The 72,089-nt window shown below is 38.8% G+C and overlaps 2 pseudogenes; one reads left to right on the top strand and one right to left on the bottom strand.

Moving 5' to 3' along the window:
• The first annotated feature begins 35,966 nt into the window (after positions 1–35,966).
• On the top strand, positions 35,967–39,721 carry LOC143672171 (alpha-catulin pseudogene; annotated as a pseudogene).
• A 16,535-nt stretch (positions 39,722–56,256) lies between these two features.
• On the bottom strand, positions 56,257–57,602 carry LOC143670295 (G/T mismatch-specific thymine DNA glycosylase pseudogene; annotated as a pseudogene).
• Positions 57,603–72,089: the final 14,487 nt, after the last annotated feature.

The following is a 72,089-nucleotide window of genomic DNA, read 5'->3' as shown; positions in this document are numbered from 1 at the left end:
TGGGGAGTTCAATCCATTAACATTTATTGTTATTACTGTACCAGTAATACTTTCTTCTACCACTTTGTCATTCGGATTTTATATATCATATCTAATTTTTCTTCTTTCTACACTCTTCTCCACACCTCTTTCTTTTGTGTTTTCATATCTGTCTCTAGTGCTCCCTTTAGTATTTCTTGCAGAGCTGGTCTCTTGGTCACAAATTCTCTCGGTGATTTTTTGTCTGGAAATGTTTTAATTTTTCCCTAATTTTTGAAGGACAATTTTGCTGGGTATAGAATTCTTGGTTGGCAGTTTTTCTCTTTCAGTAATTTAAATATATCATCCCACTGTCTTCTCGCCTCCATGGTTTCTGCTGAGAAATCTACACACAATCTTATTGGGTTTCCCTTGTGTGTGATGGATTGCTTTTCTCTTGCTGCTTTCAAGATCCTCTCTTTCTCTTTGACCTCTGACATTCTGATTAGTAAGTGTCTTGGAGAACGTCTCTTTGGATCTATTCTCTTTGGGGTATGCTGCACTTCTCGGATCTGTAATTTTAGGTTTTTCATAAGAGTTGGGAAATTTTCAGTGATAATTTCCTCCATTAGTTTTTCTCCTCCTTTTCCATTCTCTTCTCCTTCCGGGACACCCACAACATGTATATTTGTGCACTTCATATTATCATTCAATTCCCTGATTCCCTGTTCATATTTTTCCATTTTTTCCCCTATAGTTTCTGTTTCTTTTTGGATTTCAGATGTTCCATCCTCCAGTTCACAAATCCTATTCTCTGTCTCTCGAAATCTACCATTGTAGGTTTCCATTCTTTTTTTTCATCTCTTCTACTGTGCCTTTCATTCCCATAAGTTCTGTGATTTGTTTTTTCAGACTTTCCATTTCTTCTTTTTGTTCATTTCTTGTCTTCTTAATATCCTCCCTCAATTCATTGATTTGGTTTTTGATGAGGTTTTCCATGTCTGTTTGTATATTCTGAATTAATTTTTTCAGCTCTTGTATCTCATTTGAACTATCGGTTTGTTCCTTTGACTGAGCCATATCTTCAATTTTCCTGGTGTGATTTGTTATTTTTTTTCTGGTGTCTAGACATTTAATTACCTTAATTAGTTTATTCTGGAGATTGCTTTCACTTCTCTTACCTAGGGTTTTCTTGCTGGATGAATTTGTTGTCTATCTGTTCTTTGACATTCAGTTCAGCTTATGTCAAACAAAGCTTAAAATAAATTGCATAGATTGAAATACTAGAGGGGAATGAAAGGAAGTGGTAAGGGGCATGTCATGTATGAGTTTTTTTCTTTTTTCTTTCTTTTGTTGGAAAGATGCAAATGTTCAAAAACATGATTGTGGTGATGAATACACAACTATGTGATGATATTGTGAGCCATTGATTGTACCCATGTCAAGAATGTTTGTATGTTTGTTTGTTGTTTATAATAAAATTTTTTTTATATCTGTAGGTTTTATGTTACAGAAGTCAGCAGATCCCATTACACTGTCTATGTTTCCAAGTTATATTAGAAATGCACTAGTCAAATATAAATTTTGTACCAAATAAACATTTTTTGTTTTAGTCTCACCCATAAGTTAAAGTTTGCTTATAATAAAAATATTTTAAAGAGAGTATCTTATTAAAAAAATTGTCCACTGAGTCACATCATCAACATAGCACCCCTTGGAAAAACCTCCCCAGAGATTCAGTAAATAAAAGGACAAATTCCATTTGTTTAGAACTCTGGCGGATAGTAGAGACTGGAGAAGGACTCCACTGATGCTGAATTAAAGAAAGAGAACAATATCAGGTAGGAAACATCTGCCCCAGACAGGCCAGTCCTCTTCCTTCCCCTTTACTTGGCCCCATACAGCTTGGGAATTGCTCAGAGGGAGCAGTCTGAATCTCTCCCACCTCTCACGGGGGACACTTGCAGCAGTAAGTTAGAATCCCATACATAGCCACACACAAGGACCCAAGTCCATGGATAACCAGAATAGAAAAGAAGCTGTTGAAGATTGCTGCATGCAAAAGGCTCCCCAGGAGGAGCTTCCAAAATGAAGGAATAGGGAAGGAGCAGCAAAACGTACTTATCTCCCAGAAGCACTGAGTTACCAGGTAGAAAATGTCCATATCAACTGTTTGGGGGCTCTAGAGATCAGGGGAGTTCAGTATATTATCCAGGGAAATGAAGACAAAGAGACTGAGAGACAGTGATCAGAGACTGTGAGTAATTCTGTCCATGTTTTCTTGTGCCTATCCCCTACCCATGAAGGAAACAGCAGTGAGCAGCCAGATCATCGCCTGAGGGTGGTGACTGTGGACTGGGATGGTTGCAGGAGTCCTGTACTCCAAATACAGAAGGGGACAAAGCCCAACACTGAGCCAGATATTGACCAGCAAAATGAGAACACAGGATTCCATAGTTACAGTCTGTCATGGTGACATACCACCAGGCAGCACTGTTTAACTGTGTCAGAGGTGGAATTGGCAAAGAGCTATTAACAGCCTGCATGCTTAAGGCTGAGGAAATAGGTGGGTGAAGAGCACCATCTGCTGGGTAAGCTATAAAGTATAGCTTGCTGATGTGAAAGAAAAAAAAGACAGGGTTTGTAATCTTTCCAGATCCTCTCACAGGGCCATTTAGATCTGGTCTACACTACCTGCATAGGTACCTGGCCCTGTTTTGGCTGGGGAATACTGAAGAAGAAAGTGCCAAACAAGAGCTTTAGCATGGACCAAACCAATAGTAAAATCTTAGACAAAGAAGTGAAAAGAACTTCAGAATAATCTTGTCAAGATAATCAGATGTCCATACATCAGCAGAAATTGCAAGGCATACAAAGAAATAAGATATGGCCATGTTAGAAAAAAAGACAAATATTATCATGCCTCACTCAAAGAAACTCACTATAATATAAAAACTTGGTAAACTGTTGCCAACAGCATGGATAGCAGGTTGGGGCCTATTGTAAAGGTTTCTAGATTGTAAGCTTTTACAACAGTCACATATAATCAGGAGTTGTAACTGTTATTTCTAAATTCTCACATGCTGAGCTATTTGTGTATAATCTGTTAATTCCCTGGAACTTCAGGTATTTCTGTGACACCTGAGGCTCATAGTTAGAGCCCTGAATCTATGAAAGTCAGCATTACTCATAGAGCAACCGTTTAAAAAGTTGAAAAACTGATCAGACTACAACTACAGATATGAATGAAGCTAATATGGATAGGAATAACACAAATCAATACAGGGTAAAGATAATACGGTCTATACTTTAAAACTTCAACTTCTGTGTGAGACCAAAGGAAGAGACGTTTAGTTGGTGCAAAATTTATATTTTTGGTAGCATACTATCTAATTATTTTTTACATAGCTTGCAAACTAGAACAGCTTTTGGTACCAGATGTGGGGTGCTGCCGCTGTTTGCAAATACCAAACATGTTGGAATGGCTTTTTAAATGGGTAAGGGAAAGATCCTGGAGGAGTTGTGAGAAGCTTGATAGAGAAGACCTGGAATGTTTTGAAGAAGCTGTTGGTAGAAATGTGAACTCTGAAGTTAGCTCTGATGAGGCTTGTGCTAGTTTGCTAGCTGCTGAAATGTGATATGACAGAAATGGAACAGCTTTTTAAAAGGGGGAATCTATTAAACTGCTAATTTACAGTTCTAAGGCCATGAAAATGTCCCAATTAAAGCAAGTCTATAAAAATGTCCAAATTAAGGCAACAAAAAGAGGTTACCTTCACTCAAGAAAGGCTATGAAGTTCAGGGTTTCTCTCTCAACAGGAAAGGCCCATGGAGAACATGATGATATCACCTAGCTTTCTCTCCAGGTTTCTTCTTTCATGAAGCTCCCCCAGGGGTATTTTCCTTCTTCATCTCCAAGGGCTCTGGCTGTATGGGCCCTAGTGGTTCTCTTGCTCTCATCATTCTGAAGCTTTCTCCAAAACTCTTCCTCTTTTAAAGGATTCCAGTAAGCTAATCAAGGTCCACCTGGAATGGGTAGAGTCACATCTCCCTCTATTCCTAGGCTAATACCCACAATTCAGTGAATCACATCTCCATGGAGATAATCTATTCAAGTCTCCAACCTAAAGTACTGAATAAGGATTAAAAGAAAAGACCACTTCCAAGAGATTGGACTAGGATTAAATTTTGGCTTTTCAAGGGTACGTAAATCCTTTCAAACTGGCACAAGTCTTTATAAAGAAATGAGGCATGTGTTATTGCAAATTGGAAGGAAGGCAATCCTTGTTTTAAAATGGCAGATAATGTGACAAACTTGACTAGCGGCTTTGGCTGGAAGGCACATTTTAAAAGCCATGAATTTGGATATTTAGCAGAAGAGATTTCCAAATTAAATGTGGAAAATGCAGTTTGATTTCTCCTTGCAGTTTATAGTAAAATATGACAGGAAAGAGATGAGAAATGAACTCTTGGGTATAAAGAAACCAGAAATTGGTGATCTGAAAAACTCCAGGCTTCCAGAAAGGGAGATGTAAGAGAAAAATGTCCCACATGAGGGTTTAACCAAACATGGAGGCAGTCAGCCATTACAGAAAAAACCAGGATTGGAGGTGGAGTTATCCAGGAAGAACTTGTGGAAACTTCTTTTGTCTGATGGGCACGATCCAAGCATATTGCATAGAAAGCCCGCAAGAGTGTTGTGGGGTCTATATAAACAGAACTGCTGCAAGTCTGGATTAAAAGTCTCAGAAAAGGGACAAAGTGAAGGCAAAATGTCTTCAGAGGCAGAACCATGGAGACTAAGGTCTGAGGTCAAGAGACCTTAGGCAAGAAGAACAGACACACACAAGTACTTGGAGAGGGTGGGTTTGCCCCAAAGACAGAGGGTCGGCTTCCATCTCATTGCAGTGGAAGAGTTTGTGCCATCACAGACCTTGGAGATGGTGGAGCACATTTCTTGGGGATTGGGGACAGCCTGGATGCCACCACATGGAGGGGTTGAGCATGTGTCCTGGAGATGGCAGAAAATCCAGGCGTGGCCCCAATGCTTGGAGAGGTGGAGCCCAAAACAGGTTGTCTTTCCAATGTCCCCAAGGTTGCATTCAGAGAGAGGCGGGCCGCTGCGTAGGCCCTTGGAAAGGGTGGGTTGGCTACTTTCTAAAGCCCTGAAGATAAATGACTCTCAGACTTTGAAATCTAATGGAGTTTGCCCTGCAGGTTTTTGAAACTGCTTGGGTTCTGTGCCCCTTGATTCTTTCCAATTTCTCCCTATCAAAATAGGGGTATTTATCTTATGACTGTCCACCCTTTGTAAATTGGCAGCAAATAACTTGCTCTGATTTTTACAGGATCAGAGCCAGAGGAGAATTGTGCCTTAGGTCAGACCATGCCTGTAACTAACTTTGATGAGATTCTCTACTGTTTCTAACTTTGAATTGTATTTGTATTATTACTGAAATGGTTTAAGACTTTCTGATATTGTGATTGAATGAATATATTTTGCATTTGGAGAGAACATACCTTTCTGGGGTCCAAAGGGTGGAATGTGCCCATTTGAATCTTGTAGACCCCAGAAAAGTCAAGTTCTTTAATCATCATTCAATATTGCAGGGTGGGAGCTTTTTGATTATCCATGGAGATGTGATCCCTGCAATTGTGGGTGGTAACTTTTGATTAGGTGGTTTCCTTGGAGATGTGTCTTTACCTATTCAAGGTAGGATTGCTTGCTGGAGCCCTTTAAGAGGGAGCCATTTTAGAAAAAGTTATAGAGCCTCCAGACAGAGCCATATCATTGGATATGAAGAAGGAGAAAGAGAAAGCTAGCAGACGTTGCCATGTTCATCACATGCCTTTCCAGTTGAGAGAGAAACCTTGAATGTCATTGGCCTTCTTGAGCCAAAGTATCTTTCCCTGGATACCTTAGATTGGACATTTCTATATACTTGCTTTGATTTAGATATTTTCATGGTGTTAGAACATGTAAACTTGCAACTTAATAAATTCTCCCTTTTAAAAGCTGTTCCATTTCTGGCATATCACATTCTGGCAGCTCGCAAACTAGAACAGCCCCCTTGAAAGACTGGAGAGAAGGAGGAAATATTAACCTTCCCCACCTGGGAAATTCTTGATAGTCTCACTAGCATTGAGAACAACTGATTTAATAGACTGAGTCTCCAAACTCAGGGCTCACCCCTAGACACTTATTCCTGCAAAGGAGAAACCAAGCTTACTTATAATTATGCCTGAGTCACCCCCAGACAACACCTTTTTTTTGCTCAGATGTGGCCTTTCTTTTTAGACCAACTCGGCAGGGGAAACAACTGTCTCCCTCCTACATGGGACATGACTCCCAGGGGTGTAAATATCCATGTCAATGTGGAAAATGACTCCTGGGTATGAGCCAGGACTGAGCATCATGGGATTTGGGAAGCCATTTTGACCAAAAGGAAAAAGAGATTAATGAGACAAAATAAAATTTCAGTAGTTGAGAGATTTCAAATAGAGTCAAGATGTTATTCTGGAGGTTATTCTTATGCATTTTATAGATATCCCTTTTTACTTTAGTGTATTGGAGTGGTTAATGAAAGTACCTGAAACTGTTGAACTGTATTCTAGTACCCTTGATTCTTGAAGACAATTGTATAACTATATAGCTTTTACAATGAAACTGTGTGACTGTGAAAATCTTGTAGCTTATGCTCCCTTTATCCAGGCTATGGACAGATGAGTAAAACATATATAAGGACAAAAAATAAATACATAATGAGGGGAGGTCAAGGCATATAAAATTGGTTAGATTACCAAACTAGGGGTCAATGTGAGGGAAGGTTAAGGGGTATGTGATATATGGGTTTGTTCTTTTTATTTTTTCTTGAGTGATGCAAATGTTCTAAAAACAATCATGGTGATAAATACACAACTATGTGATGATATTGTGAGCCATTGACTGTATACTTTGGATGGATTGCATGGTGCATGAAGATACCTCAACAAAAATATTAAAATAAAGAGGTGGCTAAGACAAATGAACACATTAAAAAGTCAGAAGAGATGGGCAGGCCACGGTGGCTCAGTAGGCAAGAATGCTTGCCTGCCATGTCAGAGGACCCGGGTTTGATTCCCGGTGCCTGCCCATGTAAAAAAATCTAAAAAAAAAGTCAGAAGAGATACAGAATTTGGAACAACTAATCAAAATATTCAAAGAAATTCCCTAAATCAATGAAAGGAGATGGCTAAAGAGATAAAGGTATTAAGAAGACACTGGGTGGTCATAAAGAAGAATTTGAATGCATACAAAGAGGCATAACAGATGATATGAGAATGAAAGACACAATAGAAAAAATTAAAATACATTAGGCACACACAACAGCAGATTTGGAGGGGCAGAAGAAAGTATCAGCAAGAGAGAAGACAGCTTCTGAATTCAGATAAAAGAACGGATGAGGAAAAGAATGTAAAATTTTGAGCGGGGTCTCAGGGAAATGATTGACAACCCGAAGCACACAAACATATGCATCATAGGTGTGCCAGACAAGGAAGAGAAGGGAAAAGGGACAGAAAGAATATTTGAGGAAATAATAAGCAAAAATTTCCCAACCCTTATAAAAGACTTAAATGTGCAAATGCAAGAAACACAACATACTCCAAACAGAATAAATAAAAAGACCCACTCCAAACACATACTAATCAGACTATCAAATGCCAAAGAAATAGAATTCTTAAAGTGCCAAGAAAGAAGCAATTCACCACGTACATGGGAAACCAATAAGACTAAATGCTTATTTCTCATCAGAAACCATTGAGATGAGAAAGCAGTGGTGTGATATATTTAAGATACTGAGAGAGAAAAATTGTCAGCCTAGAATTCTTTATCCAGCAAAGTTGTCCTTCAAAAATGAGGGAGAGGGCAGGCCACAGTGGCTCACTGGCAGAGTTCTAGCCTGGCATGCCAGAGACCAAGGTTCAATTTCCAGTGCCTGCTATGTAAACAAAACAAAACAAAACAAAACAAAACAAAAGTGAGAGAAAGTTTATGATAGTTAAAGATAAACAGAAACTGAGAGAGTTGCTTAACAAGAGACCTACCTGACAAGAAGTAATTAGGAGTTCTGACAGATGAAAAGAAAAACAGAATAAAGAGGTTTGGAGGATAGTGTATAAATGAAGACTATCAGTAAGGGTAGCTAAATGGATAAAAAGAAAAATAGATATGACAACTAAAAGCCAAAAGATAAAATATTGAAGTAGGTACTATCTTTACAGTAATAACATTGACTGTTAATGGGTTAAATTCTCCTATTAAAAGACATAGATTGGAAGAATGGATAAACAAATATTATCCATCTAGATTCTGTTCACAAGGGATTCATTTTAGACCTGAAGATACCAATAGGTTGAAAGTGAATCCTGGAAAAAATATATTCCATGCAAGCAGTAACCAAGAAAAGCTGGGGTAGCAAACTAATATCAGACAAAATAGACTTTCAATGTAACAATGTTATAAGGCAAAGAAGGATAGTATATATGAATAAATTGGGGCAATTCACCAAGAAGAAATAACAGTCACAAATATCTATGCATCTAATCAAGGTGCCACAAAATTTATGAGGCAAACTGGCAAAATTGAAGGAAGTAATAGACTTCTCTACAATAATAGTTTGAGATTTCAACATGCCACTCTCTTCAATAGATAAAACATCTAAACAAAGGATCAATAAGTAGACAGAGAATGTCAATCATATGTTAAATGAACTAAGCCAAACAAGCATATATATTACATTGTACCCAAAAATAAAAGCATATGCATTCTTCTCAAGTGGTCATGGATCATTATCCCAGATAGATCACATGGGGCACAAAACAAGTCTTGATAAATTTAAAAGATTGAAATTATAGAAAGTACTTTCTCTGATCATAATGGAATGAAGCTGGAAAACAATAACAGCTGGAGAACAGGAAAATTAACAAATATATAGAGGCTAAAAAACACACTCGCAATCAGTGGGACAAAGAACATATTTCAAGAAAAATCAGTAAATATCTTGAGATGAATGAAAATGAGAACACAACATGACAAAACGTGTGGGCTGTAGCAAAGGCAGTGTTGAGAGGGAAACTTATACCTATAAATAACTATATTAAAAGGAAAGTGGTGATTCAGTGGTAGAATACTCGCCTTTCATGCAGGAGACCCAGGTTCAATTCCAGGATCATGCATTTCTTACAAAAAAAAAAAGAAAGAAAGAAACACCTAAATTCAAAGACCTATTTGCACATCTGAAGAAACTAGAGAAAGTACAGCAGACAAATTCCAAAACAAGAAGGAAAGAAATAATAAACATTAGAACAGAAATAAATGAAACTGAGTATGAATAAAAATAGACTCAATATAGCCAACAGTTGGTTCTTTGAGAAGATCAATAAAACTGACAAAATTTTAGCTAGACTCATGAATGAAAAAGAGAGAAGATGCAAATAAATGCAATCAGATATGAGAGGGAGAGAGGTGGGGCAAGATGGCAGTGTAGGGAGGTGTGGAATTTACTTAGTCATCTATAGCAGCTAGTAAGTAGCTACGAACTGTCTGGAACAACTGTTTGGGGGACATCGGTGATCAGGCACACATTGTAAACCAGTCTAGAATGGGTAGAAGGGCTCAGATCACAACACAGAACTGTAAGTAATGCCCCCCCAAATGTGGAGGCTAATGCCTCTTCCCCACTGGCATGACAGGCTCTATTGGAGACTTCTCTGGGGAAAAAAGAGGCAGTCTGTACTAGAAGCAAGGGAAAGTAGCTCAACCAAGCTCCGATCATTTTAATTAACAAATTTGGACTGCATAGTACAAGCTCTGAGCACAAATAAATCTAGAGCAAGAAATAAAGGAACTCTGAAGTTTCTCCAGGCAGAGAGAGCCAGGGCTGATGGGAACAACAACAAATGGAGTCTTTTAGAGTCAGCTAAGCTCAAAATACTGGAAAAGGGTTGTGCCCTAAGAAAAAGGGCACATAGATCCAGGTACTGTCTCCTGACTTGCTACACTTGGGACTGGGGACTAGCACTTAAAAGGATTTTTTCCTTATTTAAATTTTTAAAATAAAGTTTAAAGCTCATTAGTGAAAGCCTCCGGCATTTTCGATTGTCAGGACTGATTCAGGAAAGGGTGGAGTTAAGATAGGAATGAGAGACAAAGTAATGAGCCATGTGAAGGAGATAACTCCCTAAAAGGTGTATTTCCCCCAAGAAAACCGGAGGTGGTGCCCAGCTCAAATGGCAGACCTCATTGAGAGAATTCAGAACTCAAGGGCTGGAAACCAAACACAGCTTAAGCATGTCCTGTACCTCAGCTTCTGTCTCAAGTATGACCCTGGCAGGGACAGTGTCTGCTGAGAATTAAAGGCACCATATAACTTTATACCAGTGGGAAGCTATAGGCTAAGTGGCACCTGCTGGGAAGTTTAGGAAAAGCAGAGTATAGAGGCTTCACAAGAAAGTGTTACAAATTGCTAGGTCTCATCCTTAGGAAAACCCGAAACTAATTACACCCTCCTCCTGAGCCATTGGCCTATCTTGTCTGGAAAAATCTGATTGGGATCTATCATATCTGAGGAGACCCTACAAAAAAAGTATCCCATTTAAGAAGGGCAAAACCCAGAAAAACAAGAACTGAAAAATTCTGATCAGTTAAACAGAAGCTATGCTACAGTTCTAGAATAATTAGAATTGAACACCAAGGAACAGATTGAGAACAAAGCCAAACAATAAGAAAACTCTAGGCAAAAGAGTGGAAATGACCTACAGAATAAACTAATAAGGAAATCAGAGGCCTAGACACCAACAAAAAAATTAACAAAGATAGGGCCCAGTCAAAGGAACAAACTAACATTTCAAACAAGATACAGCAGTTGAAGCTACTAATTAAAGATGTTCAAGCAGATGTGCTTAATCAAATCAACAAGTTGAAGGAAAATATACTGTGCTGGATTGAAACTGCTATGTACCCCAGAAAAGCCATGCTTTTTTTAAAAAATATTTTTATTGTGACATCTCCACACATGTACATTCCAACTACTTTATACAATCAATGGCTCACAATATCATCACACAGTTGTGTATTCTTCACCATGATCAATTTTAGAACATTTGCATCCCTCCAGAAAAAGAAATAAAAATAAAAAAAGAACTCATATGTCTCATACCCCTTGCCACTGTCATTGACCAACAGTATAACAATCTGCCTAATGTTTATCCTTTATCTGTCCAAATTATATATTTATTTATTATCCTAATTTTTTTACTCATCTGTCCATACCGTGGATAAAAGGAGCACCAGACAGAATGTTTTTACAATCACACAGTCATATTGTAAAATGTACATAGTTATACAGTCTTCTTAAAGGATCAAGGCTCCTGGAACACAATTAGAACACTTTCAGGTGTTTCCTTCTATCCATTCCAATGCACCATAACCAAAAAGGGATATCTATTTAATATGTAAGAACAACATCCAGGATAACCTCTCAGTCACTGAAACTTTATTTTGACCCATTTCTCTCTTCCCCCTTTTGGTTAAGAAGGCTTTCTCATTCCCATGATGTTGGATCCTGGCTGGGACCTGGGAGTAAGGGCCCACATTGCCAGGGAGACTTACATCCCTAGAAGTCATGTCCCATGTAGGGGGAGGGTAGAGAGTTCACCTGCTGAATTGGCTTAGAAAGAGAAGCAACATCTGAGCAACAAATGAGGTTCTCTGTGGGTGACTCTTATGCATAATTATAAGTGGGCTTAGTTTCTCCTTTGCAGGAATAAGCTTCATAGGGGTGGGCCGAAGATTGACTGCTCAGTCTATTGAATTGGTTGTTCTCACTGCTTGCAAGAATATCAGGAATTCCTCAGATGAGGATGTGAATATTTCCTCCTTTATCCCTAGTCCTCCAAGGGGACTTTGTAAATATTTTTTTATTCTCTTCCCAAATTACTCTGGGATATATCAGGGCATCACATATGTGTACAAATCAACAAGATCTCACACCTTATTCAAGATTCCATGTAATTATGGTGTTGAAGTAAACGGACCATACAAATTAAATTAGATAATATAAAGCCATGTTCTTTTAATCCTATTTCAATCTTGTGGGGACAGACCTATTATAGGGTGGAATCTTTTGATTAAGTTGTTTCCATGGAGATGTGACCAACTCAAATATGGGTGTGACATCTTGATCAGATGGATATGTGAGCTGCCCATTCAAGGTGGGTTTTAATGTACTCATGGAGTCCTTTAAGAGGGGAAAAAAATCTCAGGAAAAAAAGTCTAGAGATGTAGAAGGAACTGAGAGAGCTGTTTGAATCCAGAAGCTGGGATAAAAGGACAAAAGACGTCTCCATGTGCCTTCCCATATGACAGAGAAACGTCAGAATCATCCTTTCTTGAGAGAAAATATCCTCTTGTTGATGTCTTCATTTGGACATTTTCATGGCCTTAAAATTGTAACTTGTAATTTAATAAGTTCCCTTTATAAAAGCCAATTCATTTCTGGCATATTGCATTCCAGCAGCTTTAGAAAACTGAGAGAGGTTTTGTTACCATTGAAGTGAGGTACTGCATTTGCAAATACCAGACATGTTGGAACAGCTTTTTACAGGGATATGGGAAAGACTCTGTAAGAGTTGTAAGGAAGTGAATAGGAAAGGGCTGGATTGCTTTGAAGAGACTGTTGGTAGAAATATGGATGCTAAAGGTGCTTCTGATGAAGCTTTATACAGAAATAATGCATATGTTACTGCAAATTGGAAGGAAGGTGGTCCTTGTTTTTATGTAGCAGAGAATTTGGCAAAATCAAGTATTGGTTTTGGATGGAAGGTACAATTTGAAGATAACAATCTAGGATACTTAGATGTCCAAACTAAATGTGGAAAATGTAACTTGGCTGCTCCTTGAAGTTTATAGTAAAGGGTCACAGGAAAGAGGTAAGCTGAGGACTGAATCCTTGGGTACAAAGGAACCAGAAACCAATAGTTTGGCAAAATGCTGAGCTTTGGAAAATGAGACCCTTGGGAATATTGCCCAATGTGAGGATTAACCAAACATGGAACCAGTCAGCCATTTCAGAGGAAGCCAGATTGGAGATGGAGTTATCTAGAAAGGATTTACAGAAAGTCTTATTTTCTAATGGGTTTGACCCCTGAAAGCTGCATACTGAGTCAACAATTTTTTTTATAAGATCAGTATGAGTGGAATTACTGCCTGTCTAGACTAAAAGAGAAAGAGAAAGGACAGATTGAAAGAAAAATTACTTCAAAGGCCGAACAATGGAAGTTAAGATCTGACACCAGGAAATATTGGGCCAGGAGAGGAGATCCATCCATGCATGTGGAGAGGGTGAGTTTGCCACGAAGGCAGAGGGTGGGCTTTCTACTTCATTGCTTGAGAAGAGTGTTGCTCCTCAGGCCTCAGAGAGGGTGGAGCACATTCCTCAGGGATTGGATAGAGCCTGCCGGCTGCCACCCCAATGTTCTGAAGAGGTTAAGCATGTGCCCCAGAGATGGCAGAGCCCAGGTGCCACCCTCACTTGAAGAGGGTTGGTCCAAGAAAAAGATAAGCTCCCCAATTCTTGAATATGTTAAAACCCTCACCCCAGTGTTTGAAGAGAGAAGGGTTGCATAATATCTTGGAAAGAGTTGGACTGCAGCTCTCTCAAGCCCTGAGGATGGAATGTCATTTGATAAATGAGTCTCAGACCTTAAAATCTAATAATATTTGCCCTGCTGGCTTTAAGAACTGTTTGGGTGCAGGTCTTTACTTTTTTTTTTTCAATTTCTTCCTATGGAAATTGGAAATATTTACCCTATTATCATCCCTCCTTTGTATATTGACACTAGACAACTTGTTCTGAGTGTCACAGGTCCACAGCTAGAGGATAATTTTGTCTTACGACAGACCATGCCTTAACTGACTTTGATGAAATTTTGTACTGTTCCTAGATTTGGTTTGTATTTGTATTATTATTGAAATTATTGTGATGGAGAGTATGTATTTTGTATATGGAAAGTATGTGACTTTTTGGGGTCCAGGGGGTAGAATGGGCTGGTTTGAAACAATTATATACTACAGGAAAGCCATGCTTTTAAATCTTAATCCAATCTTGTGGTGGCAGATCTATTGTAGGGTGGGATCTTTTGGTTAGGTTGTTTCTATGGAGATGTGACCAACCAAATTTTAGGTGTGATCTTTTGATTAGATGGATATGTGAACATGACCATTTAAACTGGGACTTAATTAGCTCATTGGAGTCCTTTAAGAAGAGAAAATTTTGGAAAATGCTCAGAAACAGATTCTGGAAATAAAGAGGGAGGTGAGAGAGCCATTTGCACCCCAAAACAGTTCTGTCTATGTGCCTCCCCAAGTGATAGAGAAACACCAGAATCAGCCTTTCATGAAAGAAGATATCCCTTTCTTGGTGCTTTAATTTGGACATTTTCACAGCCTTAGAATTGTAATTTGTAATGCAATAAATCCCCTTTATAAAAAGCCAATCCACTTCTATTATACTGCATGCTGGCAGCATTAGCAAACCTAAATATATGTCAAAAGAGATGAAGGATATAAAGAAGACACTAGGGGACCATAAAGCAGAATTAAAGGACTTGGAAAAACAAATCACAGAACTTATGGGAATGAAAGGCACAGTAGAAGAGATGAAAAAAACAATGGAAAACTACAACATTAAAATTGAAGAGGCAAGGGAAAGGATTAGTGAACTGGAGGACGGGACATCTGAAATCTGAAATGCAAAAGAAAATATAGGGAAAAGAATGGGAAAATATGAGCAAGGACTCATGGAATTGAATGACAACATGAAGTGTGCTGTGGGTGTCCCAGAAGAAAAAGAAAGAGAAAAGGGGGAGAAACACTAATGGAGGAAATTATCACTGAAAATTTCCCATCTTTTATGGAGGACATAAAATTATAGCTCCAAGAAGTGCAGCATACCCCAAACAGAATAGATCAAAACAGACATATTCCAAGACACTTACTGATCTGACTGTCAGATATCAAAGAGAAAGAGAGAATTTTGAAAGCAGCAAGAGAAAAGCAATCCATCACATACAAAGAAACCCCAATAAGACTATATGTAGATTTCTCAGCAGAAACCATGGAGGCAAGAAAGCAGTGGTATGATATATTTAAGATTCTCAAAGAGAAAAACTGACAACCAAGAATTCTACACCCAGCAAAATTGTTCTTCAAGAATGAGGGGGAAATTAAAACATTTTCAGACAAAAAATCACTGAGAGAATTTGTGAACAAGAGACCGGCTCTGCAAGAAATATTAAAGTAAGCACTAGAAGCAGATAGGAAAAGGCAGAAGAGAGAGCTCTGGAGAAGAGTATAGAAATGAAGACTGTCAGTAAAGTTAATAAGAGAAAAAAAATTAGATATGACATATAAAATTCAAAAGGCAAAATTGGAGAAGAAGGTACTGCCCTTACTGCAATAACATTAAATAATCAATGGGTTAAACTTCACAATCAAAAGACATAGACTGACAGAATGAATTAAAAAAAAAGACCCATCAATGTGCTACCTATTTTAGACTCAAGGACAAACATAGGTTGAAAGTGAAAGGTTGGGAAAAGATATTTCAGGCAAACAACAATCAGAAAAGAGCAGGAGTAGCTATACCAATATTTGACAAATTAGACTTCAAATGTAAAACAATAAAAAGACACAAACAAGGACACTATATATTAATAAAAGGAATGATTCAACAAGAAGACATAACAATCATAAATATTTATGCACTGAGCCAGAGTGCTCCAAAATACATGAGGTAAACACTGAAAACAGAAATAGACACATCTACCATAATAGCTGAAGACTTCAATTCCCCACTTTCATCAATGGATAGAACATCTGGATGAAGGATCAATAAAGAAACAGAGAATTTGAATAATACAATAAATGAACTATACTTAACAGACATTTATAGAACATTACACTCCACAACCGCAGGATACTCCTTTTTCTAATGTGCTTATGGATCATTCTCAAGGATAGACCATATGCTCTGGCACAAAGCAAGTCTCAATCAATTTAAAAAGATTGAAATCATGCAAAACATTTTCTCAGATCATAAAGGAATGAAATTGGAAATCAATAATAGGCAGAGGGCCAGAAAATTTGCAGACATATGAAGGCTAAACAACATACTCTTAAACAACAGTGGGTCAAGGAAGAAATTACAAGAGAAATCTGTAAATATCTTGAGGCTAATGAAAATGAAAACACAGCATATCAAAATTTATGTGATGCAGCAAAGACAGTGCTAAAAGGGAAATTTATTGCCTTAAATGCCTATATCAAAAAAGAAGAAAGAGCAGAAATCGAGGAATTAACTGTACACCTGGAAGAACTAGAAAAGGAACAGCAAACTAATCCCAAAGCAAGTAAAAGGAAAGAAATAAGAAAGATTAGAGCAGAAATGAGTGAAATCGAGAACATGAAGACAATCGAGAATCAACAAAACCAGAAATTGGTTCTTTGAGAAAATCAATAAAATTGATAGAGCCTTAGCAAGGTTGAAAAAAGAAAAAGAGAATGCAAATAAATAAAATCAGAAATGGAAGGAGAGACATAAGCACTGACCCCACAGAAATGAAGTAGGTAATGAGTGAATACTATGAGCAACTTTTTGCTAATAAATTAGACAATGTAAATGAAATGGATAACTTCATAGAAAGGCATGAACAACCAACATTGACTTGAGAATAAATAGACGACCTCAACAAACCAATCACAAATAAAGAAATTGAATTAGTCATTAAGAGTCTCCCCAAAAAGAAGAGTCCGGGACCAGGTGGTTTCACATGTGAATTCTACCAAACATTCAAGAAAGAATTAGTACCAATCCTGCTCAAACGCTTCAAAAAAATTGAAGAGGAGGTAAGGCTACCTAACTCATTCTATGAAGCCATCACCCTCATACCAAAGCCAGATAAAGATACTAAAAGAAAAAAAAATTACAGACCAATTTTTCTAATGAATATAGATGTAAAAATCCTCAACAAAATTCTTGTAAATAAATGGTGCTTGGAGAACTAGATATACATATGCAAAATAATGAAAGAGGATCCATATCTCACACCCTATTCAAACATTAACTCAAAATGGATCAAAGACCTAAGCATTAGATCTAAGACCATAAAACTTTTAGAAGAAAATTTAGGGAAATATCTTATAAATCTTATAATAGGCAGTGGTTTCCTAGATCTTACACCCAACACATGAGCATTGAAGAAAGAAATAGATAAATGGGAAGTCTTCAAAATTAAACACTTTTGTGCATCAAAGAACTTTGTCAAGAAAGTAAAAAGACAGCCTATGCAATGGGAGACAATATTTGGAAACAATATATCAGATAAGGTTCTAGTATCCAGAATATATAAAGAGATTGTTCAACTCAACAACAAAAAGACAGACAACTCAATTACAAAATGGGAAAAAGACATGAGCAGACACTTCTCAGAAGAGGAAGTACAAATGGCTAAAAGGCACATGAAAGGATGTTCAACTTCCCTGGCTATTAGGGAATTGCAAATCAAAATCACAATGAGATATCATCTCACACCCACCAGAATGGCCATTATCAACAAAACAGAAAATGACAAGTGCTGGAGAGGATGTGGAGAAAGAGGCACACTTATTCACTGTTGGTGGGAATGTAAAATGGTACAATCACTGTGAAAGACAGTCTGGTGATTCTTCAGGAACCTAAGTATAGAATTGCCTTATGATCTGGCAATACCATTGCTAGGTATCTATTCAGAGGACATGAGGGCAAGAACACAAATGGACATTTGCACACCAATGTTTATGGCAGCATTATTTACAATTGCCATGGGATGGAAACAGCCCAAATGTCCATCAACAGATGAGTACCTAAACAAGCTGTGGTATATACACACAATGGAATATTATGCAGCTGTAATACAGAATAAAGTTATGAAGCATGTAACATGGACCGACCTTGAGGACATTATGCTGAGTGAGATTAGCCAGAAACAAAAGGACAAATACTGTATGGTCTTACTGATATGAACTAACATTAATGAATGAACTTGGAGAATTTCAGTTAAGAACAGAGGCCATCAAGAGATAGAAATAAGGTAGATTTTGGGTACTTGGATCTGAAGGGATACAGATTGTGCAACAGGACTGATTGTAAAAATTCATAAATGGAGAGCAGAATACTACCTAATTGTAGCACAATAATGTTAGTGCACTGAATGGAGCTGAATGTGAGAATGATAGAGGGAGGAGGGCTGGGGGCACAAATGAAGCCAGAAGAAAGACAGATGATAAAAACTGAGATGGTATAATCTAGGAATACCTAGAGTGTACAATGATAGTGACTAAATGTACAAATTTAAAAATGTTTTTGCATGAGGAAGAACAAAGGAATGTCAATATCACAGGGTGTTGAAAATAGATGGTAATCCATATTTTAAAACTTTAACTTACATGTAAGACTAAAGAAAAAATGCTTCTTTGGTACAAAAAAGTCCAGTGGCATGGAAATGGAGAGAATGGGTGCAACCTGTTTGAGGGGGTTGGGCATGAAAGAAAGGAAAGAGAGAAGTATTGTTCAGAGAAAGGCCATTTTCCAGAGAGACATGTGCTTGACAGTGTGGATTAAATATAGGTAAAGATGTAGGGGAATGAATGGAAAGGAAATGAAGGAAGGAATGGGAGAGGTAAATGTGTACCACAAATAACCCTCTCCTCAGTCCATCTGAGCTTTATTTACCCTGTAAGGATGCTAACTGATGCCACATCTTTCTCTAAACCCACTGTGTCTTAAGCTTTATATACAGAGAAATATATACATATTTCTATGCATATACATATATGTGTATATACATGTATATATATGCATGTGTGTGTGTATATATGTGTGTGTGTGTGTGTGTGTGTGTGTGTGTGTAACAGCTAAAGACAAAAGATACAGGCTAATATCCACAACAGAAAAAAAAATCTATGTTGTAGATCCTGCTCCTTATTAAGATTAATGGTTTAAAGACCTTCTTCAGTTGTTATAGGTGTCTATTTTAGGGAAAATAGTACATCTAGATAATTTATTTATAGATTACTTAATTTGTCTATAACTTAGACCATAATCTTCTTTTAATTACAATGTTGATGACTATGTCTCTGATGTTGGTTATGTACATAATTTTTAAATTTAGCATTCAGTTTTTTAGGTACTATCTTCCCAATCAGACTTCCCAGTTAAACTAGTACAGTATTCTTAGTACAACACTTTATGTACAGGAACATTCAGACTACTTTGCTCAGTTCAGGTTGCATCAGTAGTACTGCTATTCAGCTTTCTTTTCCATGGTATGTTTGGAAGGAGAGAGTAGGAGGAAATAGAGATGCCAGCAGTAGCAACAGCTGGAAGGCATCTCTAATTAGATTACCTGAGGACTCAGGCTGCATTTACAACTTTCCATATGCTGGCTTATAGTTTCTTTTCAAAAGGTTCCCAAAACAGCATGCAAATTTTAAAAGATTTGCTGCACTCGTGTACATCACTCAATATAAAATCATTTTTATCGAGCACTTTAGCATGGAATGTAGGATTGTAGTCACTGAGTCTAACAGAAGGTGCTATCCAGACAGAATGTCATAGAAGGTCTGTGCGCTTGACAGTTTTGTTAATTTTCCATAAATGTTTTAATATTGCCATTACATCATGCAATTAAAGATGTATTTAAGCCTTGTAGATTAAATTCTATCTGACTTTTAAGTTGTTTTCTCATAATCAATCTGGAGACTTTTTAAAAATTAATGTTACATGTTTATAAGAAACATAATAGAAGTAAACCAATGAAATTGTTTGGGTTCAATACACAGACAAAGTTAGTGGCCTTGAACTATGAAAACACATGTTGTGCATGTGTGATTCTGATCTTTTGCTTCAACGGTAGAGAGAGGGTTTGTGGCTATATATTTTGTTTTTCAGTGGTCTGTCTTGGAAAGATTGATTCAAGATTTTCCTACTAAACAGAATGAAATACCACATTTGTTGCAGAAGATCAACTTTAAAGACCTATTGCCATTCTCAAATAAGTGGTTATTCTACCTATCTTTTCATTTTAGTTTCCAATAAAATTTATGGCTGATTAAACAAACAAACAAGGAGGACTACTACCTCACATCTTTATACAAAAATAAAGTGAAAATGGATCAAAGATGTAAACATAACAGCCAGAACTATCAAACTCCTAGAAGGAAATAAAGGGAATCAGCCTCATAACCTTGTGTTAGGCAGCAGTTTCTTAAACTTGATACCCAAAGCACAAGCCACAAAAAAAAAATTAAGCAAAAGTGACCTCATCAAAATTATAAACTTGAGTTTCTCAAAGGACTTTATCATGAAAGTAAAATGACAATGTACACAATGGGAGAATATATTTACAACCACATATCCAAACAGGGTTTAATATCCAGAATTTATAAAGAAATCCTTCAACTTTACAGCAAAAAGACAAACAAGCCAATTTAAAAATGGACAAAAGAGTTGAATATATATATATATCTCCAAAGAAGATACAAATGGCCAGAAATTATACAAAAAGATTTGCAACATCTTTACCTATCTGGTAATTGCAAATTGAAACAACAATAAGATATAATTTCACACTCATTAGAATGGCTACTATTAAAACATAGAAAATATCAAGTGCTGGATAGAATCATGGAGAAATAGGAACATTCTTTCATTGCTGGTGGCAAGGTAAGATGGTGCAGCTGCTGTGGAAGACAGTTTGGTGGTTCCTCAGAAAGCTAAATATAGAACTACCAAATGACCCAGTAATCCCACTACTATGTATATATCCCAAATAATTGTAAGTAAGGACCTGAACAGATATTTGCACCCAGTGTTCATAGCAGCATTATTTACATTCACTAAAAGATGCTTATACATCTGATGAATGTATAAGCAAAATGTCATATATACAAACAATAGAATATTATTTAACGACAAAAGGAATGAAGTCCTGACACATGTGACAACATGGATGAAGCTTAAAGCTATCATATTGAGTTACATAAGCAGACATAAAGGATCAGTACTGTATTATCTCTCTGAATTGAAATAATTAGAACAAGCAAACTCATGGGGACAGAATTTAGAATAAAGATTATCAGGGAATAGGATGGGGATAGGGAATGGGAAGTGAAGGTTTAAAATGTACAGGATTCCTATTTTGAATGATGGTGGTGATGGTAGCCCAACATTGTGAATATAATTAACAACAGTGAAATATGTGTCTGAAGGTGATTAAAAGGGGGAAAATGTTAAATATGTAAATGTTAAATTTAACATTTACATATATATGTAACATAAAAAATTTTTTAAAGTCAATGGAAGCACCCTACACAAACAGTGAATCATAAGTTTAATCATGGACTATAGTTCATAGTACAATTATAAAAACTACAAAAATAAAAATGTGCTATTATCAATTGTATCAAAGGCTCCATACCTATGTAAGATATTAATAACAGGGGCTATATATGGAAATCCTGTATTTTATAAATTATTGTCCTTTAAACCCACAACTTCTCTAATAAAGAAAAAAATAAGAAAATGTCTGGGCACTCTGTGAAGCACTGCAACATACAGAGCCACTGATGGAAAAACAAAACACATTTTTCAGAATCCCACAATCCATACTGCCCTGGGCAAAGAAACACCAAATAAGCACAAAGGAATTGTTCTGGGCAATGGTTTCTCAATTGGAAATGGCATATTTCCAAGTGGGATGTTCAGATAGGTTGTCAACCCTCTGCATTAACTAAGAAAATTTCAATATTGCCAACATCAGGCTTGCTGGAATACCTGATGGATGAGTAGATCTAAGCACAAACAGTTAGGCAGTGTGACCACCTTGGTCCAAAGTACTAAAAAATATATGGTTTACCAATGGTGGAGCCATTGTGACCTCCTCTGGAACACACTGGAAGGCTGTGACCTTGAGACCCCCAAATAAAAAAATCTTAACTAGTGAGGGGACAGAGAACTTAGCCTAATATGAAGAATTAGTAGCAATCTGGCTGGCAATTGAACAATCACTATCAGAGAAAAAGGAAAATATGCACATATTTACAGAACCATGGGCAATAATTAATGAAGCTAATAGAGCAGCAATATGGTCTGGGTCATGGAAACTGAATAATTGGCAAATCAATAACTGTGACATTTGGGGCAAAGATATATGAGATGAAATAGCTACCTCAAAAATAGGTATCATGATCATACATGCATTAGCACAACAAAAAGACAAATCTAAGATAACAAAACACAATAATGCAGTTGACAGGTTTGCTAGGACAAAAAAAGGAAAATACAGTGACTAACTATACATTATATATATATTGTATAAATATATCTATATTCTAAAACTATAATAATGAAAGAAAAGGAAGAGTGGGAAATACAGAAAGATGACATAATACCATGCAGGGAAATACATGTATGGACACATGAACAGAAAGGACATCAAAGATTACATGGTACAATTAAATGGATACAAGAGAGGAATTTGCTCACATACACATACATTGCAAGGGACATTGTTCACAAGTGTGAGATTTGTAAGCATTCAAAGGATGGAAACACGAAAACATTATATCACGCAAACAAAAACAGACACAGCATTTCAAATAATGCAAGATTACTTATGGGTTCAATGCCACTAAGAGAAAATAAAGTTTACTCATATAATATAGCATGCACATGGTCAAGAACTGCAATGCCTTTTCAATGTAAAAAGAATGATCAGAAATGAGCTATTACCTTCTTGAACCATGGATGGTGTGTTATAGAAACTTTCTTAATCATAGAATCAGATAAAAATAGTTATTTTATAGGAAAAGATCTGCAAAAATTGGCAGTGGTTTGAGGACCCACTGGACCTACTGTGAGAGGAATCTGAGCTTAAACTCTACTGATCATATGACTGCCATAACCCCTCCTCTGACTGGTGGACCACAGTGATGTTTTGGATCTACTGGGATTAATGTTAATTCAGAGCCCGTGTCTAATAATCACCAACATGTCTGATCATTTCCTTTTTCCCAATGTACAGTCACCTGGTGAAAGAACTTAGGTTATTTTGGGGAAGCCTGACAGGAAGATTAGCAGTTTAAATTTTGAGCAGTGTAGCGGAGTCCTTCCCCAAGGGGACAAGGAGGTCTAGGTCTGTAAACTTTCTCAAGTCTATGAATTGATTGAGGGGCCATGACTCTATGTTTTTTCATTTAAATTAGATTTTCATTCACTTGACATGGAATGCTCCTTAAACAGATCAATAAAAATTTAGTAGACTGCCTATTTTGCTTCCAGATACCCCATCATCAACTAGCCAATGTCATAGGTCTTTGTGATTCAGACTATTTTTATAACTGCCTTGATTCTGTTATTCATTATGGTAGTCACACCCACCTAGTCTTTGGCAATTAAGTGCTTCCACTTGGCTCTTGCCCACCCAGGATCTAATCCTTTCCATTGTGTTAATGGAAATTGGATCAGTAGCATCAGTTCCCACAGTAATATCTGACCTACATAGAACAGCAACGGTAGAGCTCTTCAGAGATTATGGAGCTGCTCTTGCAGATTTATTTCTCACAGTCCTGGTAAAAGATGTCATCTGGACATTCCTGGGGTAGGTAAACAGGTCTTAAGTATAAATCTACTCAAATATTCCAATCTCTCTAAGCCTTTAGATCCCCTCATTTACATTATACCATGTCAGTTTGGGATTTTCAACTTCAGGTAATGTAGGCCAACTTCGACCCATGTTTCTCCAATCACCCAAACTTTTAGGGCCTTTTCTAGCCCCTTAAGCTACAACATTGAATCCAGATTATCTGCTTAGTGGGCCCATATCAATAAATTCAGCTTGATCCAACTTTACATCCCTTCCACCATTATCCCACTAATTTAATCCCATTTACCCACATATTCCCCTGATTTCTGTCTATATAATTTTGAAAAATTATGCAATTCTTTTGAAGCATAACACATATCTTCATCAGTCTTACTTTATTCCTTACATTTTTGGATTTTTTTGGACTTCAGTATATTTATAAGTCTGAAAGAAAAGAGAGGTGTTGGGGTTGGGTCATGAGAAGAATTAGCACTGTCATACAAGCCTCAAGGCATTCCATTGTAGATTCATCAGGTTAAATAGGGTTAATCTATTCAAATGCAGGTGTGAGGCCTATTTCCTCAGGGGAAGAATTTACAGATTTATTGATCACAGCAGGGTTAAACCCTTTAGGTGGAGGCAGGATGGGTGATTACTCAAGGCAGACTGGAAATCAGTTAGCTGATTCCTCAGGGAAGTCTGGAGGGCCAGGGAGATAATTTGTTGGGCAGACTGGAGGTCAGGTGACAGATTCCTCAGGGCAGACAGGAGTTTGGGTGGCAGATTCCTCATGGCAGACCATTACAGGTTTATCTGCAGAGAAAACTCAGTTTTATAATAATAAATATAAACTGAAAACTGCCTTCAGTTAAATAGCAGACACACTGCAATGTTGGAAATTCAATTTATATTGTAATTTAGTCACTCATGCAATGAGACTCTGGAACTAGTTTTCAGAAATCTCAAGTCTACAGCTAAAAGAAATAAGAGTTTCTTTCAGGGAAGATAGAAACTTTCATATCCTTCATGGAACACTTGAGCTGGGAATTTGAAGACTTGAACTCATCCCTTTGTTTAACTACTATATTCAGCATATTGAGGAGCAACCAACTAACATAATTATAATTTCTAATTCTACAAAACTCTCTTAAGGTATCAAATACATTGTCACCCAGAACCTTGCTTTTTATAATCATTTGAGTAGGAGAATTCAAGGGTGATATTTTGTATATCTTTATTGGCAATTCATGCCATGGTTTATCAGTGGCCTCTTGATGATTGGAAATAAAGTCATTAGTGGCTTTTAATCTAATCAGATTAGAGAACCAATTGAAAGTCCCCAGAACCAACTTGGAAATGTCACACTTAAGGTTCTGTTTCTCAAGAACCACTCTCAGAACAAACATTTTTATTGGTCAGTGTTCCCCAGAAAAACAACTAACAGTATATATACATGTAAATATTATAAGATTTATTATAGAAATTGGCTCATGCAACTGTGTGGATTGGCAAGTCCAAGTTTCATTGAGCAGGCCACAAGTTGGGAACTCAATGAAGGTGACATTGAACCCCCCAGAAGAAGCTGTCTGTTTGAAGTACAGATAGAAAATCTTATTTCTGATTACTGAAATCATCAGTTCTCCTTTTTTAAGATGTTCAACTGATTGGGTAAGATGCCTCTCATTGATGAAGGCAATCTCCCTTGTTGATTGTAGATGTAATTAGCCACAGATGCAATCAACTGAGTAATGATTTAAATCCATGAAATACCATCCCAGTAACAATCAAGGTCAGTGCTTGCTTAATCAAACTGCTGGACACCATAGCCTAGCCCAGTTAACAGGTGAACCTAACTCTTTCAGTTAGCTAAAGCACCTGGAAAGCAATATACCAGAAATGCATTGGCTTTTACAATGAGGATTTAACAGTTTATAAATTTACAGTTCTAAGGCCTTGAAAATGTCCAAGTTAAGGCATCAAGAGGAAGATACCTTCTTCAAAGAAAGGTTGCTGGCTGGGATTCCTCTGTCACATAGGGAAGGCACATGGCTGGTAACTTCTGGTTGTTTGTCTTTGAGCTCTCTCTAAACATATCTGAGTGGCTGTGGTAGTTAGATTCAGTTGTCAACTTGGCCAGGTGAAGGTACCAAGTTCTGTTGCTGTGGACATGAGCCAATGGTATGTGAGCCTCATCTGTTGCTGATTACATCTGCAGTTGGCTAAGAGGCATGCCTGCTGTAATGAATGATGCTTGATTTAATTGGCTGGCACTTAAATGAGAGAGCTCAACATAGCACAGCCCAAGCAGCTCAGCATACATTATCTCGGCACTCATAGCTCAGCCCAGGCCTTTGGAGATACAGAAAGAAATCACCCTGGGGAAAGTTGTTGGAACCTAGAGGTCTGGAGAGAAGGCCAGCAGAGATCACCCTGTGCCTTCTCACGTGAGAAAGAACCTCAGTTGAAAGTTAGCTGCCTTTCCTCTGAAAAACTAATGAAATAAATTCCCTTTTATTGAAAGCCAATCCATCTCTGGTATGTTGCATTCTGGCAGCTAGCAAACTAGAACAGATTTGGTACCAGAGAATGGGGTGCTGCTGCAGTTTGCAAACACCAGATATGTTAGAATGGCTTTTAAATAGATAAGGGGAAGGTTTTGGAGGAACTGTGAAGAGAATGATAAAGTGCTGGAGTACTTGAAGAGACTGTTGGTGTAAATGGAACCACTGCCAATTTGGACAAAGGGGGACACAAAGGGACAAATTGGAGTTTGCAGAGTGAGAACCATGGAAGCTAAGGTATGAAGCCCAGAAACCTCGGCCAGGAGAGTGAAAACACCCATATACATGGAGAGGGTGAGTTTACCCTGAGGGAAGAGGATGAGTCTCCCATCTCATAGCAGTGGAAGAGTGGTGCTGCCTTAGGCCTTTGAGAAGGCACAGCACACTCCTTGGGAACTGGAGAGATCCTGTCTGCCACCACATGGAGGGGTTGAGCATGTGCCCCAGAAATGGCAGGGAGCACAGGTGTGGCCCTGATGCCTGGAGAGAGTGGAGCTGAGAAAAAGATGGTCTCCTCAATGCTCCCTAAGGTTGATTTGGAAAGAGGTGGGCCACTGCATAGGCCCTTGGAAAGGGTGGGACTGTCACTTTCTAAAGTGGAAGGATAAATGACTTTCAGACTTTCGATTCCAATGGTGTTTGCTCTGCAGGTTTTCCTTCCAATTTCTCCCTATGGATACTGTGACTGTCCCACCTTTGCATATTGACTCCAGATGACTTGTTTTGAGATTCATAAGTCCACAGCCAGAAGAGAATTTTTTGCACCTTAATATTGTTTAATATGATGCATGTAGTTACCAAGTTGACAAGGGGTGGATATGTGGTAGTTAGATTCAGTTGTCAACTTGGCCAGGTGATGGTACCTAGTTCTGTTGCTGTGGACATGAGCCAATGGTACATGAACCTCATCTATTGCTCATTACATCTGCAGTCAGCTAAGAGGCATGCCTGCTGTAATGACTGATGTTTGATTTATTGGGCTGGTGCTTAAATGGGAGAGCTCATTGTAGCACAGCCCAAGCAGCTCAGCATACCTCATCTTGGCACTCACAACTCAGCCCAGGCCTTTGGAGATGCAGAAAGTAATCACCCTGGGGAAAGTTGTTGGAACCGAAAGGCCTGGAGAGAAGGCCAGCAGAGATCACCCTGTGCCTTCTCACGTAAGAAAGAACCTCAGTTGAAAGTCAGCTGCCTTTCCTCTGAAAAACTAATGAAATAAGTTCCCTTTTATTGAAAGCCAATCCATCTCTGGTGTGTTGCATTCCAGCAGCTAGCAAACTAGAACCGTGGCTTTCTCTCTCTTAGCATTTGCCTTTTATCTGTTTATACTCCAGTAATTTACAGGGTGCAAGGGGTAGTTCTGTGGTAGAATTCCTGCCTGCCATGCAAGAGACCTGGGTGTAATTCCTGGCCCATGCACTTCCAAAAACAAACAAGCAAACAAAAAACCCCAAACAAATGAAAAACAAAGCAAAAGGAAAAACAAAATTCAAAAAATGGTTCTGCAATAAGGACATACTCACATGGAAAAAGAACGAAATGTGACCCCATCATACAGCATAAAAAGGGGAAAAAAAAAGATTAATAGCCACCTTGAATTGGTGGGTCACATCTCCATTGAAACAACCAAATCTAAGGTCCAACCCGAAATAGGTCTGCACGCACAGGAATGGATTAAAATAACATGGTCTTTTCTGGGGGGGTGGGTACATAACAGCTACAAACTACCACATTGACCTTCACACTAAAGACATTAATGATGGTGACTATGATAATGGTTTTGATTGTGAATATAATGATAACAAGAAAGGAAAAGAAAGGAAAAGAAAGAGACAAAGGAAGAGGAAAGGAGTGGAAGATGAAGGAAAAAGCACTATATCAAGTATATACACAATCACACACCATAACTATTACTCTCATGCAGCAACAATTGTTAAAGTTTACAAAAGAATGGCTTAAGGTTAATGTGAGATTACCTCCATTACTGTACAATGAGGTAATGACAATAGGGATACCCTGGAGTTGTGATACCACAAATAATACTCATATAACACTTAAGGTCACAGAATCTCTACATATGTTCCATTATGGAAATATATCTATACATGAAACAAAATTAGCCACATCAAAAGCTCAATTATTTAAACCAAAAGTATTCTGGGAGCTGTTTAATAATCAGCTTGCTTGTGAAGAATTAGTTTGGCTACATAGGATATTTTCCTTAGTGTCAACCACAATCAATTTTGTGAATTATGCAAATTCTCTAAATTTAGAACAGAAATTACAAATTGACCATACCCACCAGACAGTCACTGATGATAATTAAAAATCCTTTGCCATACACACAAAAATCCTTTGCCTTAATGCAGGTAAATGCATAACAGATACCTACACATTAAGAAATTATAAACTAAGCACAAGAAGACATTATATGGAGCATAATTGTACAGAGATATCATGTTCAAGTTCATGTGCCAACTTGGCCAGGTGGTGGTGCCCGGTTGTCTGGTCAGGCAACTGCTGGCCTGTCTATGAGGACATTTCATGGGCTTAAATCATGATTACATCAGCTGTATGCACAACTGGTTGTATTAGTAATCAGGTAAGGGGAATGTCTTTTGCAATGAGTGATGCTAATCAGTGGAAAGCTTTTAAGGAGGATTCAGAAGAGACAGTTACTCTTCCTGGTTCAGCCAGTGAGGCTTTCCTGTGGACTTTGTACAGACTCTTCATTGGAGTCATCAGCTTCACAGCCTGCCCTATGGATTTGGACTGTTCCATCCCCATGGCTGCCCAGCCAGCCTCTCCTGAGAGTTCATTGCGGACCTTCATCGGAATCACCATTTGCAGCCTGCCCTACAGACCTAGGACTATACATTCTGACAGTTATGTGAGACACTTTTATAAATTTTATATCTACAGATATCTCCTGCTGTTTCTGTTTCTCTAGAGAATCCTAGCTGATACAGCTTGGTACCAGGAGTGGTTCTTAGGAAACAGAATCTTAAAAATATGATTGGTTTTCTACTCTTACTGGACTCAAAGGCATTAAGAACTCTGTTACACATACTCAGAATGACACTGTCAATCCGTGGGGTGAGTTGGCAAAAGAGATAGTCAAAATATCACCATTGGATTCTTCTAATGCTTTGCTTGTATGAAGCCAGGCTCTGGGGGATAATGCCTTTGACACCTTTAAGGAATTTTGTGGAAATTGGAGGTATAGAGATGTTGGCTGGTTGTTATTAGATATGCAGTATACATTAATGAGGGAAAGGGATGATCTGAAGGCTTCAAATGAGAAGCTTACATACTGTACAACAGATGTAAATATTTCTATAAGTGTCTTGAAGGAAAATCTTATTTCCTATAGTCGCAGACTTGAGATCTCCAAAAATCAGACTCAGAATCTCATTGTTAGAGTAGCAACTTTACAATGTAAGCTGAAATCTCAATCTTGCATGTTGTCTGACATTAAAATGAGGGCACTGATTGGAAAAAAGTGGGACCCTGAAAAATGGGATGGTGACATATGGGTTGATAATGATATTGGTGGAGAGGCTGAAACTTTAGGTCATGCTGAGTCTTTTATACATAACTCTAAACCTGAACAGATTAGTGCTAGAGTGATTACGTTTCTCCAGATGAAACTGCAAATAAATGTCCTGAAGCAAATGGCTTGGAAGATACCTCTAATTCTTTTCATGACCCACCCCCATCACCCATCATTTCTTCCAGACCTATAACTAGATTAAAGTCCCAACAGGCCCCAAAATGTGAGGTGCAAACTGTCACCCATGAGGAGGTGTGTTATATCTTAAAACAACTGCATGAGTCTTCCAATTTAAATAGACAGAAATCAGGGGAATATATGTGGCAATGGATTTTAAGGGTGTGGGATAATGGTGGGAGGAATATAAAACTGAATCAGGCTGAATTATTGATATGGGTCCACTAAGCAGAGATTCTGCATTCAATGTTATAGCTCAAGGGTTAAAAAAGGCATTAACAGTTTGTTTGTATGGCTGGCTGAAACATGGATTAAAAGGTGGCCAACATTACTTGAGGTTGAAATGCCAGAACTGCCCCAGTATAATGTAGATGAGGGAATCCAATGGCTTAGGTAGATTGGAATGTTAGAGTGGATTTATCAGAGAGCCTGCTCATATACCCCAGATATGTCCAGAGGATGCACCTTTTATCAGGAAAATTATCAGAAATAAATTTGTGAGACTAGTGCCATCATCACTGAAGAGCTCTATAGTTGCCCTTCTCTGTCAGTCAGATATTGCTGTGGGAACTGCTGTCATTGAGCTGGAATCCTTAAACACAGTTGGGTGATCAGATCCCAAGTTGGCAGAAGCCAGGTGGAAGAACTTAATCATGAAAGACAAGGTGGACATGGCTATCATAATAGACAGCAGACTCAAAGCAGGAGTCAATATAATCTGACTCACAGAGACTTGTGGCATTGGCTAGTAGATCATGGGGTACCTAGAAGTACAATAGATGGGCAATTTACTAAATTCTTGTTTGGACTGTATAAGCAAAAGAGTTCTAGGTCAAGTGAGCAGAAGTCTAACTTGAATTACAAAAATAGAGTGTCGGGCGGGCAATGGTGGCACAGTGGCAGAGTTCTCACCTGCCATGCCAGAGATCTGGGTTCGATTCCTGGTGCCTGCCAAGCAAAAAAAAAAATCTTAAAAGAAAGAACAAAAACAGAGAGTCACTGCCTCTTAATTTCCAGACTTGAGACAGTTTACGAGACATAGAGCCAATTGAATGAGGGGGAGGCCAGGTTACTGTGGGTAGGAACCTGTACACTGACACAATTTTATACTGTTAATCTTCCTCCAAGCCTTCCCCAAGCCCAATGTCCTTTTACCAGGGTAACTGTACATTGGGGAAAAGGAAATGATCAGATATTTTGGGGATTATTAAACACTGGTTTAGAAGTGACATTAATTTCAGGGGACTCAAAATGTCATTCTGGTCCAGTAGTAAGACTGGAGGTTTTTGGAGGTCCAGTGATTGATGGAGTTTTAGCTCAGGTCTGTCTCACAGTGGGTTCACTGGGTCCCTGGACCCTTTCTGTAGTTATTTCCCCAGTTTCAAAATGCATAATTGGGATAGACATACTGAGCAACTGTCAGAATCTCCACATTGGCTCTCTAACTTGTGGAGTGAGGGCTATTATAGTAGGAAACGCCAAGTGGCAGCCACTAGAACTGCCCCTACCTATCAAAATACAAATCAGAAGCAACACCAGATTCATGGAGTAATTGCACAGATTACTGCCACTCTTAAGGACTTGAAGGATGCAAGGGTGATGATTCCAAACAAATTCCCATTCAACTCTCCTATTTGACCTGTGTGGAAAACAAATGGGTCTTGGAGAATGACAATTGACTATCATAAGCTCAATCAGGTGGTAACTCCAATCAGTGCTGCTGTTCCTGATGTGGTATCATTGCTTGAGCAAATCAATATATCCCCTGGTGGCTGATATGCAGCCATTGATCTGGCAAATGCGTTTTTCTCAATAGCTGTTTGTAAGGACCACCAGAAACAGTTTGCTTTCAGCTGACAAGGTCAGCAATATACTTCCACTGACCTACCTCAGGGATATATCAACTCTCCAACCCTATGTCATAATCTTGTCCGCAGGGACCTTGATCATTTCCCCCTCCCACAGGACATCACACCGGTCCATTATGTTGATGATATTGTGTTGATTGGAACTAATGAACAAGAAGTAGCAACTGCTCTAGACTTATTGGTAAGGCATTTGCATTTCAGAGGTTGGGAGATAAATCTAACAAAATTACAGGGGCTTTCTTCCTCAGTGAAATTTCTAGGTGTCCAGTGGTGTGGGGCATTTGAGATATCCTTTCGAAGCTGAAGGATAAGTTGCTGTATCTGGCCCTGCCTGAGACCAAAATAGAGGCACAATACCTAGTTGGGCCCTTTGAATTTTGGCAACAATATATTCCTCATTTTGGTGTGCTACTCAGGCCCACTTATGGAATGACCAGAAAAGCAGCTAATTTTGAGTGGGGACCTGAACATGAGGAGGCTCTACAACATGTGCAGGCTGCTGAAAATAAGGTGCTCTGTCCCTTGGACCATATAATCCAGAAAATCCAATGGTGCTGGAAGTGTCAGTGGCAAATAGAGATGCTATTTGGAGCTTTTGGCAGGCCCCTATAGGAGAATCACATGCAGACTGATAGGATTTTGGAGCAAAATCTTACCATCTGCTGCAAATAACTGCTCTACTTTTGAGAAACAGCTTTTGGCCTGCTACTAGGCCTTAGTAGAGATTGAATGCTTAACCAAGGGCCACCACATTACCATGAGACCTGAGTTGCCTATCATGAGCTGGGTGTTGTCTGACTCACCAAGCCATAAAGTTGGGCGAGCACAGCAGCACTCTATTGTAAAATATGAATAGTATATATGAAATAGAGCCAGAGCAGGCCCTGAAGGCACAAGTTACATGAGGAAGTGGCCCAAATGCCCATGGTCTCCACTCCTGCCACATTACCTTCTCTTTCCTAGACCACAGCTATGGCCTCTTGGGGAGTTCCTTACAGTGAATTGACAGAGGAAGAGAAAACTCAGGCCTGGTTTACAGATGGTTCTGCACGATAACAGGTACCACCAGAAAGTGGACCGCTCCAGCATTATAACACCTTTCTGGGGTGTTCCTGAAGGACAGTGGTGAGGGGAAATCCTCCTAGTGGGCAGAACTTTGAGCAATACACTTGGTTGTTCATTTTGCTTGGAAGGAGAACTGGCTAGAGGTGCATTTGCATACTGACTCATGGGCTGTTGCTGATGGTTTGGCTGTATGGTCAGTGACTTGGAAAAGTCCTGATTGGAAAATTGGTGACAAAGAGGTCTGGGGAAGTGGTTATGTGGGTAGACCTTTCCAAGTGGGCTTAAAACATGAAGATATCTGTGTCCCATGAATGCACACCAGAGGGTGACTTCAGCAGAGGAAGATTTCAATAATCAAGTGGATAAGATGACCCATTCTGTGGATACCAGTCAGCCTTTTCCCCCAGCAACTCCTGTCATTGCCCAATGGGCTCATGAGCAAAGTGGTCATGGTGGTAGGGATGGAGGTTATGCATGGGCTCTGTAACATGGACTTACACTAACCAAGGCTGACCTGGATATAGTCACTGCTGAATGCCCAATCTGCCAGCAGCAGAGACCCACACTCAGCCCCCGATATGGCACATGATGTGATCAGCAGGCTAAATGATGGCAGGTTGATTACACTGTACCACTCCCATCATGGAAGGGGCAGTGATTTTTTCTAACTGGAATATACATATACTCTGAATATGGGTTTTCTTTCCCTGCATGCAATGCTTTTGTCAAAACTATCACCCATGAACTTACAAAATGCCTTAATTATCGTCATGATATTCCACAGCATTGCTTCTGATCAAGGATCCCACTTCAAAGCAAATGAAGTGCAGAAATGGGTACATGATCATGGGATCATGGAATTCTTTGATCTTACCATGTTCCCTATCATCCAGAGGCAGCTGGATTGATAGAACAGTGAAGTGACAAAAACTCAATTATGGTGCCAATTTGGTGGCAATACCTTGCAGGGCTGGGCTGATGTTCTGCAAGAGGTGGTATATTCTCTGAATCAGTTTGCAGTGCTTGGTGCTGTTTTTCCCATAGCCAAGATCCATGGGTCCAGGAACCAAGGGGTGGAAATGGGAATGGCACCACTCACTATTACCCCTAGTGATCCACTAGGAAAATTTTTCCTTCCTGTCCCTGTGACCTTGAGCTTTGCTGGTCTACAGGTTTTAGTTCAGAAAGGGGAGAGCTTCCTCCAGGAGAAAAAATGATTCTATTGAACTGGAATCTAAGACTGCAATTTGGTCACTTTGGGCTACTCATGCTCCTGGGTCAACAAGCCAAGAAGGCGATTACTTTACTGGCTGGGTGATTGACCCTGACTATCAGGGGGAAATAGGGCTGCAACTACACAATGGAGGTAAAGAGGAGTTTTCTTGGAATATTGGAGACCCCTAGGTTGTCTTTTAGTACTGCCATATCCTGTGTTCAAAATAAATGGAAAACTGCCACAACCCAATCCAAGCATGTCTACCAATGGGTCTGAAGCTTCAGAAATGAAGGTTTGCATCACTGCACCAGGCAAAGAACCATGGCCATCTGAAGTGCTTGCTGAGGGTAAAGGGATCATAGAATGGATAGTGGCAGAAGGTAGTGATAAATATGAACTGTGACCACATGATCTATTACAGAAATGAAGACTCTAATGCCTATTTGTTCATCTTATAGTATTTAAGTTGTAAGATTTCAATATAAGAGTGAATATTACCCAAGGAATTGCACCCTATTATGTGGAGATTTAATGCACTTCCGGTTGAATGTGGGACAATTGAATCTTGTTCAGCATGGAAAGAAATGTGTCTGTTGTTGTTTTCTATTTAGAGATTAAGTATGGCTAAAGGTGATGCATACAGCTGCCAAGGTGAAAAGGGGTGGACTGTCAGGGTCAGATTCATGTGTCGATTTAGCCAGGTGGTGGTGCCCTGTCGTTTGGTCAGGCAAGCACTGGCCTGTCTGTTGCTATGAGGACATTTCATGGGCTTAAATCATGATTATGTCAGCTGTATCCACAACTGATTGCATTTGTAACCAGCTAAAGGGAATATCATCTGCAATGAGTAATGCTTCATTTAATCATTGGACTGTTAAGGGCAAAATTCTTAAGTAACTTTTGGCTTCAGTTGCACTGTGTTGCATTGGTTTTCTATCTGTATTTTTATATAGCTTTCTTAATATTTTGAGTGTTAAAACTCGTCTGACCTGTTTTTAAATGTCCAATGATTCCTCTAGCTCTTTCCTGTGATCCACAATGCCATGTATTTTTTTTTTAACTTGAAGTCCTAAGAGTGAGAAAGCTGCCATGGCATGGGAATTAAAATTTTATGTTCTTTTAAAAGTTTCCAATTTTACATCCATATGCTTTTTTTGGTACTGCCATGTCAAAATTCCTTTCAATCTTCCTACTAATCCCCATACGAATTGCAAAGGTTTCCTGCTTCTATAGATCTATTTGACTGGTAAATACATAAATGGTAAGCCATATGGTTCTAGAAAGTATTACTGCACATTGGTGGTCTCACACTAGTTAAAAATATTTTTTATTAAATTATAAGATATACGGTACTATTGTAAGGTCAACTATGGCAAATATCATTTGTAAGTACTTAGGTTCCCAAATTCTAGGAGTTGAAATAATTGGTGTCTTCTGATAACCTGCAGTATATTACTAGGGGTAATATTTTGTAAAATATGTCTTATTCTGTCGTGTTCTTCCATATACTTTACATGGTTGAACTCATAGACATAAAATTTAGAACTGAGGTTACGAGAGATAGAATAAGACTAGCAAATGGAGAGTGGTTGCACACTATGAGCAGAATTTTTAGCTAGGTTGAATTTTCATGTTTGGAAACAGATAGAGGTGATGGTGGTATAACATTGTGAGTATAATTCACAGTGCTGAATTGTGTATGAATGTTTGATCTGCTCTAAGCATCAACATACGATTAGATTAAGAAATTTGCTGGGGCCAGCCGCCGCTGCTGGCGGGTTGGCGCGCGCTACGGGCTGCGGGCCTGCGGTGGCGCGGAGTCGGGGCTGTGCAACAAGCGGAGGGCCATGGCCGCCTCCGCTCCCGCCGGCGTTGGCCGAGCCGGAGCATTCCGCGTTCCCGGCCCGTCAGGCTTCGCCTTCGACTCGGGACTCGAGATCAAAACTAGCTCGGTGGAGCAGACGCTGCTGCCGCTGGTTTCTCAGATTACCACACTTATTAATCATAAAGATAATACCAAAAAGTCTGATAAAACTCTACAAGTAATTCAGCGTGTTGGACAAGCCGTCAGTTTGGCAGTTGGAAGATTTGTTAAAGTAGGGGAAGCTATAGCCAATGAAAACTGGGACTTGAAAGAAGAGATAAATATTGCCTGCATTGAAGCCAAGCAAGCAGGAGAAACCATTGCAGCCCTTACAGATGTAACCAACTTGAATCATCCAGAATCTGATGTCCGCATCACAATTTTTACAGACAAGACAGGGATTGTAAAGGCTGCAAGATTACTTCTTTCTTCAGTGACAAAGGTGCTGTTGCTGGCAGACCGAGTGGTCATTAAGCAGATAATAACATCGAGAAATAAGGTTCTGGCAACTATTGAAAGGTTAGAGAAGGTGAATAGCTTTCAAGAATTTGTCCAAATATTCAGTCAATTTGGAAATGAAATGGTGGAATTTGCACATCTAACTGGAGATAGACAAAATGATTTAAAGGATGAAAAGAAAAAGGCAAAAATGGCAGCAGCTAGGGCAGTTCTCGAAAAGTGTACAATGATGCTTCTCACAGCTTCAAAGACCTGTCTCAGGCATCCCAACTGTGAATCAGCCCATAAAAACAAAGAAGGAGTATTTGACCGCATGAAAGTTGCATTGGATAAGGTCATTGAAATTGTGACTGACTGTAAACCAAATGGAGGGACTGACATTTCATCTATCAGTATTTTTACTGGGATTAAAGAATTCAAGATGAATATTGAAAGCCTTCGGGAGAATCTCTGTTTTCAGTCCAAAGAGGATCTTTCCAAGACATTGGAAATCATCTTGGAGCGAACAGAGGACTTCACTGACTCTGCCTACACCAGCCATGAGCACCGGGAACGCATCCTGGCATTGTCAACGCAGGCGAGAATGGAACTGCAACAGTTGATTTCTGCGTGGATTCAGGCTCAAAGCAGGAAAACAAAAAGCATTGCTGAAGAACTGGAACTCACTATATTGAAAATCAGTCACAGCCTCAATGAACTTAAGAAAGAACTTCATAGTACAGCAACACAGCGGGCAGTAGATCTATTAAAATACCATGCTGATGATGTGGCTTTAAAAGCATTAAAACTTACTGGAGTAGAAGGAAATCTAGAAGCTTTGGCTGAAAATGCCTGTAAACTCTCTGAACTGAAAGAACAGTTTGTTGAGACCTGTCGATTGTTGCGCCATGTGTCTGGAACAGAACCTCTGGAAATAACCTGTGTACATGCAGAGGAGACATTTCAGGTGACTGGCCAACAGATAATTTCTGCTGCCGAAACATTGACATTGTACCCATCTAGTAAAATTGCTAAAGAAAACCTAGATGTATTTTGTGAAGCTTGGGAATCTCAAATTAATGATATGTCAACACTGTTAAGAGAAATCAGTGATGTATTTGAAGGAAGACGAGGAGAGAAGTACGGCTACCTTTCACTTCCAAAGCCAGTGAAGAATAACCCAAACCTGAAATCACTGAAGCCGGAGAAGCCTGACTCTGAGGAGCAAGCCAAGATTGCCAAGCTTGGACTGAAGCTGGGTTTGCTCACCTCCGACGCAGACTGCGAAATTGAGAAATGGGAAGATCAGGAGAATGAGATTGTTCAATATGGACGGAACATGTCCAGTATGGCCTATTCTCTATATTTATTTACTAGAGGAGAGGAGCCACTGAAAACTTCCCAGGATTTAATTCATCATCTAGAGGTTTTTGCTGCAGAGGGTTTAAAACTTTCTTCAAGTATACAAGCTTTTTCAAAACAGCTGAAAGATGATGACAAGCTTATGCTTCTCCTGGAAATAAACAAGCTAATTCCTCTATGCCACCAGCTCCAGACAATAACTAAGACTCCCTTGCAGAATAAAGTGCCTTTAAAGGTTGACAAATGCATTGCAAAGACAAGATCCATGATGGCTATCTTGGTCCAGCTTCTCTCACTTTGCTATAAATTACTGAAGAGTACAGCAGAAACTAATTGTCCTAACTCTTTCCAACTTCAAATGGAAAACAACAGATGGGTCTCAGTTACAAATAAAGAAACCATGGATGGCAAAGCTTGAGAAACTTTTGGGGCCAGATCTCTGGAACATCATGTGACAAAGCTCGCATTTTTAGAAAACAAATCCTTTATATTTTCAGAGATTCATTAATTTTATAAGAAAACAACACTGAAATCCTGCTTTATTTCCTGATTATGAAACTGAGTGTGAAGCTTCTTGACAACTAATAAATGCCATGGTAGTTGATAGCTTTCATTTGCAGTGTGATTTTAAAAAGGGACATTGGCATTAATGTTCTTTAAAAGTCAAACCAAATATTGTCTCAATGACAGTTTAATCCAAAGAAACTATTTTGAATATGTGCTCACCTTTGCATATTTGACCTTAACTGTTTTCTATCTTTATTTAAATTTTATCATCTAATCCTTAATTTTTAGCCAGAGATAAGCAGTAGTCTAGGGGAATGCTAAATTTTCCTTAAAGCCTGTTGACTCTTCCTCAATCCTTCTTTAGTCAACCAAATACGTCACAGGCCCTCATGCTGTCCTTGTCATAGATCGTGTACGGCAGTAGCCACCTTGTCATCTAGCAAGCGTTTCATGTACCACAGGCTATCATTTGTGCTGCTCTTGTTCCTCCCCATTCCCAAAAGCAGGGTCTTGGAGCTGACTCCATGGAATCCTGAAAGAACTCAATAGGAGATGGCATTTAGTTCCAGCATAGCTGGCCCTTCTGTCTTGAATATTAGTTGGAATCTGAAACTGTCTTACTAACTTAAAAATATTTTTGAGCTTTTCCTGAGTTCCCTCAATGGTGACTGATGGTATGAAAGAACTAAGATTCAGAACCATAGAACTAAAAAGTTGTTTAGAATAAATTCTGAATAATCATATATTTTCTATACATTGTTTTGGAATGTTCATCATAAAACCAATAAACATCTTTGTTTAGTTTTTGTAATGTAAGGGTTTCAAGGTTTTCTTGTTAGTGTGGGATACTGGTTTGATTGGTAAATGATATATTGGGGCAAACTTTATTTTGGACTCCAGTTTCATAGTGCTTATAGCCCAGTGCTCTAAATTTTTTTTGAAATATAATGGGCCATGTCAGTTGCCAAATGGTAGTAGTTATGTAACTTATCTGATGATCTCTGAGTCAGCCATCACAATCGATATCCACAAAAGATCCTTAAGAACCATGGTACTGGCCAATTAGCTAGCCAGTATTTATTGAAAACTTGAAATGAAAAACATACTTTTACTAGTATATATTTTTCCAATTTGAACCTTGGGAAAAGTGCCTCTAGTTGGTTCTTCTAACTAGTGAATGCACTTTAGCGTAATAGGACACCTGCTTAAATCCTTTTTTAAGTCCCATGGCTCAGTGATTCTGCATCTGCAAGTGTGAAACTTGAAATTGATTAAGTTTAACTTACTGTAGGCTTCCGGGAGAAAATGGGATGCACTCACCCTGGTTAATGACCGTAACAGCATACCTCTTTAAAAAGTCAAAATCAAGCATGATTTTTATTTTCCGAAACCAAAATATTACTTTAAGTTATAAGAGAAACAATGGAAGAATAATGTTATATGTAAAATAAAATAGATATATGTCTTTAAAAAAAAAAGAAATTTGCTGGGTGAGATCTTTTTTATTGTTTTCATGGAGATGTAACCCACCCATTCAAGGTGACATTGCTATTGGAGCCCTTTAAGAGGGAACCATTTTGGAAAAAGCTTCAGAACCAACAGAACCCACACATCCAGAGACCTTTGGAGATGCTAAAGGAAAACGTCCCTGGGGAATCCTTATGAAACAAGAAGCCAGGAGAGAAAGTTAGCAGATGTCACCACGTGCTTTTCTAGTTGAGGGAGAAACCATGAACATCATCAACCTTCTTGAACTAAGGTATCATTACCTGGATGCCTTTGTTTGGACATTTTTATAGCCTTGCCTTAATTTGGACATTTTCATGGCCTTAGTACTGTAAAGTTACAACTTAATAAATTCCCATTTTAAAAAGCCATTCTGTGCCTGGTATATTGCATTCCAACAGTGTTTACAAACTAAAACAAATTCCAAAAAACATTGTCAACAAATTGATAAACACCACAAAGTATTGTAAACATGCTATTCACAAATAGAATGTAAACAAATAACAAAAATATGTTCTGTATTAAATGATAGCAAGACATTTGTGTGAATAACTTATATGGACTAGCTTGATGCTAGCCAGATGGCACTTATAAAAAACCACTGCTGATGTTGCTTTGGTGAGCATTAGGTTGAGGCAGATTGATAATCAGTCACTATTACTCCTGGATTCAATGATTGTGCTGTGTTGCAAAGAAGCTTGCTGCCACTCTCACTGCAGCACTGTGACCAGTGCCTCCATTGTCATCTTTGAAGCCTCTGCTAAATGGCATATTGGATCTGGCTCCCAAGATCACTCATTAAAGGTCCATCAGCTCTCAGGCTGATGGACTTTGGAGACTGATATTCTCCACCTTTAAATGTATTTGACCTGGCTATAGTGCATTGATTGTATTGGAAGCTTTCCAGATAAATTGTATTGATCATTCCAACTAGAGTCATGTTGTATCTTCTTTTATTTTACTTTATTTTAAATTTAAAACTTCTTTTGGTTTATTCAGATAGGTACATTGCCATGACATATCCCCACCCCATATAGCACAACCATAAAACTCTTCTTCTCCTATTCTGGCTGTGTATTGAAGATTTTTTCTTTGGAGGGAATAAAAGTCTCTGAACTTGGGAATTTAGGCACAGTTAAAGTGAGAAGTACTATACTTAAACAGGATAACTAATTTACAGCAGAGTTTACCTCTCAATGTTAACATCCACCTTATCCCAGTCTCTAGAATGTTGCTACTCACACTAAATTCAGGGGAAAGATAGGAAGACTCTTGTGAGGAATCTGACCACCTCAGGTGAAAGATTAAAAGATACTGACATTGGGAGTTGTCCAAAAAAAAATGGGGCAATCAGATCACCCTACAGTGTAAACCAGTATTTAAATCCCACTCACATGTGTAGAGCTTCCAGTCAGCGTTCTCCTGCAAAACTTAAATATGAGTAGATAATGACCAATGGCCATACATTTGAGGGAAATATTTAATATGAAAGACAGAGGCCAAAATAAAGAAACAGGAGAGAATAACTTGCAAGGAACAGAGGTCATTCTAAGAAAGAGAAACTTAAAGAGACCTAGAGATTCCTTTTTCTCCACAGTTCAATGTCTGTCTCCTTTGGGACTGACTCTATGGCCCCAGAAAAGCTGTGAGCCACCTCCAGGTCTGGTGTTGTGGTAAGGCCCTCCTTCTTCTACTATACTGTTTGCTCATGTGTCTTACCTCTCCAGAAGCAATCCAACTTTATATCACAATGAAATATTTAGGAATAAAGGGTCATGACATTTACAACTTACTCTCAAATGGTTTAGCAGTAGTAATAACAATAATAATAATGATAATAATTATATCATAGAGTATATGGGAATTCCTTCTACTATTTTTGCAATTTTTCTATAAGTAGTAACTGAGAAATTAAGAATTAATAAATGATTATGATTACTGAATCGTATGAATGTTTTTCTTTCTATACTGTAGAATAGGCAGAAGTTAATACCTGAAGTTACTGAAACTCAACTAGTCTCACCCTTGTTTTTACTTACTATTGTAATGGTTATTCTAACCTAGTCTCAGCCCTGTTTATGGTTACTATTGTAGTAGTAATCTAGCCTAATCTCAGACTTGTTTGTACTTGATATTGTAGTGGTAACATCTACATCTTCCCTTGCTTGAATCCGTAAAAAACCTGAGCTTCTTAGACTCTGGGAGATCGACGTTAGGGTAGATAAGCCATCTGATCTCCTGCTTCACACATAGCATTAACCTCTTTCTGTCTTTGAAACTCTGGTGCTATGCATCAGCTGTTATGCACATTGTACAGAGAACTCACTGCTTTTGTTTGGTATCATAAATTTTACATTTTTAAAGACAACAGCTTAAAAATATTGCATTAGATTATAAGTGTTACACACAGCTCTATATGGGGTATCTTCCTTTGGGCTCTATTACAGGAACTGTTGTTAAGAAACTGCTCAGCAAGCATAGGTCCAATTGTCCATTTGAAGCACTCCCTTTTTCTTCTTTTTATTAATTACAAAAATATATAACAAGAAAGAGACACAAACATTCTTAAGATATGCTCATTCCGTTCTATATATATAATCAGTAATTCACAATATCATCACATAGTTGCATATTCATCATCATGATCATTTCTTAGAACATTCGAATCAATTCAGAAAAAGAAATAAAAAGACAACAGAAAACAGAGAAAAAAATTATACATACCATACCCCTTACCCTCGCTTTCATTGATCACTAGCATTTCAAACTAAATTTATTTTAACAATTGTTCCCCCTATTATTTATTTTTATTGCATATGTTCTACTCGTCTGTTGACAAGGTAGATAAAAGGAGCATCAGACACAAAGTTTTCACAATCACACAGTCACATTGTGAGAGCTATATCATTATACAATCATCATCAAGAAACACGGCTACTGGAACACAGCTCTACATTTTCAGGCAGTTCCCTCCAGCCTCTCCATTACATCTTTAATAACAAGGTGATATCTATTTAATGCATAAGAATAACCTCTAGGATAACCTATCAACTCTGTTTGGAATCTCTCAGCCATTGACACTTTGTCTCATTTCACTCTTCCCCCTTTTGGTCGGGAAGGTTTTCTCAATCCCTTAATACTGAGCCTCAGCTCATTCTAGGGTTTTTCTCAATCCCTTGATGCTGAATTTCAGCTCATTCTAGGATCTCTATCCCACAGTGCCAGGAAGGTCCACACCCCTGGGAGTCATGTCCCACGTAGACAGAGGGAGGGTGGTGAGTTTGCTTGTTGTGTTGGCTGGAGAGAGAGGCCACATCTGAGGAACAAAAGAGGTTCTCTTGGGGGTGACTCTTAGGCCTAATTTTAAGTAGGCTTGACCTATCCTTTGTGGGGTTAAATTTCATATGAACAAACCCCAAGACTGGGGGCTCATCCTATAGCTTTATTTGTCCACACTGCTTGCGAGAATATCAAGAATTCAACTTGAGGAGGTTGAATTTTCCCCTGTTCCCACCATTTCCCAAAGGGGACTTTGCAAATACTTTTCCACTCACTGATCAAATCACTCTGGGATTCATCGGGGCATCACTCTGGGCAAACCAGCAAAATCTCATGTCCTATCCAAGGTTCCATGTACTTATGTTGTTCAATCAACTATCTACATAAGTTATATTAGGAGATATAAAGATTAGACAAAATATAAATAATCTTAGATATAAGATTAGTCAAAATAAAAATTTTGTACCAAATGAATACTTTTGGCTTTAGTCTCACACATAAGTTGAAATTTTAAAATATTAATTACCATCTATTTTCAGCACCCTGCAGTAATGACATTCCTTTGTTCTTCCTCATGCAAAAACATTTTTTTAATTTGTACATTTAGTCACTATCATTATACACTCTAGGCATTCCTAGATTATACCATTTCAATCTTTATCGTCTATCTTTCCTTCTGACTTCACTTGTGCCCCCAGGCTTCCTCCCTCTATTATTTTCACATTCAGCTTCATTCATTGTTTTAACATAATTGTATTACAGTAAGGTAGTATTGTGCTGTCCATTTCTGGGTTTTTATATTCAGTCCTTTTGCACAATCTGTGTCCCTTCAGTTCCAATTACCCAATATCTTACCCTATTTCTACCTCCCTGTGATCTCTGTTACCAATGACATATTCCAAGTGTATTCATTAATGTCAGTTCATATCAGTGAGACCATGCAGTATTTGTCCTTTTGTTTTTGTCTAATCTCGCTCAGCATAACATCCTTAAGGTCCACCCATGTTGTTACATACTTCATAACTTTATTCTGTCTTACAGCTCTATCATATGTATATGCCACAGTTTGTTAAGCCACCTATCTGTTAATGGACATTTTGGCTGTTTCCATCTCTTGGTAATTGTAAATAATGCTGCTATAAACATTGGTGTGCAAATGTCCATTTCTGTCCTTGCCCTCATGTTCTTGAGTAGAGACAGCATATAGATGGGTCCTGTTTTTCAATCCATTCTGCCAGTCTATGTCTTTGATTGGGGAGTTTAATCCATTCACATTTAGTGTTATTACTGCACAGGTAATACTTTCCTCTACCATTTTGCCTTTTGGATTTTATATGTCATATCTAATTTTCTTTCTTTTTACCTTTACTCATAGTCTTCCTTTCTACACTTTTCTCCACACCTCTCTCTTCTGTCTTTTCATATCTGTCTCTAGTGCTCCCTTTAGTATTTTTTGCAGAGCTGGTCTCTTGGTCACAAATTCTTTCAGTGATTTTTTGTCTGAAAATGTTTTAATTTCTCCCTCATTTTTGAAAGATAATTTTGCTGGATATAGAATTCTTGGTTGGCAGTTTTCCTCTTTTAATAATTTAAATATATCATCCCACTGTCTTCTTGCCTCCATGGTTTCTCCTGAGAAATCTACACATAGTCTTATTGGGCTTCCCTTGTATGTGATGGATTGTTTTTCTCTTGCTGCTTTCAAGATTCTCTCTTTCTCTTTGACCTATGACATTCTGATTAGTAAATGTCTTGGAGTACGTCTATTTGGATCTATTCTGTTTGTGGCATGCTGCACTTCTTGGATCTGTAATTTTAAGTCTTTCACGAGAGTTGGGAAATTTTCAGTGATAATTTCCTCCATTAGTTTTTCTCCTCCTTTTCCCTTTTCTTCTCCTTCTGGGACACCCACAACACGTATATTCATGTGCTTCATATTGTCTTTCTATTCCCTGAGTCCCTGCTCATATTTTTCCATTTTTCCCTATATTTTCTTATTCTTGTCAGATTTCAGATGTTCCATCCTCCAGTTCACTAATCTTATGTTCTGCCTCTCGAAATCTACCATTGTAGGTTTCCATTGTTTTTTTCACCTCTTCTACAGTGCTTTTCATTCCCATAAGTTCTTTGATTTGTTTTTTCAGACTTTCAAATTCTTGTTTTTGTTCATTCCTTGCCTTCTTTATATCCTTCCTCAATTCATTGATTTGGTTTTTGATGAGGTTTTCCATGTCTGTTCATATATTCTGAATTAATTGCTTCAGCTCCTGTGTCTCATTTGAATTGTTGGTTTGTTCCTTTGACTGGGCCATATCTTCAATTTTCCTAATGTGATTTATTATTTTTTGCTGGCGTCTAGGCATTTAATTACCTTAATTAGTTCATTCTGGAGATTGCTTTCACTTATTTTACCTAGGGTTTTCTTGCTGGATGAATTTGTTGTCTATCTGTTCTTTGACATTCAGTTTAGCTTTATCTGGACCTCTAGCTTAGGTTTTATTTAACAGAGGAGAATTTTTCAGTTCTTGTTTTCTTGTTTCTTGCCCTGCTTGTATGGTGCCTTCCCCCCCCACCCTTAGGAGGATCTATGTAGGTATTATAGACCCCAGCTGGATTTTTCCAGACCAAACTGGCCTCCTATCAGGTAGAAAGAGTCACCTATGTAGGTTTTCCCTGAGGGCGAGACCCAGCAGGTTCAAAGACTTTCCTGTGAAGTCTCTGGACTCTGATTTTCTTATCCTACCCAGTATGTGGTGCTTGTCTGCCTGCAGGTCCCACCAGCATAAGGTGATGTGATACCTTTAACTTCAGCAGAGTCTCCCTGATGGGGGCATGGTGGAGATAGAAGAGAGGTTGTAGGCTGGTTTTAATGGCTTTAAATTACCAAGCCCTGGTGTCTTAATTCCTTGAGGGAGGGATTCCACCTGATTTGGGCTTCACCCTTCCCCTGTGGAAGGCACAGGCTCCAGACAAGCCCTCAAATGAGATTGTTTCTGCCTATGCCTGGGGAAGTGGCAGCCTGAGAAGCCCTGGCACTGTATCCAAAGGCAGTCAAGCCTCTGTAGAAACACAGCCACAAAAACCTCTGCTTCCTTTTTTTTTCTTTTTCTGTCAGCCCTGCCCCCTTGGCACCGGGGCAAAAATTAGCGACCTCCACTTTGACCAGGTTCACCTGCCCTGGGGGCCTATTTTTAGTAGTCAGAATGTGTTAATTAATTCCACAATTGGCGTTTGGTTGGTCTCAGCCCCTGTTGCTGGTAGAGTCTCTTTCCTTTCCCCTCTGGGAAGCAGCCTGTGTGGGAGGGGTGCCGGGCACCAACGCTTGGGGAACTCACAGTTCTGGGGGGGCCCACAGCTGGTCTAGCTTGTCCAGACTGGAGTACAGTGTGTGTTCGGTCACTGACATGGTGCCAGGAGCTGTTCTGTACTGTTTCTGGTTATTTAGTAGGTGTTCTGGAGTACAAACTAAAACACGCACATTACTAAGCCACCATCTTGGCCTGGAAATCCTGAAGTACTCCCTTTTGAAGGTCACTACACCCAGTGAATCTAAGGGAAAGAATTCAGCTCTCTCGCCCATCCCTCTTCTTTTGAGAGGGTATTTCAAACATGATCACTGTGAATGCTAAATTCATCTCAATTTCCTTCCATGATATTTCTAACAATCCATCTTTGAGAGGGTTATGGGTAAGGCTCAGCTGGGGGCCAGGTCACAAATACTTAGGATCCAAATTCCCTGCCCTCAGCAAACTTCTGGGTGAGAGGGAACACTGAGGAACATGCACACAAGGGTAAACACCTTGGATGAGAAAAATGGGACAAGGATTCAGAAGAGGTGGGATTGCATTTTTTTTCTTTCCAGGTTTGCTTTTCCAAGAAATATTTTCATTGAGAATCTTCACATACATACTGTCCATCCACAGTATACAATCAATGGCTTACAATATCATCATATAGTTGTGCATCATCACCATGCATAGTCATTCATAATTTTAGAACATTTGCATCACTCCAGAAAAAGAAATAAAAAGAAAAAAGAAAAACTCATAGTACCATACCCTTTATTCCTCCCTCTCATTGACCACTGGTATTTCCATCTACATGTTTTTTACCCTGTATCCCCCCTATTGTTTGTTTATTTATTTTTCCTTATTTTTTTATTCATCTGCTCATACCCTGTATAAAAGGAACACTAGGCACAATGTTTTCACTATCACATGATCACATTGTAAAAGCTGTAAAGTTATACAATCATCCTCAAGAATCAAGGCTACTAGAACACAGTTCAACAGTTTCAGGTACTTCCCTCTAGTCATTTCAATGCACCATAAACTAAAAACGAATATGTATATAATGCATAAGAATAATCTCCAGGATAACCTCTCAACTCTGCTTGAAATCTCTCAGCCACTGAGATTTTATTTTGTCTCATTTCTCTCTTCCTTCTTTTGGTCAGGAAAGATTTCTCAATCCCATGATTCTGGGTTCTGGCTCATCCCAGGAGTCCTGACCCATGTTGCCAGGGAGATTTACACTTCTGGAGGCCATGTCCCACATAGGTGAGTTCATCTGCTGAGTTGGCTTAGAGAGAGAGACCACATCTGAGCAACAAAAGAATTTCACTGGGGTGACTCTTAGGCATAATTATAAGTAGGTTTAGCCTATCCTTTGCAGGAATGTGTTTCATAGGGACACCCTATGTTCAAGAGCTCAGTCTATTGAATTGGTTGTTCCCACTGCTTACCAGAATATTAGGAATTCCCCAGGTGGGGACAAATCAACCCCAGGACAAATCAACAAGATTTCATGCCCTATTCAAGATTCCATTTAATTATGGTGTTCAAATAAACTGACCATGCAAGTTAAATTAGATCATGCACTACTCAAAATATAAATGTTGCACCAAATAAACATCTCTCCCTTTGGACTCACACAGAAGTTGAAGTTTTAAAATGTGGACCATTGCATTGGTTTTTGACAGTTCCTGGGTGTGACCTGGACTAGCTTGGGGGTGTGGAAGGTCTCTCTTGCCCCCTTCCTAAAGCACTCCCCCACTTTTGTTCTGTTCTGTTTTGTTTTTGGTGGGGTGCCTGGACAGGGAAATGAACTCCCTCACTTTTTGAAGGGAGGATAGGGAGGGTGGCAGAATGTCATTGACAGAGCACAATTATGACTTTGGACTCCTGGAATGAGTTTCCAACCTGGCCTAGCCCCTCAGTAGCTAGATGACCTTGAGTTAGTCATTTCACAGCTCTGTATCCAAGTGTCTTTATCTCCAAATCTGGTAATTAATTATGACTCACGTAGTTCAAGGTTGAACAACAAGAATTCTCAGGAAGAGCCTGTAGGTCAATGGTTCCCAGCACAATTCCAGTTCCTCATTATTTCAGTATACAGCATTCAGGAGCAGGAACCTGAAAAATTGTGGACTTTATTTAGATCCTGATTCAAATAAATTTTGAGAAACAAAACAAAACAAAAACCTTCCTGACATTTATAAGTCAATTAGACACTTGAAGATTGGACACTGACAGGATATTTGTTGATGTTATGGAACAGTTTTTAATTATTTTAGGTGTTATGACAATGATGGCAGTTATATTTTTTAAAGTGCCCTTACAATTCAGAGTTACATGATGGAATAATTATAGGTAAAATGGTATGTCTGGCCAGGAGTTGATATGACAACATTGGCTGGGACGTGATAACTGTAGATGTTAGGTAATGTGTATATGAGGTCACATTATAGGATTCTGTTTACTTGTGTATAAGCTTGAAGTTTTCCATAATAAAAAGTTTTAAATATGAAAAAGAGAGGGTGGATCAAACAGGTGTTTAACCAAATTTGATCTATTCTTCCCATCTTTGGAAAAAACTTTTTGTATAGGGAATTACCATCACAAATTAAGAAAAGTCTTGTGTGCCAGTTTGAAACTGTTGTGTATACAAGAAAAGCCATATTCTTTAATCCTGATTCAATATTGTTGGGTGGGATCTTCTTATTTCTATGGAGCACTGACTCACCCAATTGTGGGTGGGAGCCTTTGATTAGGTGGTTTCTATGGAGATTTATCTGCCCCTGTTCAAGGTGAAGTCTTTAAGAAGTAACAATTTTGGAAAAAGCCTGAGTTCACACCCAGAGACATTTGGAGAGCAGAAATAAAATGTCCCCAGGGAAGCTGTTTGAAACAGAAGCCAAAGGACCAGCAGCCACCAGCCCCATGCCTTCCAAGATAGACAAACCCCCAAGATTGACCTTTATTGAGTCAAGGTATCTTTCTATGGATGCCTTAGTTGGACATTTCTATGCCATTAGAATTGTAAACTTGTCACTTAATAAACCCTTTTTATAAAAGCCTGCCAATTGCCTGTATATTGCATTATGGCAGCATTAGCAAACTGAAACAGACTTTGATACCAGAGAAATGGGGTGCTGTGGTTTGCAAATACCAAATGTGTTCAGACAGCTTTTTAAATGGATAAGGGGAAGATTCTGGAAGAATTGTGAGGAGCTTGATAAAGAAAGCCTAGAATGCTTTGAAGAGACTGTTGGTTGAGATATGGACTCTAAGGATACTTCTGATGAGGCCTTGTGCTGGTTTGAAAGGATGTATGTACCCTAGAAAAACCATGTTTTAATCCTAATCCCATTTTGTAAAGGCATCCATTTCTTCTAATCCTTATTCAGTACTGTATGCTGGAAACTTTAATTAGATTATCTCCATGGGGATGTGACTCAATCAAGAGTGGGTACTAAACTTGATTAGATGGAGACATGACTCTATCCACTTGGGTAGGTCTTGATTAGTTTACTGGAATCCTATAAAAGAGGAAACATTTTGGAGAAGGTGAGAGATTCAGAGAAAGCAGAGAAGGATGACAAAATGCCACAGAAACACGAAACAGAGAGTCCATCAGGCAGTGACCTTTGGAGATGAAGAAGGAAGACACCTCCTGGGGAGCTGGAGGGGAAGCTAGATGACACTGTGTTCACCATGTGCCCTTCCAGCTGAGAGAGAAACCCTTACTGTGTTTGCCATGTGCCTTTCTGCTTAGGAGAGTTCATTTGCCTTCTTGAATCAAGGTCTCTTTCCCTGGATGCATTAGATTGGACATTTCTATACACTTGTTTTAATTGGGATATTTCCATGGCCTAAAAACTATTAACTATCAACTTATTAAATTCCCCTTTTTAAAAGCCATTCCATTTCTGGTATATAACATTCTGGCAGCTGGCAAACTAAAACAGGCCTTAAACAGAAATAATGCATGTGTCATTGCAAACTGAAAGGAAGACAACTCTTGTTTTGTTTTTTTTTTTAACATGGGCAGGCACCGGGAATCGAACCCAGATCCTCTGGCATGACAGGCAAGCATTCTTGCCTGCTGAGCCACCGTGGCCCACCCACAACTTTTGTTTTAAAGTAGCAGAGAATTTGGCAAAATTGGCTATTGGTGTTGGATGGAAAGTAGAATTTAAAAGTGGCAAGCAGGGGTACATAGCTGATGAGATGTCCAAACTAAATGTGTAAAATGCAACTTGGCTTCTCCTTGCAACTTATGGTGAAATGTGACAGGAAAGAGATAAGCTGAGAAGTGAACTCTTGAGTACAAATAAACCAGAAATTGATGGTCTGGAAAATTCTGGGCTTCCAGAAAGGGAGTCCCAAGAGAATAGTGTCCTATGTGAGGATTAACCAAACATTCAACCAATATGTTGGATGCTGTATTCAGGGTGGATGTGGCCAAGAACATGGAACTTCCTCTTCCTTCAGCTCCTGGCCTAAGGCTACAGTTTGTCCCTTGGGAAAGTAGACTGATGATATCTTTCATTTCCCCCCAGCACCATGTTGCAGAAGCTCAGTGAACAAAAACACAGGTAGCTATAGGCTTACAGCAGGGATCAGGAGTCTCCCTCTCCAGAGGCTCTTCCTTCTGCTATGGTCCAGCTAAGTGTACCTTTGATCACCTCTCAGCAGGTAGGTTTAAGAGATCTGGGTTCCCCTCCTTTACCCTGCCCCCACTCTAGGGTGGAATTTGTTCTCCAGACATGGCAGATAAGAAACTTTCTGGAACAATGGAACTGGGGCTCTGAAGATTGATGGGAGTGTTGTGCAACACTGAGGAAAGTGCAGAATGAAGAGATAAAGAAGCTATTGTGAAAGATCATGAACAACCCCCCTCAGCCACAGCCCAGCCCCCACTCTTGAGGCAGAAAGATTTGGGGTATCAAGAATGGTGGGAGGTTGCAGATGAAGAGGGCTACAAATACATGAATTTGAAGAGACAAAAGAACAGCTAGAGAAGAGAATGGGAAAAATGAAGCAGGATCTTTGAGAACTAAGTGAAAACATGAAGTACATGAACATTCATGTCATGGGTGTCCCAGAAATAAAAGCACACTACTGGGAATATATCTAAAGTGCTTTTGGAAGAAGGACATAGGCTAACTAGGCCAGGAAAGTGGCCCTTGGGGAATTGAATTAAAGGCTTTTAGTCATTGTGCCGGTTTGAAAGGATTATATACCAGTGCCAGTTTGAAAGGATTCATGTACCCTAAAAAAGCTATCTTTTAATGCTAACCTATCATGTAGAGGCAGTATTTCTTTTAATCCTTATTCAGTATTATATGTTGGAAGCCTGATTAGGTTATCTCCATGGAGACGTGATTCACTCAATTGTTGGTATTAACCTCAGATTAGAGGGAAATGTGACTCCACCCATTCCAGGTAGGTGTTGATTACTGGAATCTTTGAAAAGAGGAAGCATGTTGGAAAAGTCCTGAGATTCTGAGAGAGACAGAGCCCATTCAGCCAGAGACTTTGGAGATGAAGAAGGAAAACCTTCCTGGGAAAGCTTCATGAAACAAGAAGCCAGCCGACGCCACCATATTTGCCATGTGCCTTTCCAGTTGAGAGAGCAACCCTGAACCTCATTGCCATCTTTAACTAAAGTATCTTTCCCTGGATGCCTTAGGTTGGACATTTCTATAGGTTTGCTTTAATTGGGACATTTTCACAGCCTTAGAACTGCAAAATTGCAACTTATTAAATTCCTCTTTTTAAAAGCCACTTGATTTCTGGTATATTGCATTCTGACAGCTAGCGAACTAGAACAGTACCCTAGAAAAACCATGTTTTAATCCTGATCCATTTTATGGAGGCAGCCCTTTCTTTTAATCTCTATTCAGTACTGTAGGTTGGAAGCTTGATTTAATTATCTCCACAAAGATGTGACTCACCAAATTGTGGGTATTAACCTTTGATTAGATGGAGATGTAACACCACCCATTCCAGGTGGGGCTTGATTAACTTGACTGGAATCCTTTAAAAGAGGAAGTATTTTGGAAAAATCTTGGGCAGTATGACAGAGTCATAAGAACCACCAGAGGCCACAGAGCCAGAGACCTTTGGAGATAAAGAAGGAAAATGCCTCTCAGGGAGCTTCATGAAACAAGAAGCCAGGAGAGACAGCAAACTAATCCCAAAGCAAGCAAAAAGAAATAGCAAAGACAGAGCTGAAATAAATGAAATTGAGAATAATAAGACAATAGAGAGAAGAAAAAATGCAAAAGTTGGTTCTTTGAGAAGATCAACAAAATTGAGTAGACAACTTATATGGTCTGGACAATTATCTAGAAACACACAAACGACCCACACTAATTTCAGAAGAAATAGAAGATCTCAACTAACAAAACACAAGAGATTGAAACGGTCATTAAAAACCTCCCAACAAAGAAAAGCCCAGAACCAGATGGCTTCAGAGGTGAATTCTACAAACCAACAAGAACTAATACCAATCTGCCTCAAGCCATTCCAGAAAACCGAAGAGGAGAAATGCTACCTAGTTCATTCCATGAAGCTAACATGCTAAAAAAAAATCTGATAAAGATACTACAAGTAAGGAAAATTACACAGAAATCTCTGTATTTAATATAGAAGTAAAAACCTCCAACAAAATACTTGTAGATTATTTGGCAAATTATTTTGAATCCAAATGCACATTAAAGTGAGAAACAAATTGGGTAATGGTGACTCAGTGCCAGAGTTCTCGCCTGCCATGCCGGAGATGCAGGTTCAATTTCCAGTGCTTGCCCATGCAAAAAACAAAACAAAACAAAACAAAACAACAACAAAAAATCCCAAAAACATATTGACCCAAGGAATTGAATTGAGAGTTCAGAAAGAGACCCCCATATCTGTGGTCAATTGATATATTTTTTTAATTTTTAACTTTTTATTGTATAGTAGAACATATACAAACAAAGAAATAAAAACACAATAGTTTTTGACACACTCTTCAACAAGTAGTTACAGGACAGATCCCAGAGTTTGCCATGGACTACCATATGATCCTCTCATATTTTTCCTTCTAGCAGCTCCAGAATACAGGAGGCTGGAGGACTTAATATTTGTGGCACAGCACCACAATTAGTTGTAGAATATATTTCAGAGTTTGACATGGGTTAAAATTCCATGATTTTAGGTTTTTACTTCTAACTGCCCTAAACTACTGGAGACTAAGGGATATCAATTTAATGATTCAACATTCCTATTCATCTGTTAAATACTATCTTCTCTGTATAACTCTACCATCATCGCTGATTTTTCTATCTCTCTCTTTAAGGGTGTTTGGGCTATGGCAATTCTAAATTTTTCATATTGGAAGGGTCTGTCACTAATCTGGGGTAGGGAGATGGAAATTGCTGATGTTCTGAAGAAGCTGGGCTAGGTTACTTATCTAAACCAGGGACACATCTGAAGGCTGTAGGTTTCTGGAAAGTTACTCTAGTGCATGGAAACCTTGTGAAATCTTATATATCGCCCTAAATGTTCTTTAGGATTGGCTGGAATGGTCCTGGTTGGGGGTTGGCAGATTATGATAGGTAGTAAGGTCTAATTGAAGCTTGCTTAAGAGCAACCTCCAGAGTAGCCTCTCAGCTCTATTTGAACCCTCTCTGCCACTGATACTTTGTTAATTACACTTTGTTTCACTCTTTTGGTCAGGATGGAATTGTTGATCCCATGGTGCCAGGTCTGGATTCATCCCTGGGAATCATCTCCCACATTACCAGGGGGACTTTCATCCCTGAATGTCGTATCCCATGTAAGGGGGGGGGGCAATGATTTTACTTGCAGAGTTCGGCTTAGAGAGACTGCGGCCACATCTGAGCAAAAAAAGGGGTCCTCCAGAAGTAACTCTTAAGTATGTCTATATGTAGTCTAAGCTTCTCTGCTACCTACATAAGCTTCATAAGAGTAAGCCTCCTGATATAGGGCATAGCTTATTGATTCGGATGTCCCTTAAGTTTGACACAGTATCAGGGGACTCCCTAATAGTAAAGTTTAATAGTTCCATATTCTTTTCTGCTCCCTCAGGGGGCTTTACCAATGCTTTTTTTTTTCATTCTTAATATTTTTATTGTAAAAATCATCAGACTTTCAAATGAATTTAAAAACCTTTCCAGTATTATTTAATTAAAGTGTTAGGCTTAAAGTGTCATATAAAGAATAAATCAGCATTCACTAATTTATTATATTTAATAAAAAACACCATTATTGTATGCTTGGAAAATCTTTAACCTCATTCTAAAGTGAGAGTCCATCATAATTTAAAGAGCATTCTCTCCACCAAATAAAAATTCTATTGTAAAGCTACAATAGTTATATACCAGCACAATACCTAGTTACATGCTTTCCACAGTCCCATGAAAAAATAACTCAATTGCTCCTAATCCCTGATGCAAGGCACTTCAAAGCACCTGCACAAAATGTCCATGTAAACAGCAGTACAGTACATCATTTAAATAACATGAGTGACTTTTATACAGCTTGACCTCGACTTAAGGTACAAAGAATTCTATCATAGCCACAACTAAAAATGCATGTTAATCTTCACAACAAGAAGCTGTGTCTCTTAACATACAGAAAACAGGCCATATAACTTCCTGGATAAAAAACAACAATCACCTCATAAATATTTCATATTGAAAAAACCAGCATGCCCCCTGGGTATGGATTGAATCAGAAGACTGAGGGTCATTAGAGCATTTCAGAACACCCAGCCTCGACAAGCACCGGGCTGAGTAGTTCCGGACTCTTTACAGCACCATGGAAAATGCACTGGAAAATCACAGAGGAACACACTTCAAACTAACCTCCCTGTGCGCTTCACTCAGTCCACAGTAACAAACTCCAGCCACACAGAGAAAGGAGTTTTAAAAAATTGTCTGCTTATAAGATTTACTTTGCAAGAAGAATTTTGTACTATTTATTTTAAGTACATTTCATGTGCATAAAAGCCTCAGCTTAAATAAGATTATCAAATAACTCCAATATCTTGTTGTTCAGCTTGAAAGTTCATTTCTTATCACTTCCCAGGTCATATCCATAACCCAAGGTGGATAAAATCAGAATGGTGACAGACACTGAGAAAGAAACCCAGTTTCTTCCCTATCAAATTTATGTCCCTCAAGTAAAACACAGATGAAGTGACTAAAATGTAAAAGGTCTACTGCAGTCCCTGCAGCTTACCTTCCCAACAGAGTGGTCCAGTGAATTCCAGAGGACAGACACACAGGGATGAGGCCGCAGCCAGGGCTCATAGCCCCAAGCCCTGTCGGGGCGGGCCAGCTCAGCGCTCCTGCAGCGAGGCCACCCTCCCGATTCTGCTAGTAAGCACCTGTCACAAATGTGCACTGCTGGTAAAGCAGAGGTCCGATCTGTGAATATGACTCAGGGAACTCACCAAACACCTCTAAAAACTGCCAAATGAGACTCCACATCATATGTGAAAAACCAACACATTGGTCTTTTTACCAGTGGGAATTCTTATTATTATCATGCCTTCCTTAGGCAGAAAAGGGATTAACAGTGCATCTAGATTTGTGTAGTTAACTATAAATATTCAGACTGTTGCATTTAAAAATTACAGATCCATAAATGAAATGCAGTTTATAAATAACTGGAATGGTTACTTAAAATACAAAAACTCATACCCTAAAAGCCTACTTTCCTATTCCAAACTCTTACGTTCACACAGATGATTCTACCACACGACTGTTCTGTATTATGATTCTACCACTACAGTAAACACTAATAAAACTTTTCAGTTAGCGAGCTGAGCACCACTTGACGACTGCTTTAGAACTGCAGCACTCAGCCGAGCCGAGGGAAGGCCTGTCAAGCGTGGTTTCCTTCTGTCTGGGCCTGCGTCCCACAGTCACCGAAGACTGGAATCTGGTCTGTAAACGACTGGGGCATCCACTGCCCATCTGGAATGTCCCCGAAAGCTGGTTCTCCACTTAACTGGGAACGAGTTAGCCCATTTGGAGAGGAGCTGTGAGGTTCTCTGCTGCAAGGGTTCTCACCGTAAGCACCCCCGTAGGCGGCTTCATACCCAGGGTCGTATTTTTCTTCCTTCACAGCTATCTTCTTTGCGTCCTCCTGGGTAAGCTGCAGGTCAAATGTATACCGCACCTCCTGGACGTCCGCGTTGCGCTCAGTGCCCTTCAGCTGGTCGGTCCCGCAGGTCCCTCAGCTTGATGTAGTAGTGGACTTTGTCCTGCGCGCGGGGAAACTGGGCACGGGGGCACTGGACGACGGCATGACATAGCAGAGATTTTCTGTATCTGGGATCTTATGGGGTTGAAGCCCAAATTCTAAGTTCTTAACCTTTACTCCAAAAACTTCTTTACTAAAAATTTCATAAATACATTTTCCATTAAACACTGCTATTCGCGGCTGATATTTCTGTAATTTCTGCACCAGAATACGTCCTCCTTCACGAAATTCTTTACTGGAAAGGTCCTTGCTGCCTGGCGTGGTCCTTTCCACCATGTTGGTGAACCCAATGCCGTACTTCCCTGGTAAGGTGTGGTCATCCACGTGACTCAGCTGGGCCTCGCTCAGCCCTGACATGAACAGACACTTCCAGAAATGGTTTCCAGGTCCAGGGTAATGATGCCCTTTGTAAGCAGCCATTCAGTCCGGGGTTTATGCCAATAATCACAATGTCCAGATTGAACGTCAAAATATCAGGAAGAGTTTTGGTCGAAAGTTCAGCTTCTGAAACACCATTAAAACGGTCTACTTTTCTTTTCACTTTAAATGTATCTGTAATTTTTTCTTGTTTTTCTTTTGATTTTGTGGACTTGCCAGATTTTTTTGGCTCCGCAGGTTTTTTGGGTTCCACTGGCTTTTTGGGTTCTGTTGTTCTGGGATTTCGCCTCCTTCCTTTTGAAGCTTCTTGTACTGGTTCCTGAACAGGAGCCGCGACTGGAACTTCTGTTGGCATTTGCTGTTCGTTCAGAATTCCCATATTAGGAGCTTCAGCCATCATTTGTTGACACGGAAACGTATAAAAAGCTTGAGCTTGCTGAAGAGAGTAGCTGCCCGCGTTGTCCGCCTCCATTCCCGCTGTCGCTTGTGTGAGCAGTTTTCTACCAAGCTAACGAGAGCCTGACCTCTGCCTAGCCCCGTGTACTGCGGCGGACGACGGTAACCGGAGCCCTGGGGCCGCCGGCTTCAAGAACTGGCCAAGCGGCTGGCGCTTAAGCTCCTCCCCAAGCTTCAGGTTCCCCTCCCCCACCCTAAGTCTGCCAATACTTTTTAATTATTTGCTTAATATACTCTAGGGTGTATTCAGGCAGTACAATAATCTATACTGGATTAAAGGACCTCTTTCTTTTTCTGTGCCCCCTATGCTTCAATTGTTCAAATGAGCTATATAGATAGGTTGAAGATTTCAGAAATACAGAAAATTTCAGTTCCAGACCAAATAAATCTTTTCTCCATTGGTCTCAAAGAGTATGTGTGGTTCTAAAATATAGACTCTTTCTTTCTTACCCCTATGTTCTATATTACTTTAACCCCAACCTGTTCAGATTGGTTCTCATCTGTAAATATCAAGTTATATATATATAAAACAGCCTCTCAAAATCCAGAAAAAATCATCACCACTCCAGACTTAATGTGTCTGCTCTAAAAGCTTACAATCTAGGCCTGTGTTTTTTTAATAAGCATTTTCTAAAAGTGACCATCCCATTGTTGTTCTTTTGTTCTTGGCTTTTTTTTTTTTTTACATGGGCAGGCACTGGGAAATGAATCAGGGTCTCTGGAATGGCTGGTGAGAACTCTGCCACTGAGCCACCATTACCCACCCTGTTTCTGGCTTATTTTGTCTCACCAAGTGTCCCACATTTTCATTCATATCATTGCATGCCTCCTGACTTTCTTTCTTTTTGTAGCAGCACAACCTTCATTCATAAGTATTCACCATTGTTCGCCAATCTACATCTCCGTCAGTGCATCCTTCAGCCACCTGCATTCATCGGGCATCATGTATAGGGCCCAAAGTCCACAGTCCATCAACATTCTCTATTTTAGATAATTTCATTGTTTCCAAGAGAAAGAAAACCAATAAACACACACTCACCAAATAGAAAATCCAAGCCTCCTCTTAACTCCTGTCCCTCCCCTCATTATTTACCTCCACTGTGGCTGTGATAGTGCTGATGGTTTCCTTTTGGACATAGCTCATAGCATGCAATAGCAGTTTTCCCCCCATACCTTGGACTTAAACACTCTTAATACAAGAATCATATCTTCGAAGTAATTCTTGTAAGAACTAATTCATATTTCTAGTGTTAATCAGTGGGACACGTAGGTCTATGCAACCCCTTTCAATCTTGTTCATCTTCCATTCGGTAATATTGCTTGCAGACCAACTCAAGGACTACCTTCAGTTCTATCTATTCTCTTACGTTGGAGATCAACTTCATTAGCTAACGGTTCACTCATCTCTAGCTTCTATGTACCTCTAAGTCTCATATATTCTGTATTATAAGCCTCTGATTATAACTTTATGCTGGTCATAAAAGTGGCATCATACAGTATGTATCCATTTGTGTCTGGCTAACTTCACTCAGCATTATGTCCTCAAGGCTCATCCATCTTGTCATGTGCCTCAGGACGTTTTTGTCTTACAGCTGCATAATATTCCATTGTGTGTGTGTGTATACCACATTTTGTTGATCCACTCATCTGTTGATAGACATTTGGTTTGTTTCCATCTTTTGGCAATTGTGAATAATGCTGCTATCAACATTGGTGTGCAAATGTCTGTTTGTGTTGTTGCTTTCAGCTCTTCTGGCTATATGCCAGGTAGTGCTATTGCTGGGTCATAGGGCAACTCGATATTTAGCTTCCTAAGGAACCGTCAAACAGTCTTCCATAGTGGCTGCACCATTATATATTTCCACCAGCAGTGCATAAGTGTCCCAGTTTCTCCACATCTTCTCCAACATTTATAGTTTCTTATTTGCTTAATAGCAGCCATTTTTATAAGTGTGAAGAGGTGTCTCATTGTAGTCTTGATATGTATTTCCCTTTTAGACAATGAAAATGAGCATCTCTTCATGTGCTTTTGAGACACCTGTATTTGCTCTTCAGAAAAATGCCTATTCATATCTTTAGCCCATTCCCTAATTGGGTTGTTTGTTCTTTTGTTGTTGAGTTGCATGATTTATTTGTATATACAGGAAATCAAGCCTTTGTCTGATAGGTGATTTCCAAATATTTTCTTCCATTGAGTTCTCTTCCTCTTCACCTTTTTGACAAAGTCTTTTGAGGTGCAGTAACATTTGATTTTGAGGAGTTCACATTTATCAATTTTTTCTTTTTTTGCTTGTGCTTTAGAAGTAAAGTTTAGGAAGCTATCTCCTGTTACTAGGTCTTGAAGATGTTTCCCTACATTTTCTTCTAGAAGCTTTGTGGTGCTAGTTCTTATATTTAGGTGTTTGATCCACTTTGAGTTAATTTTTGTGTAGGGTATAAGATAGGGGTCCTCTTTCATTCTTTTGGTTATTGATATCCAATTCTCCCATGCCCAATTATTGAAAAGACTATTTTCTCCTGGTTCAAAGGATTTGGGGGCCTTGTCAAAATCAGTTGATCATAGATTTGGCAGTCTATTCCTGCACTCTTGATTAGATTCCTTTGGTCAATGCTTCTATCTTTGTGCCAGTACCAAGCTGTTTGGACCATTTTGCACAGCAAAGAACTCTGTCAAGAGGGTGATAATGCAACAATTCAATGAAATAAAATATTTGGAAACCAAATGTACTGGTTTGAAAGTATTAGGTACCCTAGAAAACCATGTTTTAACCCTGATCCAGTTTTGTGGAGACAATCATTTCTCTTAATCCTGATTCAACACTGTGGGTTGGAATTTTTTGGTTAGGGTATCTCCATGGAGATGTGACACACCCGATTGTGAGCATTAACTTTTTATTAGATGGAGATGTGACCCCCATCCATTTCAGATGAGTCTTAATTTGTTTACTGGAATCCTTCAAAAAAGGAAACATTTTGGAGAGAATTGCAGAAAAGACAGAAGCCTCAGAGTTGACAGAGAAAGTAGATGTATATAGTTGTAGTGGCTTCATAGTGGGCTTTAAAGTCAGGGAATATTAATCCTTCCACTTTGTTCTTCTTTTTTAGAATGCTTTTAGTGGTCAATTGATTTTTGACATGGCTGCCAAGTCCATCCTACTTGGGACAGAGCAGTCTCAAACAGTTGGTGCTGGGAGAACTGTATATCCATGTCAAATAGAATGAAAGAGAACCCCTATCAACATCTCATATGAAAATTAGCTCAAATTATATCAAATCCCTAAATATAAGAGCCAGGGCCAAGAAACTCCTAGAAAAATATTTATGATAGCATCTTTATGATCTTGTGGTAGGAGTCAGTTTCTCAGACCTTATACCCAAACCACAAGCAACAGAGAAAAAATAGGTAAATGAGACCTCCTCAAAATTGAATATTTTGCACAGCAAAGGACTCTGTCAAAAGGGTGACAATGCAGATGACTCAATGAGATAAAATATTTGGAAGCCAGATGTGCCAGTTTGAAAGTATTAGGTATTCTAGAAAAGCCATGTTTTAATCCTGATCCAATCTTGTGGAGACAACCATTTCTCTTAATCCCGATTCAACACTGTAGATTGGAATCTTTTGTTTAGATTATCTCCATGGAGATGTGACACACCTTATTGTGAGCATTAACTTTTTATTAGATGGAGATGTGACCCCCACCCATTTCAGATGAGTCTTGATTTGTTTACTAGAATCCTTTAAAAGAGGGAGCATTTTGGAGAGAATGACAAAAAAGACAGAACTCTCAGAGCTTACAGAGAGAGCAGATGTAGATGCTTGGAGAACAGTTGCTTCAGAGAATAGAGACACAAATGTATGGAGATGCTTGGAGCCCAACAGATGTTGCCCTGAGATGTTAAGCAAGCCAGAATCTGGAGAGAGCCAAGGGAAGCCAAGAGATGAAAGCCAACTGCACAGAAGCAAAGTGAGGAATGCCTATATAGACAAGGCTGAAAACAAATGGAGCCCAGGAGCAAGGGACAAGCAGATGCCAGCCACGTGACTTTCCAGTTGACAGAATGGTTCCTGACTCATTGGCCTTTCTTAAGTGAATATAATCTTTTTTTGGTGCCTCACTTTGGACACTTCCACTTCCTTGGAACTGTAAACTTGTAACTTATAAAATTCCCCTTTTGTAAGAGCCATTCCTGTTCTGGTATATCACATTCCAGCGGCTTGCAAACTAACACATAACATATCTGCTAAGGGTTTAATATTCAGAATATATAAAGAAATCTTGCAACTCAACCAAAAAAAAGAAAATCAAATTAAAAATTAGACAAAAGACATGAATGGATATTTTTCCAAAGAGAATATACAAATGGCTAAAAAAAATGCATGTAAAGGGGTTCAACATCACTATATATTAGATAAATTCAAATTGAAACTACAATGGGATATCATTTCAAACCTACAGGAATGGCCATTATTTAAAAAACAGAAAGCTTCAAGTATTGGGGAAGATGTGGAGAAACAAGGCACTTATTCACTGCTTTTATGTATTAGAATAATGGAAGACAGTTTGGCAGTTCCTCAGGAAGCTAAATATAGAATTGCCATCCGATCCAGCAATCCCACTTCTAGGTATGTACCCAGAACAACTGAAAGCAGGGATGTGAACAGACATTTGCATATTGATGTTCATACCAGCATTATTTACAATTGCCAAGAGATAGAAACAACACAGGTATCCATCACTGGGTTTGATAACCAAATGTGGTATATACATATGATGGAATATTATACAGGTGTTAAGAAGAAGTAAAGTCATGATGCATGAGACAACACTGATGAACTCTGAAGACATTATGTTGAGTGAAATGAGTCAGATATAAAAGGACAAATATTGTATGATCTCATTAGTATGAACTAATTATAACTAGCAAATTCCAAGTATTAATATTTAGAGCAAAGGATCACCAGAAGATAGAATGAAGGCAGAAAATGGGGAACTGATGCTAAATTTGTGCAGAATTTTTAGTAAGTTTGATTTTAAATGTTTGGAAATACTGGAGGTTATGGGAGCGCATTATAGTAAATGTAACTTTTTTGGTTACTAAAGCTGCTGGAATGCAATATACCAGAAATGGAGCAACCTTTATAAAGGGAATTTATTAAGTTTCAAATTTACAATTCTAAGTCCATGAAAATGCCCAAATTAAGGCATCAAGAAGAGGTTACTTTCACTCAAGAAAGGCTTATGCCACCCAGAACACCTCTGTCAGCTGGCAAGGAATGTTGTGGGCATCTGTTGGGGTCTTTGGCTTCTGGGCACCTCTGCCAGTTGGGAAAGCACATGGTGATGTCGGCTAGTTTTCTCTTCCAGCTACTTCAACATCTTTACCAGGGGCATCTTCTTTCATCTCTAAAGATCTCTGGCTGTGTGGGCTCTGTCAACACTAAAGCTTTTTCCAAAGTGATTCACTCTTAAAGGGCTCCAGTAAGCAACTTCACCTTGAAGGGGTGGAGACATGTCTCCATTGAAAACACCTAATTCAATGTTGAATTAGGTGGTACATAATTCAAAGGTACCACCCCAAATTGGGTGGGTTCCATCTCCATGGAAACAATAAAAGAGACCCCACCACTTTGGACGTTATACATGATGCCTAATGAATGCAGGTGTCTGAAGGATGCACTGACTGAGAAGTAGATTGGTGAATGATGGTGTATACATATGATTGAATATTGTACTGCTACACCAAAGAACAAAGTCATAAGGCATGTAATGATGTGAATGAGCCTGTGGGACATTTGGTGAGACAAAATGAGCCAGAAATGAAAGAACAATTATTGTATGGGCTCCTTTAGAAAATGCTTATAAAAAAAACAGGGGCCTACATTGTAAGCTTTCATAGCAGATGCATTTAGTTCAGAGTGGTAATCACTATTTCTGCATTCGGAGAGGCTGTTTTATATATCTATAACCTGGTATTTAGAGATAAGAACAAAGAACAAAGATGATCAGGTCGGGATTAAGGTAATTCAGAACACAGGGGAAAGGGATCTCTTTGAGACCAAAGGAAGAAAGGTTTATTTTGTCTGGAACCTAAATTTTCTGTAGCACATAATCTAACTCAACCTGTCTGAATAGCTCATTTGAACAAATGAAACACAAGGAGCCCAGAATAAGAATTAAGGCCTTTATTCCTTTATAGTTTAATGCAATGCCCAGATACATCCTAAAATATAGTAGGCAGATAATCAAAAAATGTTGGCAAAGTACCTTGAAGGATGGGAGAAAAAATAGAGAACTATTAAACTTTACCATCAGGGAATCCCCTGATACTGTATCAAACTTTGGGGATAACTAAATCAATAGGCCAAGCCCTTGATCTTGAGGCTTCCTCTTTTGAAACTTATGTAGGTAGTGGAAATGCCTAAGAGTTACTTCTGGAGGACTTCATTTGTTGCTCAGATGTGGTCTCACTCTCTCTAAGCCCAACTCTGTAAATGAAATTATTGCCTTCCCCCTTACATGGGACATGACATCCATAGGTGAAGGCCTCCCTGGTGAAGTGGGAGATGACTCCCAAGGATGAGTCCAGCTCTGGCACCATGGGATCAACAATTCCATCCTGACCAAAAGGGGGAAAAGAAATGTAACTAATAAAGTATCAGTGGCTGAGAGAGTTCAAATAGAGTTGAAAGAGTAATCTGGAGGTCACTCTTACACAAGCTTCAGTTAGACATTGCTACCTATCATAACTTGCCACACCCCAACCAAAATCATTCCAGCCAATCCTAAAGGACACCTAGGGCAATATATAAAATTCTAGAAAGGTTTCATGTACTATGGTGACTTTCCGGAAACCTACAGCCTACATATGAGTCCCTGGTCCAGATAAGCCCTGAAACCTAGAGGCGCCAACCTCTCCAGAGGATCAGGTAGTTCCACCTACCTACCACATATTATTGACAGTCCCCTTTGAACAGAAAATAGTTAGAATGGGCATAGCTCAAATACCCCTAAAGAGTGGGATAGAAAGATTAAAGGTGATGGTGGGATTACACAGAGAAGGTAGGGTTTAACAAATGAATATGATTGCTGGATCATTAAATAAATACTTCTTTTTGTTTCCAGTATCTTAGAGCAACTATAAGTGAAAACATAAAATTGTGGAATTGTAACCCATAACAAACTCTGAAATCTGTTCTATAACTAAACGTGCTATTATTTTTAATTTATTGCTTTTTTGTATATATGTTATTTTTCACAAAAAAATTTATTGTAATGATAAAAAACATATTTATTCCTTCTTAAGCCTCCTGTATTCTGGAGCAGCTAGAAGGAAAAATCTGAGAGGATAGTATGGTAACCCATGACAAACCCTGGAATCTGTCCTGTAACTACTTGTTGAAGAGTGTTCTGAAAAGTATTGCTTTTTTCTTCTTTATTATATATATATATATATATATATATATATATATATATATATATATATATATATATATATATGTTATATTATACAATTTTAAAAGTTTAAAAGGAAAGTTCCCACCAAGAAATATTGAATGAGGTTAAACAACATATGTTTTATGGGGTACACAACAGTTTCAAACCAGCACATTCCACCCTCTGGATATCCAAAAGTCACGTTCTCTCTAAATACAAAATGCATTCATTCTACTACAATATCAGAAAGCCTTAAACCATTTCAGTAACAATACAAACAGAATACAAAGTCAGAAACAGCACCAAATCTCATCAAAGTCAGCTGCAGGCATGGTCTGTCCTAAGGCAAACTTCCCTCTGGCTGTGGAGCTGTAAAACTTCCAACAAATTATTGGCTGCCCTTATACAAAGGAGGGACAGTCATAGAACACATATTCCCATTTCCATGGGGAGAAATTGGAAGGAGCACAGGGGTCACTAGACCCAAACAATTATGAAAAATTGCAAGGCAAATTCCATTAGATTTCAAAGTCTGAGTCATTTATTTATCCTTGGACTTTTAGAAAGTGGCAATCCCACCATTTCCAAGGGCCTATGCAGTGTCCCAGCCCTCTCTAAATTCTGGGATGAGAATTGCAACCTTGAAAAGCATTGGGGAAAACACCTTATTTTGGGCTCCATTCCTTTAAAATATTAGGGTAACACCCAGGCTCTCTGCAATCTCCAGAGCACATGCTCAACCCCCACAGAACAATGTGGTGGCAGCAATGTCCTCCCCAATTCCTAAGGAATGTGCTTCACCCTCTCCAAAGCCTATGGCACTGAAACTCCTGCCCTCCACCTTTGGGGCATACTCACTCTCTCCAAGTGCATGGGTGGGTCCACTCTACTAGCCTGAAGTTTCTTGGCTTCAGACCTTGGATTAAATGGTTCTGCCTTTGAAGTCACTTTTCTATCAATCTGTCCCTTTTCTGTTTCTTTTAGTCCAGACTGGTAGTAGCTCCATTTATACAGATTCCACAATACTCTTGTTGGTTTTCTATGCAATACACTGGGATCATGCCCTTCAGACTAAAGGACTTTCCACAAATCCTCTCTGGATAATTCCACTCAAATCCTCACTTGTCCGATAATGGCTGACTGCTTCCATGTTTTGTCAAATCCTCACATGGGGCATTATTCTATGCAGCCTCTTTTTCTGGAAGCCCAAAACTTTCCAGTCCATCAATTTCTGGTTTATTTGTACCCAGTAACTCAGTTCTCAGCTTATCTCTCTCCTGTCACATTTCAGTATAAGCTGCAAGGAGAAACCAGGCTGCATTTTCCACACTTAATTTGGAAATCTCTTCAGCTAAGTATCCCAGGTCATGGCTTTTAAAATCTGCCTTCTCCAAAACCAGTAGTCAATTTTGCCAGAGTCTTTGCCACTGTAAAACAAGGAACACCTTCCTTCCAGTTTGCAATAATAAATGTGGCATTTCTAAGACCTTATCAGAGGTATCTTTAGAGTTCACATTTCTACCAACAGTCTCTTCAAAGAATTCTAGGCCTTATCTATCAAGCTTCCCAAAACTCTTCCAGAATCTTCCTCTTATCCACTTAAAAAGCCATTCCAACATGTTCCATGTTTGGAACCACAGCAGCACTCCACTTATCTGGTACCAAAATCTATTTTAGCTTTTTAAAGCTGCTGGAATGTAATATACCAGAAACAGAATCACTTTTTAAAAGGAAATTTATTAAATTGCAAGTTGCAGTTCTAAGGCTGTGAAAATGTCCAAATTAAGGCACCTACAAGATGATATCTTCACTCAAGAAAGATTGATACCATCCTGAGCATCTCTATCAGCTGGGAAGGAATGTGGCTAGTTTTTTCTGGGGCCTTCAGTTTCTGGACACCTCTCTCAGCTAGGAAGGCACATGGTGATATCTGCTAGCTTTCTCACATCTTTTTATAAAGCTTCCACCAAAGGGAGTTTTCCTTCTGCATCTCCAAAGGTCTCTATCTGTGTGGGCTCTATCAGCACTAAAGCCTCCTCAAAAATGGTTCCCACTTAAAGGACTCCAGTAAGAAATCCCACCTTGAGTGGGCTGGGACATATCTCCATGGAAACTAACTAATCAAATTTACTACCCACAATTGGGTGGGTCACATCTCCATGGAAACAATAAAAAGATCCCATCCAACAATATTGAATAAAGATTAAAGAACATGGCTTTTCTGGGTTCCATGGCAGATTCAAACTGGCACATTAGATAACAGTGATGATATGTGTATGTGATTGTGGTTGAAAGGGAAAGTTGATGTTCATATATTTAACTATAGAGAAAGCCAGAGGATGAAGCATGGGATTCAGGATGTAAGATTCCAGAATTGATTGTGGTGATATATGCATACCTCTATGGATCTACTAGAAGGCAGTGGTGGATGAATTGCATGGTATGTGAATTTACTTCAAGAAAAACTACTTTAAAAATAGTGGCTGACCAACTCTGCAAGGAAAATCATTACCCTCCCCTCTTATTGGGACACGATATCCAGGGGTAAAAGTCTCCATAGCAACGTGGGACATGACTCCAGGGAATGTCTGGTCGTGGCACTGTGGGATTGACCAGTGCCTTCTTGACCAAAAGGGGGAAAATGTAACAAGGTAAGGTATCAGTAGCTAAGGGAGTCCAAATATAGTCAAGAGGCTATTTTGGAGGCTACCCTTGCACAAGTTTCAGCTAGATATTTCTAATTACCATGGTTTGCCAAATGCCAACCAAATCCACTCCTGTTTACTCTAAAGAACATCTCAGGCTCTATCTGAGATGCTAGAAAAATTTCACATACTAGGATTACTTTCCAGAACCTACAAACTCCGGGTGTGTTCCTGGGCTAGATAAGTCCTGAAATGCAGAGGGGCCAGCATCTCCAAGAACAAAAACTAATTCCAAGCCCCTATCCCATATTATTGACACCCCTTTCCAACATAAAAAAGTTAGAATTGGCATAGCCCAAATAACCCTAATGATTGTGAGAAGGATCAAAGAAGAAGGAGGAGTTGCAACAGAGAATATAAGATTTAACAAATGAGAATGGCTGCTGAATCATTATATTGATACTTCCTTCAGTCTCCAATGTCTTGCAGTAGCTACAAGGAAAATCCTAAAATTGTGGCATGGTAACCCATACCAAACTCTGAAGTCTGTTCTATAACTGCTTGTCAAAATGTACTTTGAAATGTGTTGCTTTTTTTACATATAGCTTATATTTCACAATAAAAAATGTTTACAAAAATGGTGGCTGACCATGACAAACTCTGGGATCCGTTCTGTAACTGCTTGTTGAAGAGTACTTTGAAAATTATCCCTTTTTTTGTTTTTTTGCTTTGTATATATACTATACAATTTAAAAAGTTAAAAAATAGTGGCTGAAAACTCCACAAATTTGAAGAAAAGCATTAATCTAAATGTGCGAAAAGCTCTACAAATTAAAATCAGGATAAACACAAGGAGGGACAAACCCAGACACACTATAATCAACGTGTTGAAAGCCAAAAACAAAGGGAGAATCTGGAAAGCAGTGAGAGAAAAATGACTTATTCTTTACCAGGGAGAAATAGCTGACTTTTACCAGAGAGAGAATACAGGCCAGAAGGCAGTAGGATAACATATACAAAATGATGGAACAAAAGAAGAAAAAGGAGAAAAAATGGCAGAAGGAATATCCAAAGAAATGATGGGAGAATACAAATAACAGCTCTGAAATGTATATCTGAATATGATTAAAAGGGGGGAATGTTATATTGTATGTATGGTAAGAGAATTAAAAAATTTAAAAATCCATGAAACAACACTACACAAACGGTGAGCCTTAAGTTAAACCACGGACTTTAATTAATAGTACAAATATAAAGACGTACTATCTACAATTATAACAAATGTTACGTTTTTCCCCTTTTGGTCAAGAAGGCACTGGTCAATCCCACAGTGCCAGGACCAGACATTCCCTGGAGTTATGTCCCACGTTGCTATGGAGACTTTTACCCCTGGATATCGTGTCCCAATAAGAGGGGAGGGTAATGATTTAATACCAATAAAAGGGCATGGGAGAATTGGACTTCATTAGCCAGAAGAATGAAAGAGGACATTTATCTTACATACTATACAAAAGTTAACTCAAAGTGGATCAAAGGCCTAAATATAAGAGCCAGGGACATAAAACTGGAAGAAAATACAAGGAAACTTCTTCAAGATAAAGTAATAGGAGGTAGCTTCCTAAACCTTACACCCAAAGCATAAGCAGCAAAATGAAAAGATAAATGGGTAATTCCCAAAATCAAATGCTTCTGTGCCTCAAAAGACTTTGTCAAAAAGGTGAAGAGGCAGCTAACTCAATTGGAGAAAGTATTTGGAAATAACGTGTAAGATAAAGGCCTCATGTCTCATTTACTAATAAAGAAATCATACAACTCAACAACAAAAGAACAAACAACCCAATTATAAAATGGGCTAAGAGTATTAGATCAGTTTGAAAATATTATGTACCCCAGAGAATCAATGTTTTAATCCTGATCCAGTCTTGTTGGGGCAGCCATTTCTTTTAATCCTGATTCAATACTGTAGGTTGCAAATGTTTTAGATTGTCTCACGGAGATGTGACACATCCAAATGTGGATGTGACCTATTGATTAGACTGAGATGTGACTCCACCCATTCCAAGTGGGTCTTGATTAGTTTACTGGAGTCCTTTAAAAAAAGAAACATTTCTGAGAGAGTTCAAAGCTGAAATAGAGAGAGCTGACACAGATGCTGACACTTGGAGGATGGAGGCACAGATATTTGAAGATTCCCAGCAGACATTGTTATGAGATGCTAAGCAAGCCAGACCCTGGAGATGGCCAAGGTAAGCCAAGAGAAGCAAAGCCCTGGAGAAGCAAAGTGAGGAACCCCCACAGAGGAACAGAGGATGAAAGCAATGGAGCCCAAAAGCAAGGGGCCAGTAGATGCCATCCATGTGACAACCCAGCTGACAGAGGTGTTCCTGACACATCAACCCTCCTTGAATTAAGGTATCTTTTACTGGATACCTTAGTTTGGGCATTTTTATAGGCTTAGGATTGTAAATTTGTAACCTATCAAATTCCCCTTTTTGAAATCCATTCCAGTTCTGGAATATTGCATTCCAGTAGCTTGCAAATTAATATAGATATGAATAGACATTTCTCCAAAGAGCAAATACAGATGACTAAAAGGTACATTAAGAGATGCTCATTTTGTGAAAATGGGAAATGTTCTATCTATTAGGGAAATACAGATAAAGACTACAATGACATATCATCTCACACTTATAAGAATGGCCGCTATTATGAACCCTTAGTAAGTTTGAAAAAAAGAAGAGAGAGGATGTAAATAAATAAAATAAGAAATGGGAGAGAAGACGTAACCACTGATCCTGCAGAAATAAAGGAGGTAATGAGAGGATACTATGAGCAGCTTTATGCTAATAAACTCGACAATGCAGATGAAATGGACAACTTCCTAGAAAGGCATGAACAACCAACATTGACTCGAGAAGAAATAGACGACCTCAACAAACTAATCACAAGTAAAGAAATTGAATTAGTCATTAAGAAGCTCCCAAAAAAGAAAAGTGCAGGAGCAGATGGCTTCAAATGTGAATTCTACAAACATTCAAGAAAGAATTAGTACCAATCCTGCTCATACTCTTCAAAAAAATTGAAAAGGAGGGAAGGCTACCTAACTCATTCTATGAAGCCAACATCATCCTCATACCAAAGCCAGATAAAGATATTACAAGAAAAAAAATTACAGACCAAGCTCTCTACTGAATACAGATGCAAAAATCCTCAACAAAATTCTTGCAAATCGAATCCAGCAGCACATTAAAAGAATTATACACCATGACCAAGTAGGATTCATCCCAAGTATGTAAGGATGGTTCGACATAAGAAAATAAATTGATGTAATACACCACATCAACAAATCAAAGCAGAAAAACCACATGATCATCTCGACTGATGCAGAGAAGGCATTTGACAAAATTCAATGTCCTTTCTTGTTGAAAACACTTCAAAGTATAGGACTAGAAGGGAACTTCCTCAACATGATAAAGGGAATATATGAAAAACACACAGCTAACATCAACCTCAATGGGGAAAAACTGAAAACCTTCTCCCTAAGATCAGGAACAAGACAAGGAATTCCACTATCACCATTGTTATTCAACATCGTTTTGGAAGTTTTAGCCAGAGCAATTAGACAAGAAAAAGAAATACAAGGCATCAAAATTGGAAAGGAAGAAGTAAAACTCACTGTTTGCAGATGATATGATACTATGTGAGGAAAACCCTGAAAATCCACAGCAAAACTACTAGAGCTAATAAATGAGCACAGCAAAGTGGCAGGTTACAAGATCAACACTCAAAAACCTGTAGTGTTTCTACACACTAATAATGAGCAATCTGAGGGGGAAGTCAAGAAAAAATTTCCATTTACAATTGCAACCAAAAGAATAAAATATTTAGGAATAAATTTAACTAAGGATACAAAAGGCCTATAGAAAGAAAACTTCAAGAAATTGCTAAAAGAAATCACAGAAGACCTAAATAAATTCACAGAAGACCTTCCAATTCATGAATTGGGAGACTAAATATAGTTAAGATGTCAATTCTACCTAAATTGATTTATAGATTCAATGCAGTACCAATTAAAATCCTAAAAACTTACTTTCAGAAATAGAAAAACCAATAACCAAATTTATCTGGAAGGACAGGGTGTCCCAAATAGCTAAAAATATCCTGAGAAAGAAAAATGAAGTTGGAGGTCTCACATTACCTGACTTTAAGGTGTATTACGAAGCTACAGTGGTCAAAACAGCATGTTACTGATGTAAAGATAGATATACTGAGATATACTGACCAATGGGATCTAATAGAGTGTTCAGATATAGACCCTCTCATCTATGGACAATTGGTCTTTGATAAGTCAGTCAAGCCAAGTCACACGGGACAGAACAGTCTTTTCAATAAATGGTGCTTGGAGAACTAGATATACATATGCAAAATAATGAAAGAGGATCCATATCTCACACCCTATTCAAACATTAACTCAAAATGGATCAAAGACCTAAGCATTAGATCTAAGACCATAAAACTTTTAGAAGAAAATTTA

Source organism: Tamandua tetradactyla, chromosome X, assembly GCF_023851605.1.
Source record: "Tamandua tetradactyla isolate mTamTet1 chromosome X, mTamTet1.pri, whole genome shotgun sequence".
NCBI lineage: Eukaryota > Metazoa > Chordata > Mammalia > Pilosa > Myrmecophagidae > Tamandua > Tamandua tetradactyla.
Note: the sequence above shows the minus strand (reverse complement) of the source record. Positions and strands in the feature narration are given on the sequence as shown.